At 43.4% G+C, this 68,237-nt stretch overlaps 8 protein-coding genes across 11 annotated transcripts in view; 6 read left to right on the top strand and 2 right to left on the bottom strand.

Moving 5' to 3' along the window:
• grk5l (G protein-coupled receptor kinase 5 like) overlaps nt 1–5,288 on the top strand; it is a 25,488-nt gene extending 20,200 nt beyond the window's left edge. The window contains exons 6-16 of one of the 2 annotated variants that reach the window (XR_003932527.1): nt 172–264; nt 1,163–1,226; nt 1,320–1,460; nt 1,534–1,724; nt 1,807–1,844; nt 1,997–2,086; nt 2,165–2,373; nt 2,504–2,641; nt 2,870–3,011; nt 3,151–3,282; nt 3,376–5,288. Coding sequence is in view for 1 of the 2 variants with exons in the window: in XM_030104082.1 (XP_029959942.1) it covers nt 172–264; nt 1,163–1,226; nt 1,320–1,460; nt 1,534–1,724; nt 1,807–1,844; nt 1,997–2,086; nt 2,165–2,373; nt 2,504–2,641; nt 2,870–3,007; nt 3,151–3,282; nt 3,376–3,459 (1,318 nt within the window). In the remaining variant the exon portion in view is untranslated. The remainder of the gene's footprint in view (nt 1–171; nt 265–1,162; nt 1,227–1,319; nt 1,461–1,533; nt 1,725–1,806; nt 1,845–1,996; nt 2,087–2,164; nt 2,374–2,503; nt 2,642–2,869; nt 3,012–3,150; nt 3,283–3,375) is intronic. The other variant, XM_030104082.1, reaches the window with a different exon arrangement.
• Nucleotides 5,289–9,704: 4,416 nt separating this feature from the next.
• star (steroidogenic acute regulatory protein) lies at nt 9,705–11,721 on the top strand. Its single transcript, XM_030105687.1, has 7 exons — nt 9,705–9,819; nt 10,068–10,175; nt 10,322–10,449; nt 10,641–10,799; nt 10,895–11,079; nt 11,336–11,429; nt 11,585–11,721. Exons 1-7 carry the CDS (start codon nt 9,756–9,758, stop codon nt 11,702–11,704), a joined length of 858 nt encoding a protein of 285 aa, XP_029961547.1. The 5' UTR covers nt 9,705–9,755; the 3' UTR covers nt 11,705–11,721.
• A 3,758-nt stretch (nt 11,722–15,479) lies between these two features.
• Nucleotides 15,480–25,660, top strand: elmod3 (ELMO/CED-12 domain containing 3). Its single transcript, XM_030105685.1, has 14 exons — nt 15,480–15,575; nt 16,932–17,659; nt 18,379–18,450; nt 18,542–18,616; nt 18,705–18,771; nt 19,105–19,173; nt 19,260–19,348; nt 19,791–19,914; nt 20,043–20,165; nt 20,275–20,405; nt 21,541–21,617; nt 21,740–21,867; nt 22,141–22,441; nt 22,545–25,660. Exons 2-13 carry the CDS (start codon nt 17,624–17,626, stop codon nt 22,389–22,391), a joined length of 1,242 nt encoding a protein of 413 aa, XP_029961545.1. The 5' UTR covers nt 15,480–15,575; nt 16,932–17,623; the 3' UTR covers nt 22,392–22,441; nt 22,545–25,660.
• A 4,663-nt stretch (nt 25,661–30,323) lies between these two features.
• aebp1b (AE binding protein 1b) lies at nt 30,324–43,994 on the top strand. The gene is made up of 22 exons (XM_030105682.1): nt 30,324–30,773; nt 31,745–31,915; nt 32,002–32,064; nt 33,176–33,592; nt 34,389–34,463; nt 34,987–35,049; nt 35,206–35,277; nt 36,821–36,892; nt 36,995–37,104; nt 37,484–37,623; nt 37,977–38,061; nt 38,146–38,290; nt 38,387–38,475; nt 39,606–39,729; nt 39,992–40,188; nt 40,307–40,483; nt 40,610–40,773; nt 40,896–41,416; nt 41,504–41,643; nt 42,526–42,625; nt 42,870–43,036; nt 43,111–43,994. Exons 1-22 carry the CDS (start codon nt 30,521–30,523, stop codon nt 43,480–43,482), a joined length of 3,717 nt encoding a protein of 1,238 aa, XP_029961542.1. The 5' UTR covers nt 30,324–30,520; the 3' UTR covers nt 43,483–43,994.
• On the bottom strand, nt 43,979–47,404 carry pold2 (polymerase (DNA directed), delta 2, regulatory subunit). The gene is made up of 11 exons (XM_030105683.1): nt 47,252–47,404; nt 46,883–47,118; nt 46,271–46,392; nt 46,048–46,171; nt 45,850–45,964; nt 45,569–45,767; nt 45,385–45,465; nt 45,059–45,216; nt 44,833–44,960; nt 44,642–44,743; nt 43,979–44,344 (listed from the first exon to the last, which is right to left on the bottom strand). The coding sequence occupies exons 2-11, from the start codon at nt 47,109–47,111 to the stop codon at nt 44,184–44,186; spliced, it is 1,419 nt and encodes a 472-aa protein (XP_029961543.1). The 5' UTR covers nt 47,112–47,118; nt 47,252–47,404; the 3' UTR covers nt 43,979–44,183.
• Nucleotides 47,405–47,601: 197 nt separating this feature from the next.
• Nucleotides 47,602–49,306, top strand: LOC115398757 (non-POU domain containing, octamer-binding). Its single transcript, XM_030105684.1, has one exon. It carries the CDS (start codon nt 47,719–47,721, stop codon nt 49,048–49,050), a length of 1,332 nt encoding a protein of 443 aa, XP_029961544.1. The 5' UTR covers nt 47,602–47,718; the 3' UTR covers nt 49,051–49,306.
• Nucleotides 49,307–53,505: 4,199 nt separating this feature from the next.
• Nucleotides 53,506–64,363, top strand: npc1l1 (NPC1-like 1). The gene is made up of 21 exons (XM_030104146.1): nt 53,506–53,609; nt 55,357–55,518; nt 56,320–57,216; nt 57,374–57,667; nt 57,760–57,983; nt 58,083–58,183; nt 58,268–58,440; nt 58,653–58,781; nt 59,036–59,218; nt 59,300–59,414; nt 59,512–59,777; nt 59,866–59,955; nt 60,041–60,231; nt 62,450–62,577; nt 62,673–62,802; nt 62,965–63,020; nt 63,114–63,264; nt 63,356–63,587; nt 63,700–63,813; nt 63,906–64,068; nt 64,164–64,363. The coding sequence occupies exons 1-21, from the start codon at nt 53,568–53,570 to the stop codon at nt 64,361–64,363; spliced, it is 4,041 nt and encodes a 1,346-aa protein (XP_029960006.1). The 5' UTR covers nt 53,506–53,567.
• A 1,343-nt stretch (nt 64,364–65,706) lies between these two features.
• LOC115397964 (rapamycin-insensitive companion of mTOR) overlaps nt 65,707–68,237 on the bottom strand; it is a 19,547-nt gene continuing 17,016 nt past the window's right edge. For all 3 annotated transcript variants that reach the window (XM_030104530.1, XM_030104528.1, XM_030104529.1), the window contains 6 exons: nt 68,201–68,237; nt 67,901–68,107; nt 67,668–67,820; nt 67,292–67,415; nt 67,064–67,202; nt 65,707–66,959 (listed from right to left, as the gene is read on the bottom strand). The exon at nt 68,201–68,237 is cut by the window's right edge. In XM_030104530.1, the coding sequence (XP_029960390.1) occupies nt 66,879–66,959; nt 67,064–67,202; nt 67,292–67,415; nt 67,668–67,820; nt 67,901–68,107; nt 68,201–68,237 (741 nt within the window). In that variant the 3' untranslated portion in view covers nt 65,707–66,878. The remainder of the gene's footprint in view (nt 66,960–67,063; nt 67,203–67,291; nt 67,416–67,667; nt 67,821–67,900; nt 68,108–68,200) is intronic.

Below are 68,237 nucleotides of genomic sequence, written 5' to 3'. Positions count from 1 at the left end.
TCATTCATTCATTCATTCATTCACTTGCTCACCCACGAGCTCGTTCACTCGCTCACTCAGTTGCCCACTGACTCCCTCCCCCGCTCATCCCATCACTCGCTCGCTGACTCACCTGCTGCGTTTTCGTCGTACTTCTCGGCTGTGAGTGTGACGACTTGTTTGTCGGAGCAGGGCTGTCCACGACTACCTGAGCGGAGCTCCGTTCGCAGACTACCAGAACAGCATGTACTTCGACCGCTTTCTGCAGTGGAAGATGCTGGAGTGGTGAGTTGGGTTTTTTTTTGTGTGTTTGCACCATTTTGCACAGTTATAAGTGTTTTATGAGCTCGACTTACAACAAAAACCAATGAAGGACAGACGGACAAACACAATCATTCACACTTACGGGCAGTTTGAGCACACTTATTAGCTTCAAATTCAAGGCTTTTGGACTAAGGGATGAAATGGAAAAATACCCATGCACACACACTGGGAGAACACACACACTCCACAGAGAAAGGCCCAGCTCACACCGCTACTCCTCCTGTAGCCCTTAGACTGGATCATATTCTGTTTTATGTTATACAGTCGCCAGCTACAGCATTAGGTATACCTTGTGAGTATTGATTGAAACCTTCTCTTTGCCTTCATAGCTGCTTTCATTCTTCGGGCAGTGATTGAACAAAGTGCTGGAAAGATTTTATTAAAATTTTAGATTACAACATAACACTCCTGCTGTAGATTCCTAGGTTACACATCCATAGCATACATTATTGCAAGTGATTTTTTTTTTTTTTGTATCAAACTTAAGAAACCAGTTTAGATGATTCAGGCTTTCAAAAGGTGCAAAGGCATTAAGATCGCATAAATTAATTGGCACGTCTGAAGTTTAAGGAGGAGAATAGTTTGCTGTCTACATGAGTAGACTAACATCTTAAAGTAGTGGGACGACTCCAGACAGGAAAATATTTTATGCAAAGTGCCTATCAAAAGCAGTTAGACATAAAGAGCGAGCTTTCAGATCGGCCTTAATTGGGCCCGTGTCTGGAAAGTGGAATTATGTCCAGGAGGCCCTTCCCTCTGGACAGGAAACAGAATCAAAATGGCATCGAGTGGTGTAGATAATATCTCTGTCTTAATCAATAAATATGTATTAATGGATTTTGTGTCTGTGTTCTGTCAGGCAACCAATCACTAAAGACACATTTAGGCAGTACCGAGTCCTGGGAAAAGGAGGATTCGGGGAGGTAAGTGATGTGACGATAAGCGCAGATGATGATGATGACGACCCTTGCCATGTAAACGTAGTCATCGTGACAAAACGTCAATCTTCTCCTCAGGTGTGCGCCTGTCAGGTCAGAGCCACAGGGAAGATGTACGCCTGCAAGAAGCTGGAGAAGAAGAGAATCAAGAAGAGGAAAGGAGAGTCCATGGCTCTCAACGAGAAGCAGATTTTAGAGAAAGTCAACAGTAGATTTGTTGTAAGTGGATGTCCAAGTGTGTTTTGTGCACACATCTGCAGTTCTCCCAAGTTTTAACGCCGTTTCCCTGTAGGTGAGTTTAGCGTATGCATACGAGACCAAAGACGCTCTGTGTCTGGTGCTGACCATCATGAACGGCGGCGACTTGAAGTTCCACATCTATAACATGGGCACTCCGGGGTTCGACAAAGACAGGGTCCAGTTCTACGCAGCACAAATTGGATGTGGACTTGAGCATTTACACAGGGAATCTATAGTCTACAGGTAACATTGTTGATGTCAACGTGTGTTTGAAGTGTCGCGCTGTGTGACATTGCCTTGAGCTCACATGTTGTGTTATTTGCAGGGATTTGAAACCAGAGAATATCCTATTAGATGACAATGGTGAGTTTTCAACAGATCAGTTTTCAGATATTTCTTGCAAAGCAAAGCATTTAGTTTGTTACCATACACCAGTGGTGCATAATCATCTTCATAGATCTTTGAAGGGAACATAATCATGTCTTAGGCTAAACCTCTCTGCCGTTGTGCTGCAGGACACATCCGTATTTCTGACCTGGGGCTGGCCATCAAAGTGCCTGACGGAGAGCTGATCAGAGGCCGGGTTGGAACAGTCGGCTACATGGGTAAGACACACTGCAGTCAGCATCTCAGACGGCAGATTTTCAGCTGAAATTCTAACCACTTGTTTCCTTCATCTCCAGCTCCGGAGGTGATAAACAATGAGAAATACGGCATGAGCCCAGATTGGTGGGGGCTGGGCTGCCTGGTGTACGAGATGACCGCGGGCCGATCGCCCTTCCGCGCCCGCAAAGAGCGAGTGAAACGGGAGGAAGTGGAGAGGAGGGTGCAGGAGGAAGAGGAGGAGTACAACGACAAGTTTACAGAGGACGCCAAGGCCATCTGTAGAATGGTAATCTTCCATAGAAACTTTTTTTTTTTTTTTTTTTTGCGTGGAGGGAGGGAGCGAGCGAGGGAGGGAGGGAGGGAGGCAAATGAATGATGAATAATTGAATGATTCATCTCTGCTTCTTCTCGCCCAGCTGCTCACCAAAGACCCGAAGCAAAGGCTGGGGTGCAAGGCGGATGGAGCAGCAGGCATCAAGGCCCACTCGTTTTTCAAAAACATCAACTTCAAGAGGATGGAGGCTGGAATAGTGGACCCTCCCTTTGTGCCTGATGTGAGTGGAACACGCTGCATGTTTAAATCAGTCTCACTGCTGGCAGCTTGTGAAGAAATGCTGCTAATCTTGCCGTTATCAGTGTGAGTTAATTTAATCATTGCTCCAATAAAAATAATCGAAAGCAGCTACCACAGGGGAAAAATTCCCTTTAAGAACAGTGGTAATCTGTAAAAAAGCTAAATTATCTAGTAAGATAAACTTGTCTCTGGTTTTGCCCTCTCCCAGCCTCGGGCGGTGTACTGTAAGGATGTTCTGGACATTGAGCAGTTCTCCACAGTCAAGGGGGTAAATTTGGACCAAACGGACAACGATTTCTACTCCAAATTCGCTACAGGCAGCGTTTCCATCCCATGGCAGAATGAGGCAAGTGTGTGCACTTTTTACGACGTTTTCACACCGAGCAGAGCGTAACGGCTGGAAGTCAAGTTCACCATCATTTGTAACTCCCTTCAACCCCTCATCTTACATATCCCAATTGTTTTTTTTCTTTTTCCTTTCCGCCCCAGATGATAGAAACTGAGTGTTTCAGAGATTTGAATGTGTTTGGGCCTCAAGGGACGAGACCCCCGGACCTGGACTGGAATCAGCCGCCCGAGCCCCCTAGACGCAGCCTGCTGGACAGGATCTTCAGGAGACACGTGAGCGACGGCGCCGACACGCTCGCAGAGCCATACTCGCGCTCGTTCAAATCGCCTCACACGAATCTCTCTGCTCTCTTCGTCTCCCCGCAGCACCCAGAGGTGTCTATTTCCAACAGCCGTGTGCAGTCTTCCAGCGTAAACTCTGTGGACTCTATGTCCAACTCTGCCCCCTAGTGGCACCGGGACTGTGCGGGAGCCACATACACACAAAGGGAAGGAGTGCTGAGGGGCTTCCCCGCTGCTGATTGGTCCACAGCTGGGGCCTGAGCAGCAGCCGGAGACAGTCTGTCTAAAAGCCTAAATGGTCAGCCCGTGGGGAGGGAGGGGGGACGGCCAGACCCTGACACCCTGGGCATTTGTAGTTGGATGGTCAGTGTTGCAGAGATGTTTGGAAATATTGAGACAAACTTTACTTACCCTCAGGATTGTTGGACTATAGAGCAGAGCCACTGATGTTGATGAATACCGAAAAAGGATAGTAACCAAGCTAATATTCAGGGGATCCACTGTATAATAAAGACCACCACAGGGAATAGAAGCTGGGGTCTTGGTGAATTTACTTTTTTTGTTTGTTTGTTTTTCCAGAAAAAAAATAATTTTCTTTTTCATTTTCAGTCTTTCTGGCCTGTATCTTGTACCAGTAACTCTCCATCTGTCTGCCCCCTCTCTCCAAGTGGTACCATCTGCACAAATCATCTTAACTTATTCTTTGTCCATATATTTCACCTCCCATACCTCAGATCACTCCTAAACATTCAGAAGACATCACCTCAACAACCTCAACACATAATGTACATTGCCTTGCGTACACTCAGGCCAAAGATTACAGTTTAGTTTTGTGATACTGTTGTCATGTTGAGTTATTGGAGGATTTTTTTTTTTTTTTTTTTTTTAGGTTTTTAGCTGTCATTTAGAACCACAGGAGGGTCAGAATGTGTGATCCGTTTTCTACATTTTCTCTAAATATGAGCCTGCAAACATATCATACCGCTTAAAGCCCACATACATACAGTACATACAGAATCAGATAGACGCACAGACTCGGAGTTGTGAGAATTGTGTCGTGTTTTCATTGCATGGACAAGTGTAAGTATGGACAGCTGTATCCCTTTTGCTTCTGCATACCTCATTCCACTGATGTTACCATCGTATACACACAAACACACACGTCTCCCTCAGTTTACAGTCTCACTTTATATTTGAACATTATGTGGAATTTTGAAATCTAATTATAAGCTGTACAGAAATCCTTTTTTTTTTTTTTTTTTTTTTTTTTTGGTTCAGTTTTCTGCAAAGTCCCACAGAGTGGAGAGGAACACATGCACTCAGCCTGACTTACAAGTTGCACAATTTAAAATAATGTCATGCTGTTTTGTTACCAAATGAAAATGGTTTACCTCTGATCATTAAGGCACATTATTGTACTGATATTGTCACATGCCGCTTGTTTTCTACATCCAAAACTAAAGTGTTCTTGTTCTCCCTTTGCCTTTTTCCCTCTGAGATATTGCTGCCTCACCGTTGTTGTCTAATGTACAGATTGATTTCTGTAGTTTGCCCCGTTACACTTACCCTTAACATGCTCTTCAAAATGCCTCACAAATCTAAAGGGTCTTCCTCTTGTTTTGTGTCCAAGCATAATCAAAGACACGGGGTGTCGACAGCTATGAAAGGTGTGATTTCCTTTAACCAGTCCAGTGCATCCATGGGAGAGCAGAGCATGAGGGGACGGACCCAGAGGACCCTGCAAGCACCACACAAAGAAGTGGCCTTCTCACAGCAGCACAGCCAATCACAAGAGGAGAGCCCCGTCTCTTCTGATTGTTCTAAGAATGTGGTATTATCCCTATACGAGATAATGAAAGCTGGTCCATGCAGTAATTCTGATCATTCCTACTGATCTCACACGAGCCTGTTTTTTCTTAATCTACATACTTGACATTAAAAAAAAAAAAAAAAAATTGAATCAGACTAAAGTGCCTCCTTGTTAGCATGATCTCCCAGACAATGCCCACACAGACATCAGCACTTTGTTTACTCTCTGACTGTCATACTCTGTTTGCTTTGCCTAGGAACGCATCAATACCAATACACAGACTTAGTATGTTGGAAATGAAGGGAAGGAGGACCGGAGGGAGCCGATGAGGGAATTTTCCTTCTTAATGTGATGTACAGCGAAGTGCTGAGTGCATGTGAAAGCCAAACCCACTGTGTCTTTCAAGTCCCAATAAACTGTACTATAGTTTGAGTACTCTACTGTTCGTTTGCCTCATTATTCCCCTGTCCGTTATCCACGTGACCAAAGACGTGTTCCTTTGCCACACTACAGACAATATTGAATATTTTTATGAATATAATTTTATGGATTGCTGTTTTATTATAGTTTTTAACTTGGATCAAACAGCCAACATCAAATGTAGCATAATTCTTATAAACTTTATTTGGAAAAAAGAAAGTAATGATCCCATGCTCTGAAGGATGTAATCCTCAATTATTGAACAGTTCAGGGAATCTGGAATTAAGCAATAAGGCCCAAAGTCACTACAGTGGAGCATGGCTGTACCATAGGGCCAACTTAGAGTAAATATCCTGAAAATACTGAAAAGTGTTGGAGAAGTTTCCCATAAATATTCTGTGCTCCTGTCTCTCTTCATGAAAGTGTGTCATAAGACAATTCTAGACCCTTTTGATATTAATATGCTCGTAACTATTAGTAGATCAGTTAACCACTTATGTTTACTAAAATTACAGGATTGTTACTGTTGCTGTCTTTCTCTGCACTCAAAAAAAATGATTCATTGGATGAACACAATTAAAATGTGTCCAGGATTTCCATCCAAAAAATATAAGTAGCCCCAACTCAAATCAAATACATCTACACAGGACGATATATTTGAGATTGTCCAACTTGTTTTGTTCCTTTAGATGCAACCAAAACTGACTTATTCTGTGTAAACCAATATAATTGAGTTCATTCAACTCATTTTTTGTCAGATATGTCAAATACAATGGCTGCCCGCTACTTCGATTAGTTTTATTTAACTTCTTATGATTATTTTGAAATCCAGTGCTGGCATCACTCATGTGGGCTGGTGCTACACAGGATGCCTCAGACCTTTTCTACTCCCAGAGGCAATTGGGAACTTTATTATAAATACATAAAACAAGAGCAGTAGCAGTACCTGATTAAATGCACAACACTTATCATTTCAGGGTTGACTTGAAAAGTAACTCAACTATTTAGTTTAACTGAAGAACAAAAACACAACAAAACACAACTACCAATAACAGTATTAACATCAGAACATCGAAATAAACCACAAAAACAATGTTTAAATCTTGAATATTTTATCCCAAACTCCCATGATGCATTGCAGCACCACCACCACTACAAAACCACTGTTCAAACACATTTATTTTGAGTTGAAGAGTGGTACAGCGGGCCCAATGAATTACAATTAGGTCACATTTATGAAACATATTTAGGTTTTGTTGGACATAATATGCTTTAATTAGGAAAACGAAATTTTAATGTGTCAACTCTAAGAGGGGCTTGAGTCAGTTTGTGTTTTCTCTTACCATTCACCAAGAAGTTTTCATTCGACAAAACCTTGTGTTCATTGGAGAATGAGTTCCTCTTCGATACTGAATTAACTCAGTGCGCCTGGCAGCGACATGAAAGATGTTCATCTGTTAGTTACAAAGAGGGTAAACAGAGGATCTGAACCAGATCAGGTTCAAACTAAAGAAAACAATCCGCATTCGTTCCAGACTGTCCAGAAAAATCCCAATAGAAACAAAACCAAAGGCCAAACTAAACACAGCCAAATCCAAACAGATGGTGCAGCAGGGGATGGGAACAGGGACTGTGATGCTACACTGAGACTGGACGACTGATCAGAGACAGAGACCTGGACATTAACCTGATAGAGCCACAAAAATTGATAGACAGACTGACATTTGCACGCACACAAAGGAGGGGAGAGGGATTGACAATATACAGGCGGAAAGCCTTGACGGGCAAAGCAACAAGGCAATCACACATTAACATCCACATAGAAATTAATCACACAACAACCATGAAACCTAAATCCACAAGATGATTGTGACATTCATGAGTAGCAGACCAAACACATGATTGTCAGTATTCAAATGACGTAACAAAAAATTCAGCCTTCAGCTTAGCCACTCATTTGACTGATCCACTGTTATTGAGACAGGAAATTAAAAGAATGTGAGAGTTGCTTTGAAAATATCCACTTATTTTTGTTTTCAGTATAACAGCACAACTTTTCAAAGAGGCAACGAGTAACAGTAATTAAGAACTTTACTCTCTTGCACCGTGTTGCACATAAAATTCAGGAGACAGCAATGTAAGGCCAGTCCCCCTGGTCTTTAATACACACCATCAGTCTGGACTGATTACACTGTCTGGAAATCAAAAGCTACTTCACTTATAGAAAGGCACTCACATTCCTGAGTCAGGTTTTATGGGATAAACTCTGTAACCTTCAGGTTGTAAGAACTTTTGCCAGCACGGGATCCACTTTAGAGAAATGCAGTTTGCCTCTGGACTGCTGCTCATTAAAATATAATGCTCCTTTTGCCAAATAGGGGGCCATTAGAAACAGGCATATGAAGCACTCTGACTCATGATTCTTTATCTAAAAAAAAAATAAATAAAAAAAATACAAGCAAGAGAGAGAGAGAGAGAGAGAGAGAGAGAAAGGTCCAGATCTTTCCGATGTGGACCTGCAATAGGTCAAATAGTACGAGGCCTGTGTGTTCTCATGTTAAATGACTGAGTTCACCTTGTAGAAGGCCGGTGGGTGTGATGAATGGGTCCAGTCATCTCACCAGAGGGACACGAGGTCTCAGGTTAAGGCGACTTCAGTCTTTCTTTGGGATTTATGAACCTGTTAATTTTCTCTGAGCTCATTCGCATTTAATAATCAGATGGCCTCCTGATCTCCTGACAGGTCTGCCTCACTGCGATCATACGAACTGTGGACCCTGTGTGTGTCTGTGTGTGTGTGCGTGTGTGTGTTAGAAATGCAGAGCCCACTGAAGCAATATTAATTCTAGATAACTCAGACTTCTCTTGGATGAAGTAAGCAAGGTTCCCAAAACATGTGAGCAACTTAACAAAACATGTTATTAGCAGATGGTGGCGTGCCATTTGACGATCAGCCAAACTTCCTGGAACAGAGCGTGATTCAAACTCACTGACGGAGAGGCAGAATGCAGAAGATGGAGTTCGGCTGTCTGCATGTTGGTTTGTGATGTTTGACAAGTTTTAACGATGGAAAAACTGTTTCCTGTTTAACCTCATATAGGGTCATATATCTTAGGCTACTTACCAAAAAATATATAGAAAATTATTGATGCAATGATGCAGCTTGTATTCAATTTTTTTTTTATTGTGAAAACAACCACAATACAAGCACAAGCTGCACACTGCCGTGCATGTGCTGTAATTTGAAATTGCAATTTTGGCTTTTCCCTTCAAAGTGTGCTTTTTGTATGTTGAAGATAATCTACCAATTTTTCACACTGAATGGTTTTGTTTGACTTTTATTCTGATCTCACCTTGTTAAATCGTCACACATATTAAAGATGTAGCATTATGCTAATTGAAATTGTGTGTGAAAGAGTCATTATTCTTTCTATTTACAGTATTAGTTCACAGATTATGCAGCATACTTCTCTGGAATGGCCCTTCTGTTTCTGTATATCAGCTTTACTCGTTCTGAGATTGTTGAAACCAAGCAGAAAATCTCATTCAAAAGCAGTTTTCATGTTACTAAAGTGTATTGAAAAATGTTTCTTGAGCTCTCTGAGAGTTCGGTTCCATCAGATCTCAAAGCAGAACAGTAGGTTAATGACTTGTTTCTACTTCGATTAAATGCTACAAGAAATGTGTTGAACTAATTCTGAGAAAGAAATCAGAAATGGGAACAAACAGGCCAAAGTCGATGGAAAATTGTTGCCGTTAAAATCTCATCGTGGAGTGGATGAGTCACTCAGGGTCTCTCCCATTGACCTGGAGAGAGACTGCTTCTCCCCATGATGCTCACTGGTATGGGAATGTTTGTTTGTGTGTGTGTGTGTGTGTGTGTGTGTGTGTGTGTGTGTGTGTGTGCTCCTCAGCGCTGGACGTTATCTTCCACAGTGTTTGTGAGTCATGCTGAAACATGCTCATCATGTCCGCCAGGCGACCTTGGCGACATGGCCATTGGAAGAGTGAGGTGATGTGTGTGTTTATCTGTGCGATGATAGCACAGTGGCCTTGTGGGAAGTGCTCTTATATATACGGACGGCGCTGAACGTCTGCAGAATAATCTCCGCAGCTCTCTCACTCGGCCACTTCTTCGCTCTCCAGAATATCTGCACCACAAGCAGAATCTCAATCTCCGAGACTGAGTTGAACTTTACCGTTAAGCTCCTTAAACTTCTAGAAGATAAAAAAAATGCTGCCTGCAACTTTTAAATTGTGTGCTGGCATCTCCTATCGGCATATGAGGAACATGACAGGTGAGTGAGGAAGACCCCAGTTTTCAGCAGTATTTCATTATTAACCTATGTTTTTGTCTCAGATATACTTTCGTTTAAAATGCTCTATTTTCATTTCCAGGTCTGCAAATGTCCAGGATCAGAGCATCTAAATGACATAAAATAGAAGAATTTGTTTTGTTTTGTTGTGTTTCTTCAGTGTTCTCCTATTGTTCCAAATGCTGCGTGAGAAACGTGATGAATGAGTCCCGTCTGTCCGTGTTTTGCAGGTTTGAGGAGGAATGCCATGGTTGCCATTCATCACGAGCTGAGCAGACTATCTGGTCCGGGGCCCAGCAACTGGATCAGCCAAGTCCGCCGACGCAGCTCCCTTCTCAGTGAGTTGTTGTCATTACTGAATCGGTTTAATTCCACACAGATGCTCAGGATGTAAGCGACGGACGTAATAAACCGCGTGATGAAATGCAGCAACAACGACTGTGGGATGTTCACACGATCTGGTTACTTGCTCTTCTCTTTTCAGGCTCTCGGATCGAAGAGGAGGTGCACAGCGAGGAGGAGATGTCCTATGTGAAGCAGGGCGAGAGCGCGCTGCAGAAAGCCATCGGCATCCTCAGCGAGCAGGAAGGCTGGACCCTCGAAACTGTAGCTGTGAGTACAGACCGGAAGACGGAGCAGAGTGATTGTTCTCAGAGGTATTGAGTCATGAGTGCAGGTGCTGGAGCAGGGATGATTGCAGAAGGGCGTCTCATGATTCAAGGCTCCTGCGGGAGTGCTGGATAGCTGTTTGTAGCCTCAGATGTTGTCCTTTTTGATTAGTTCCTGTTCCAACCAATTTGCAGCCCAATGGAGACAAAGTCCTGAGTAAGGTGCTGCCGGATGTTGGGAAAGTCTTCAAGCTGGAAGTGGTGTTGGAGCAGCCGCCTGACAATCTGTATCAAGAGCTCGTGGGAAATATGGAGCAAATGGGGGAGTGGAATCCAAATGTGAAAGAAGTTAAAGTAAATCTTCCAAAATATTCCTTAAAATCCCTAATCTGCACAGACAAATTAAAAGATTTCTTCATCATTAAAGATGTTTCTCTATGATGCACCAGATTCTTCAAAAGATAGGCAAAGACACGATGGTCACCCACGAAGTATCTGCGGAAACGCCAGGGAATCTGGTGGGACCGAGGGACTTTGTCAGCGTCCGCTGTGCCAAACGCCGAGGCTCCACCTGCTTCCTGGCTGGGATGTCGACTCAGCACCCGAAAATGCCCGAGCAGAAGGGCGTTGTCAGGTAAATCAGTCTGTGACATGTGCAAGCATGTGTTTATGGAGACATTTAGAGCTGCACATGTTCGAAACTGTTCCAAAGCAAATTACCAGGTCCTCAATAGTTTCTTTGTTCATACACCAAAAGTAAACTCATGAAACTTTTGTGATGAAACTTTTGTCTTTTGCTATTTCAAATATCACTATTAGGCAAACCATTTGTGTGCAGTGCATAAATGGCTATTTGTAGTCTCATGATGTTTAATTCTCTCTTTTTTCAGAGCGGAGAATGGGCCCACCTGTATAGTAATGAAGCATTGTGCTGATGATCCAAATAAGACCAAATTTACCTGGTTACTAAGTATAGATCTAAAGGTAAATTTGTGTATATAATTTATATCTATAAGTGATATTTAACTGTCGTGACTGTATTGATTGTAAAACTATTTCAAATTGATGTTTTTGTGAAATGTATTTGAGAACTACACCTAAAAATGGAATTAAGAAAACTGTGTTTGTTGTCTCATCAGGGCTGGATCCCCAAGACGATCATAAACAAAGTGCTCTCTCAGACGCAGGTGGACTTTGCCAACCACCTCAGGCAGAGGATGTCTGATAATGTTTCTATGGGGATGCCTCATGCCTGCTGACACAAGATGTCTCCTGAGCCTTGGCCCAGTGCACTCAAGAGCGGCAGAAGAACAACGGCTGCTCATTAAACAAATCAAGTAAATCTGCTTCCAACTGCTAAAAAACATACTGTTATTCTGAGTGTATTCAGAAATTCAGATCAGGTTTCAGGTCTCAGTCGTAGCTCCCAAAAATAGAAATTCTACCATGAGGTGTAACATCTCTGCAAAAGTCTTGTAAATTATATTTTTTTCCAAACGTGGCCAGAATTAGATATTTTGTGCGCTCATTAGGTTCTGAGACCTACATTATTGGACAATAAATAAACTTTTCTCATCAAGTTTTGAAATGACTTGTCCAGAATTTTCCTGATTTTGTAAAATCTCTTATCAGTGTTTGAGTCTAACTCTTCATGGACTTGTTATTCAGGCAAAGTTGAATTCATTTTTTTTCTGTCCTTGCTGCCTTCAGCAGTCAGTTTGTGCATTTTTCTCCTCCACTTTCTTCATACTGAGTTCAACAACATTATGATAAAGATGAAGGTAGTCTTGCTGAATTGTGATGGATAGACACAGTTGAAAGCTGTAATTCTTAAACGGTCCCATCAGAATTGTACAATTTAACAAAAGCAAACCTTTTCAAATGCTGTATATATTGAAGTTCTTGCCTCCCTGATGCCTCCTGCTGGTGCAATTGAAGACTGCAGTTCATGTAGTTGACCAACGCATTGTTGAACCCTGTGCTCAACCTGGTCAGAAAACAAAATGCATTTACTCATAATGTTCTGTTGTAAATGCTTTTGTGTCGTCGTCGTCGTCGTCCCCCGCTGTGAAATTGCACTTTTATTTCAATGTATTATTTATTGATATCACATAAATGCATGACATTACAGCCACTGTGCCTCGATTCATGTTGATTATCAGTTGGGAGATTTCTTGTTTTGCTTTTTTGCTGATGCCCAAGAAATAAAATAAAATCACATTTTTGTCATATTCATTTCACTGGTTGTTACCATGATTACAAAAACAACACATTTGCGAATCCATCACACTTGCTTTGTTTCAAAAATGAGATTTATTCACTTGTGCCGAAGAAATGATCCACAAGCGAAAGACAAATTGAAGATGTTTGTTCCTAAATATAAACTGACATCAGAATTTTATGGTCCTCTAAAATTAAATAAAAAGAAGACAATTGTGGTTGACAGAAAGTATTTTCTCGATCTGATGGGTGATGGGTTTTTTCACACTGACATTTTGCCAGAGTGAGCAGGTGTTTGGCCGTTGAGATGTGTGAGAAGTTCAGCAGCTATAGTAGCTCGGCGTGAGCCAGCAGCACATTCCCTAAGATCAAGTAACAGTGGATTTCATCCCAAACAGGAAATCTGTCCTCTATTATTGCCAGTTGTGTAACATTTCTCCCATTTCGTGTAGTTTTGCCGGATCCAAAAATGTTTTGTAACAGCTCATTTCCGTGGAATCAATGCAGACTGCAGGGCCTGTGCAGGATTAATTAAGTCGATGAATAAAGGTGTCACTGGCTGTCTTACATAATCAAGACAGAGACAAGATATTCACTGGCACTGCTTCAATAATATGCAACAATGTCTGATTAGGAAGACCTGAAGTGGGGAAGTCAATTTTAAAGTGAGCTGACCACTGAGGTAGGAATCATCCCTGATACAAAATGCACAGTTCTGATGATCCTGACTCCTTTGTGCTTCAAAAGACATTCACGTTCAAGTAGATTAGCTTGAAGTCGTGCTTGCGTAATGCAAAGCAAGCGCTTTTTTATCCCCGCAAGAATATATCAGGAAGTAATAACTGACATCTGCTCAATAACCCGAAAAATCTGAACATAAGCAGATGTGACTTAGTCTGTCTGCATTCGGAGATCTTATTCCACTATTCATGTAATGAGAGGAGAGGAGAAATCCATGGGGCAGGAAAGAGAAAATCACATTAAGTTGTGTAATAAGACTGGGAAGACAAAACAAGCAACGTGGCAATGAATCCTTGGCAATGATGAGAGCCTTGATTAATTTGCTTTCTTGTACGTATTTGTTTTCATTCACTCAATATCCATCTCTGCATCCTTGACTAGAGTTCAGTTGCAAACAAAAAGCTTTTTTTTTTTATCAGACAAGAAATGTAGACACATCCACATTCTTGAAATTAAAAGACAACACCAAACACCCTCAAGAGGTGAGGACAAATCTCTAAAAGGGCTGGAAAAAAGTCAGGACTGAAGGCCCAGGCTTTAGCTCTGCTTATGAATGTAATAGAAAGGGCTGGTGGTGTAGTGGTTAGCGTGCATGCTGCACAACAAGACAATCTCTAACTGAACCAGGTTTAGGGGCCTGGTTTGGGGTGAGTGTGAATGAGAGCATCAGTGATTGACTTGTGAATTTTTATCCTGCCTTCACTCATAGTCGGGAAACCCTGTGACCCTGTGAAGGTGTTTGGAGTGATGCAAAAGAGATGTAAATTTGAGATTTAAAACAGCCAAAGAAGCCAACTTGCAGCAAAGCAATGCAAAGGGAAACACAAATATGACTGAAAAGTCATGACAAAATTCAAAATAACCACAGAGAAAGACAGGGTGAGAACATGTAGATCTGAAACCATCACAAGAGTGACAAAGTGACACACAGGGACAGCAGTGGACATCAGTTGCATTCAAAAGGACAAGAAATAAACAAAATTGAATCAAACAAACATGTAAACTGCAAAGTGAAAACGTTGCAACATTGGGATGGAAAAAAAGGGAAACTTTAGCAAAAGAAGATAAGGATGATGATCAAAAGGCATATAGAATTGCTTTAAAAAAAAGTAAAAAACAACCAAAAAGAATTGTAAATTGACAGGAATGTGACAAAAGTGTCAGTGATAACATTCAAACTGGCCACAAACGCAATTTGCCCCAGACAGACATGAACAAACTGATTTGTGAAAAATCACTGAAAAAACAAAAATCCATTTATTTAAAATTGAGCTACGAAAGAAAAAAGCGATACACAAAGCAACCATATTTTGACCACACAGAGGTGACCAAGGTGAGACACAAAATGACAAAAAATAAATTAAAATGACACAAAATGACCCCAGTTTGTTGCAAAATGATGTAAAACATTTGCAATGTAGACACTGAGAGACACAAAACAGCTAATTATAATTTCTCTCTGAGCCTTGATGAGATGAATATTAAACATGAAATATGTCTATATCCATCGCTGCTGTGTTCATAATCCTGGGATATGTCACTGTCTTTGGAAAATATTATAGTACCAAAACAAGGTATGGATTCAGTAAGGAGGTTGCAGTCCCCATGCTATCGTTTGATTTTGAGGAAAGAAAACTAATTTCTTTAAGCAGTAACATGTTTACCTTGAGGCCCGAGGTCATTTGATCTTTCTCTGCCACACAAAGAAAAAAATAACACACAGAGATAACCAACGTCAGACACAAACTAATAAAATTGGACTAAATAAATAAACACAAAACCATAAATCGCACCAAAGTGATGCAAAACATCTGCATGAATGGGGATGAATATGGATCATGTGTGTTATCAGGGCCCCATGCTTCATAATTGGCACGTGTCCTGAAGAGGTTAGATCAAAAGATGCTATTATTATCTGTCACATTATCACTCATAATGCAATTCAGGTAAAAGCAGGAGAACAGCGGCTCTATTTGGAGCATGGAGTGTCGATGGGAAAAAAAGGAGGTCGCAGTAAGGCTCCATAACCTGAGCGAGAGAAAGCAATGACGTAATGAAGCTGATGTCGGACGGGAAACTACATTTCCCATGATGCACTCGGAATTTACCGTGGCCACTGGACGGGGGAAGGGAAGCTGAGATTGGAGGGAGAAACAATCAGAAACTGAGGTACTTTTAAAACCCTTTATTTCACGTTAAAACTGCGCGACAGGCCACAGTGCGCAATGTTTCCAGCGTGTTTAACAGGCGGCAGAGTGAAAAGCTGCTTTATTGCCGCGTTGCCGTCGGATTTGAGGAGAGACTCCATCCCCGTTACAGTCCAATAGAGCTACAGCTAGCCCCGTTAGTTAGCCTGGCAGCTGGCTTTTCTTCTGTCAGCGAGCGTCTGCCGGGTCGCCGCTACTTTTAATCACGGTCGGATTTCGTGACATAACTAGTTTGGGGGTTTGTCGCAGATTTGGCTTGAGCGGCGTTGAATGCGTGCAGCGGTTGCGTGTTTTCCGTTGTAGCTGGAGCTGCGTCTTTGTGCCTGCGGGGTTGCTAGCTGACATATTTGCTAACCCGTCGCCCGTTACAGATAATGGTAGCTGCTGCTGGAGCTGTCAACGCGACGATGTGTTACTGTCGACGGCTGTCATCTGAGAAAAAGAGGGTTTTTGTGTAGTTTTATCAACATTTCGCAGGACTCAGCGGCCGCGGTCTGCAGTGCTCGGCTGCAGGTTTAACTTTGCGCGATTTAAAGAGTGTCAGGAGTGTGCAGAGCATTCTGCTCGAGTGCAAACTGCAACATTTCATACTGAAAATACTCTGAAAGTGTGGTAAGTACATGATGCATGTCTGAATATGGGTTGCTCTTTCCAGTAGGCATCCCCATGCAGGCTTTTAATCCTTTAACAGAAAAGATTAAACATTTGTTTTCCAATAATCATTTATAACTAGTTTTAATTTGCCATAATGGCTTCAAGATGTTTTGCATGTTAAAAACGGAAAGAAGATGATTGAAATGAAAGAAATGTTCATATATGCAAAGTGTCAGTCATGCATAGTGATGCAATCTATATGTACCATAGTTTTAAGCTATTTTTTAGTTTTCACTCTGGAAGAAAACACATTATTGTTGCTGCAGTTTTCTTAAGTGTTTCAGTATAATATCCGGCAATTCACCAGACCAGAAAAATTCTGCAATAAATGCAGCACAAGGAATATATTTGAAAATTATACCTATATCAAAACATTATGAAAGAAACCACACAGGAAAAATGCATATCAAACATCTGCTCTAGTGATCTTTAAGATTAACATACAAACTACAAAGTCTATCTCTTATTTTTAAACTGCTGTTGATTGGGATAAAAGTTTCCTTTAAATTCAGTTTTTAGATGGTGAAACATCAGTTTTGCTTGACCTTTTTTCTTTTTTAGCATCACTGTGTATACAGTAGGTAATGATTGATTTGTGTGTTGATTTCATGCGGCATTTATTAACTTTGTTTTGTTGAATCATTCTTTTTGGTCTGCCTTTCAGGGCCTGTGTGCTTGTGACCATCCCTCCTGAGGACTTTGGCTATATGACAGCTCTCTCCCTGACCCATGTCCCTATAAACTCCTGCAGTTTTTACTTTTTCTACCTGAGCATCTGTTTTTTGGAAGGTGGAGGATTCAACACAGCTTTGGTGCAAGTACAATAAAAGGAAACTGTACCCATAGATGCACAATAGACTATTCCTGAGTGCCAAAGTAATGAAGTTTCTTGGACAAGGAGAACCCAGCCCCGAAGAGCAATGTCATTGTCCAGCTTCTGTGTACCTGTGGTGGGGTTGAGGAGTGGGGCAGATCTTTGGAGGAGAGGAAGGAGGCAGGTTTCCAGGAAATGTGTATATTGATGGATAACCCTTTACTCCAGTCAGCACTTTTGGACTGATACCTGCACGTTACCCCACGATAAAACCAGACTGCCATTGAAATAAACCACACTATCATCCTTGGCTGGTAACCAGTACCATGTGCTCTGCAGCGGTTTTTTCCAGCGGCTGGTAACTGTGGACGTCAAGATATCGGCATACAAGGAGAAAATGAGTCAACTATAGATACTTTCAGTCACTACAGAAACCATGGCGGTCCTTGCATCAGCTCTTCGGCCCATCCCTGCTCCTCACTTCAGAAGCCTTTAGAGGCCGGCATCAGGATCGCGCTCATTAACCGACACGCTCACATGCAATGGAGGAAGACATTGATGTCACAACCCGCATTGAGGTAACATTGATACAGCCTTCGTTTCATTTCATGCCAGAGTTTTAGATTCACCGTTTCCCCACTTTGAAACCGCAACACTTCATTAGTCGGTAATAGTCAAGCGTGCCACTTGACCGTCGTTATCATCTCGGTCTCGTCACGTTCACCGGGCTAATGTAAACATTCCTTGTCCACACTATGTTTTGCTGAGCAATTAAGAGCTCATTTGTTTAAGCAGTTTGGTCACACGTGTTTACCTTCAGGTCTAAGGTCGGCGGTTCCTTCTCGTCTTTAGCTCTAATCTCTGATTTGGCTTGCTCTGGCATGATGCTGTGGTGGCAGCTGACAGGGTGATTCCCTTATCCTCGGCTTGATTTTCTAGCCATAACATTAACTCTTGCTCCCTGGCGTTTATCCTTGTTTAGTGCTCCATTTGTAAACAGCAAGCATGTTCCCCTCTACTCAGAGAACAACCAGACAAGGACATTTTTCCTCAAAGGAAGTGCATTTTTAATTTTTTTTTTTTTTCATATTTTCATTTTGCGTGTCTGCCAACACAAAAAATATCTTAACATACAAAGAAGTGTTTAGAACTATCCAACTTCTAAGATAGCTCTGAGATTTAATGGAGCTTTTTTAGACATACAACTATATTAGAGTAGAAAAGACTGATAGCTGCATGTTTTCTACATTGTATAGATGTCTTAAGCATCTGTCATGTGTCGCCTCCCTCTTGTTAGGGTCTGAATGGTTTGTCCTGTGAATGTAAACCGTTTGAGGAGATCACCAATGGACACTCCAACCATAAACCTGTGAGTGCAGCCTCAAATCAATTTGCACAGATTAATTCTACGGACAATTTGTTATTCACAAATTGCTTGTTTGTTTATTTTTTCTGTGCAGGTCATGAATGGAGTAGTTATAGGTCATAGTGTCAAAGACCACACCAATGGAAGTGCACCTCTCAGATCATTGCCGGTAATTGAATAATTTTCTTAATATCTCTCTTGGAACATTGAGAACTCTCCTTGATGGTGTTGTGATTTATTGTTTGTTTCTGGTCCAGATTTCAGCGCTGAAGCAGAACGGTCTCCTACAGACACTGGCAGCTGAGGACCAGCCAAAACCTGCAGGTAACGCACACGGCTTCTCATTTTCAGCTTCACATCCTCTTACCACAGGAGTTTGGGTGTGTATCCTGGATACAAAGCAGCAGTTGCAGGTAAAAGCTCACTCAGGAGTAAAGGTTGCCTCCTTGGAGGAGGCTCGGGCTCTTAGAGGCACTCTGGAGGATCAATCAGACAGGAGGGATTTATGACTGAGAATGAATGAGATGGATGTCACAATTTCAACATAGCTCATTGGCGGAGTATGCGCTCATCCCGTTTGAGTGCTACATTAAAGTTTGCGTGTGAACATTTTAGTGAATTACTTTCCTTATCTCGTGTCTGTCATTCTCTTCGCAGAGGAGACTGAAAATGCTGAGTTGGAAAGGGCCAGGCAGGAGTGGGACGCTTTGGAGAACATTCAACCAGGTCAGATTCAGCTTTATATTCTACCTGTCTGTGTCTTCACGATTCAGCTGTGACTTTGTCTACAAGATGATGCCATGTCTTCGCAGTTCTGACTGAAGACTCAAACCCCACCCCTCTCATCCCCTTCAATGAGGCCCTGCAGTACTTTCAGACCACAGACCTCGGGGACTTGCTGGTACACACTGCAACATAGAGAAACCACAAATTAAAGCATCAAACATTTTAAAACAATGGACTTTTAAAATGAGGAAGATCTCATTGAAACCAGAAGCTCAAGAGTGAAAAAGAGGAAAAAGTCATTGTGCAGTGATGTCCAGTAGCTGGGAAGCTGCACATACACCTCAATAATGAACTGAAATCACACATTTACCTTTTTATTGTGCCATAAAAACAAACCGAGTCCTATGACAGAGAAGCAGAAGTTAAACTGCAATCAGAATAACGGCAAGCAAGTGAGTTATTGATAAATACTGAGGTAGACAACAAAAATAGAGCAGAAAACTGAAAAAAGAACACTTTAGATAATGAATGTTACTGTGGATAAGATATTAAAAACACAGACTGTAATGGCAGTTTAGCTGTAAATGTAAAGTTTTATTTATTTATTTTTTTTGTAGAAGAACATCCAGCCAACCATCCGCAGGACTGGACTGGCTGCGATCACACACTTTCTCTTTGGCCCTCCGCGGCTGCACAGGGAGCTCCTGGAGGAGAGGGATCTGGTGTTCGCCATCGCACAGTGTGAGTGTGCGGCTCGTCGGCCGGTTTGTGTGTCCGTCCTGCCGGGTGTAAAACTCATGACTGCTTGTAAGATGCCACAGTGTTTTTTTCCCCTTTAGCATATTTCCATCTGTATGTGTTTCTTATAGGCCATGTGGACAACAGCCAACCCGTCCACATGCGTGTCCTCCAGACCATTTATAAGAGGCTGATCGGCAGCAGACTGGACTGCCCCCGCTACGGTTCACACTGGGAAAACATTGGCTTTCAGGGTGAGACGCCGACCCAATGAAGTCCTGCTCTTTAAATGATGCCAGTACATCTCTTTAAAAAGAGAGCCGTTCTGTTAATCTTTCTCCGTGTTGGTTTTCTGCCCTGCAGGCACAGATCCAGCCACTGACCTACGCGGGACAGGTTTCCTGGGACTGATGCATACTCTGTACTTTGTGATGGACCCAGAAACTCTACCGCTGGCTAGAGACATTTACAAGCTATCACAACACCCTACGCAGGTATCACCTTTATAAAAAAAAAAAAAAAAAAAAAACTGATTGCACATTGTATAACTCTATGTTTCTATTAGTTTAATGGCCGTTCGGTTCAGGATATATATACAACATGGCAGAATCTTCACAATGATGCTGTGTATCCCCGCAAATGCACTTATGGTGTTATTACCAGCTGAGAGCTCATGGCGGCTTATAAAATGTTTGTTATTGTTAACGTAGCCGGAATTGTCTTTTTGCACACACCAGGAATGATTGCCTGCAAGGAGGAGGCGATTCTGGTTTCGGTCGCATCTATTGTTTGATCCATTAAAATGTTCAGTGCTGCATTAATAATGCATTTTAAAAGGACCGGAGTTCATTTCAAGGACTTAGAAGTGGAATGAGAGTTTCTGCCCCCAAGTGGTGCACATGACATTTTTACAAATGATTTATATTTATGGTGGGATTAATTCATGGTTGCTTGGTTAAAAAAAAAAACAAAAAACAAAAAACATTATGAACAAACACACGTGAAGGTATGTCTGCCAAAGTGGTGTGTTGAGGCTTGTTTCTGAAAACTGGAAAAGTAACACACTATATTGATTTAGTACATTAAATTTTTGAATATTTACTGTAATTTATACAAGAGCGTTCAAAATACTGGGAAATGCTAAAGCCAGTAAATTAATTTATCATGCACAAGGTGATTTAAAGCATGGGTTTTTATTTTTATGCAGACCTGCTGTTGATGCGTTGCACGACATTTCCTCAGCTGCACTTATTAAAACTTCTTTTTGTGCTTGGAGGCACTCGGTTTTCCAGGAAAGCGTTCTTCGCGGCTGCAAGTAGTCATAAGCAAATCCCTCATTCAGATATGCCTCGTGCACGTGTCGTCAGTCATGCCAACACGTTTAGTTCACCTCTGGAATACACACAAGCCCGATGCGCTGTTGTTTCCGTGAGCTCAGAATTTAAGGCTTTGTTTGCTCGAGTCTTGTTTTATTTGCATCGCAGCTGCTTAATATGGGTCAGTGTGTGAAGCTCATCACCAACATGTGTGGCTTTGAAGTGGAGTCGCACCTCTCTCAATGTCGACTGTGTGTTGACCAGTTTTGATCTTACTGCAGACCTTTTCTGGCTTCTTTTTTTTTTCCCCCAGAACTTTCCATTCAGTGTGATGTCAATCAACATGACCCGCATCGCTCTCCAAGTACTCAGAGAGGAGGCCTTGTCCAAGTGAGCCCCTCTTCCTCAGTTTACACTTCACCGCATCGTCCGGAGAGTGCGTGCAGATTGCGTCTCTCTGTCATGACAGTCTCTCCTCATAACGCAGCCCTCTCTGCCTTTGTCTGTGCCAGGGAGTGCAATCGTCGTCAGCAAGTGGTCGGTGTGCTTAATGAGTTCTACGTTGCCACTTACCTGCACCTGTACCAACTGTGGAAGACCCAGCAGAAGACCATCGCTGACTCTGGTTTTGTACTAAAAGGTGGAGAAATCTCGCCGTTATTAAAGCCTCTTAAGTCCTGTTTCACTTTAAGCTTATAATAAGTAGAAATACCGTTTTGTAGTGTTTTCCCTAATAGCACAAAAAAAAAATTGCCTAGAATCACCCGTCACTTCTGCATGAAACAAATGAGATGTAAGCGAGTCCGTTTTTTTTCCAGTGTAAAACTGAACATTCACAGTGCAGAAGCACGGTTTGATTCCAGATTGTCGTCCCGGTGTGAGCCCCACGCTTTTTGTGTTTTCCGCCCCTCAGAAGTGGAGCTGTTTGCCAAAAAGAACCCCAAGCAGATGCTGCGCCGACTAGAGGTCTTCCTGAAAGAGAGGCGGGCAGGTGGAATCCCCCGTGGGACGTCGCCAGACCCCCAGGGCCAGCAGCCCTCTCCCAGCCTGGGGGAGCGAGCGGCCCGAGCCGGGACGGGGCAGGGAAGCAAGGGAAAGGAGATGCACTTCACAGGAGTGTGTGATCTACCGCCAGACATGGAGGGAGAGGCCAGACTCATCTAAGCTAGACTCTGTGTGAGTGTGTGTGTGTATGTGTGTGTGTGTGTGTGTGTGTGCGCGCGCGTGCGAGAGCAATCCTGTCTGTGAGTGTATCTTATTACTCTGTGTGTGTATGTTTGTGTGTGTGTGTGTGTGTGTGTGTGTGCGCGCGAGCGGCTTACTCAGAGCTAGAAGAAGAGCCCCACCAGATTTAGGACCTGCTATCTGAACCTATTCAAACACTTCCACTCCTTCCGCTGAGGCTGGGGTGCTGCACTTTGATCAAATTTAGCATGTCGATCTTTCAGAGTTAGATTTGATTTTCTTTCTTTCTTTCTTTCTTTCTTTTTATTATTTATTTTTTAACCGGTGAATTGTGTAAAGTCAGTAACACAAGATGTCACAATAACAAAAAGGAAATGGATACTTGCACTTTTCTGTGGATTTAGCAGCTGAATCAATAGCTGCTAGATTCGACCTGTCCGGGAGCGAAGGCGCGTCTCTGGCAGTGTGTGTGTGTGTGTTTGTGAGTGTGTGTCTGTGTGTGTGTTAGCATTGCAGAGGGCGGAGAGTGGCTTTTCAAAAGGTTTTGCATCTTCAGAGATACAGCTTTATCACATGCAATGCAGCCGAGGGCAGCCTTTGGTGCCTCTGCATACTGTTAAAACGCCCCGTTAATTTTATGGTGAGGAGAAGAAAAGCGAATCACACTGAAGCCCTGCTGGAGAGCAAATAGAAGCAGGTTTCCAATCAGCAGAGGGGGGGAGGAGGATATCCAGGCAGTTCTGAGCAGGAAGCAGAAATTTGCTAATCGGCATTGTTCTTCTAAAAAGCCACACATTGGGCTTCAAATGCAGCTTCATTTGAAGGTCTGATCTCTCTGCCTTCTGAGCTCATGTGATTGAACTATGTTAACAAAATTCAGAATGGACCCTCAGAGGTGCGGCGGTTTGTTCCATCGGTCTGATAGACTAGCTCCAGAGCTCCCCAAGTAAAGTGGGAATATATTTTAAATAACTAGAAGAAGAAAAATACTATTTAGTCCTTTCTGAGGTGGGCAGCTGTCCCTTTAAGCATAACCTCTGATATGAGTAAAGTCAAAGCACTTCGGAGGTTTGTTCTCGATCTTCAGGCTGTCCGTGAGAAAAGTTCTGACATTGTTTCATCTAAAACAGTCTGACTTCTCGTCTTTTCACGATTAAAGCGACGGAAATGCTTCGCAGCAGAGCGTGTGTGCTCAGCTGAAGCCGAAATTCTGGAATGAGCTTTCTCTACATTCCGTTAAAAGCATGTGATTGTAAATTTTTTTGTTTTTGTTCTGTTTGTTTTTGAACCGGTTTAAAAAAAAAAAAAAAAAAAAAAAATTCCTGTACGTGTGAGCAAGGGTTTGTGGGTGCGTGCTTGCGTTTGTGTGTGTGCGTGTGTGTGTGTTTTAAAATAAATGAGCTGATTTTGATGAAGGGTGCCTCTCCTCTGGGATGTGGGAGATGTATGGTACAGTATGCAATCCCAGCTCTTTACTCTATGATAATCAAAGCGCTAGTGCTGTGTGATGATAGAAATCGTTCCTAACTTCAGGGTTTGTGCACTTGTGCAAGCGAATGTGTGTGTGTGTGTGCGCGTGCGTGCGTGCGTGTGCGTGTATGTTTCTCATATGACAGGAACTGACTACAGATGGGGTGCTTTCCTCTGCACACAATAAGCCAGCTTTACTAAGTACTTGATCCATCAAGCTGCAAAGACGGTACTTTTTGTCTTTTTAAGAAAAAAATAAATAAATGGTACATAGCAGTTGCGAGGATGATGTTTATCCCAAAACGACACGTCATTGGTTGCTTTAAACAAAAGAAAAATAAAACCACGTGGATCCAGTGGTTCTGTGGCCTGGGATGGGTAGAGCTCCTCAGCAAAGCTGGTTCCTGCTCTGTGCTCGCGTGAAACCGTCCCCCATCGCTGTAGTCTCAATCTGTAGCATGTTCAGGTAGCACTAGTACTGTAGCATCCTATAGTCTCCTCCTCCTCCTCCTCCTCCTCTTCTTCGTAAAGCTTGTTGATGTCACGTCTCAGTTACAGTCTGTAGTGTCAATGAGTGCGCAAACTGTTACTACTATAGCACATACATTTCATGTTTTTACCGAGCCTCCTCCGGTAGACACACATTTAGGTGCCACAGCGTATGATTTCCGAAGAGATACGGGATTGGCTTGACGTGGTATTGAGCTCAAACTTGTCTTCTAAGAAGGTGATAGTACATTTGGTGCCTACGTCCGGTGGAGCCACGTGGGGTAGAGTGCTGGTTTGTCTTCCTTTTTTTTTTTTTTTTTTTTTTCTTTCTCTATTTTTCATTTGAGCCATCGTGCCACAGTAGACTTCCTCCATTAATATAACGCAGTCGACGTTACTCCCAAAACATGCCGGCCTGGTGACTGAATCATCGAAAACACGGGCATGTGAAAAAAAAAAAAAAATTCCGATGTCAACTCAACGCAGTTTCTGACTGTACCCAACATGTAAAACTTCAAAGATGAGCTGGTGTAGTTTTTGCCAATTGTTTGCAAGTGTTTTGATCGGTCAGGAAAATTTGCACTGTTGTAGATATTTGATAGTATGTGTGACGTATGCAAGAGGAAACAGGCCATCTTCAATAGCCATATTGTAATGTTCACGATCGTCCGCCTCATTCAGAAGTCAGATTCCCCCTTCCTCGTTCGAAAAAGAAGTTGCACCGCTGATGTGATCTCATTTCTTAGTTTTATTAAATTTTAAACTGAGGAGCAGTACAGTGTATGTAAATCAGGAAGTTTGTATATAGAGAATTAATGATTGTAACTGTATGATTGTCTGTAGGGCATTATACTGAAACACATTGCTTACCTCAAAACCTGAGACAAATCTCTTCTTTCTCTCTCCTGACGCTTGTTTGGCCTCTCAGTCCGACTCTTCTCTTTGTGTTCTCTTCTACTTAGGCCTTCTCTCATTCCAATTGGACATGTATAATGTATATTCACCCCCCCCCTGAAGCACTACGTTATAGCAAACTAACACAAAGGCTGGTCAATGTTACGTGTATTCTATTTAAAGACACATTTATAGACACTATATCGGCCCACAGTCGCTCTGATGCACACCTGCAGATGAAAAAAAAAAACAAAAAAAAACACCTCCTTTTCAAACCGGTCTACAATTGGCTGATGTTTACCATGTTGAAATAAGCTGGGTTTTCTTGTGGCTTCAGTGGTAGTACAGTATACTTTTGCAGTGATTAAGTGTTTGATGTCAGGAAAACACTCAAACGACCCTGTCTTTACGGCGCCTGTCACAAGCGACCTGTTTAATATATGATTGTAAAGATATAGGCTTGACTAGCAGTCATAATACTGTGTATGCTTTAACCTTGGTATATATTCAGTATCCAAACAAGGCCTGATTTATCCTCTCATATTACCAAATTTTATATTTTCAGCAGATGTAATAGATCATATTCTTATGCGTTGTTCATCGTTTGGAGTCTTCTAAGTTGAGAAACCAGAACCAAGAGAAAAATTAAATTAAAAAATAAAAATAAAAAAAGAAACGGGTTCTTGCAGGATGTCGGATGCTCTGAGAGGTGTGGTCTGAAGTTCTGCTTCCCACAGCAGCAGATCGGCAAATACAATCACTTCTCTCAATATCCTGCGCTTTATATGAAGGTGTTTTACTGTTGCCGTCGTCGTCATGTCCCTCAGAGCATTTTATGACTGTACCTTGATTGTAGAAGCCCTATTTTATACTGAGAGTTATTTCAGAATACAGTATGTGCTGTTGTACATTAAATGTATTGTATGGAGAAAGCTAAATAAATGCTGTTTAAAAACTAAATCGCTGCGTCTGCCTTTGTCGTCATATTTTTCTCATTGAATACATGGCAGCCCTTACCCCCCTTTAAACCGTGGACCTGCACACTGCTGCTCACCTAATTCATGAAATTTCATTAATATAACCTAAGATACAGTTTTTGTACGAGTAGCAAGACGAAGATATAGAAAACTTTGAAATCTGCTTTTTTTTAATGTGTTGTGGCTCCAGTTTAGTGGGAAAAAATAAAATATTTGCAGAATCCTGGACAGATTGATCCCCCAAATGTCAGGCTGCACATTCTTCCTCAGGCTCGGTAGTATTATTTTAATGAATGCTGGACTCCCTAATAATTTTCCCATCTGACAGTGTGCTTATTCTTATGTTACTGAAGATTCATGAACATTCGTTTTCACATGTGTCACAAACATGTCAAAATGAAACATTTACTCCAAATATTCCAAAATGTTTCTGGATCTAGATGCTCTCTAAAACAAGCCCTTCACTTGTAGTTTGATTTATCTGATTGTTTACACCTTTGGACAGCTCTCTCTCTCTCTTTAATGTGCATATTAACATTTTTTTAGTGCTCTGTCTGGAATTGGGGCACAGCTGTACATAGTTTAACTTTTTCGTAATCCAACCACTAGAGTGCACACTTTAATTGTTTCAATTGGTACTTCATATTTTCCACAGTGAGACTGCAAAATAAACTTCCTAAACACTAGAGAGAGAGAAAAAAAATAGCGTGTCAAGATAATGTTTTTATTGTAAGTTTGATTCTTTCAATAAAATTACTACCAGTCATCAATCTTCCTTTTAAATGCCTTCAAATCCCAACCTGATCCGAGTTTCTTGGAGGTTTGGTGTTGAACCTCCTAGGTGATCAATCTTCATGAGGAGAGCGCATATATATTTAAGACTTTGATTTACAAAATTCAAAGCTCAAGTGATAAAAATAATTACCCCAGGCAGTACTTCAGGCTTATTTTTACTTCTTGTTGCTGTAATTTTACTCCTTTAACATTCTGGGTTGACATATTCTTGTTGGTGGGTCAATAAGGCCGGTTTGCCTCCAAACGGCTCTCGGTGCTTCGTGTTTCCACATCTGTGCTTCATCAGACTCGTGGCTCCAGTCCCACCGTGCCAGATGACTGGATCTGTGGTGACCTGCTGAATCACAGCACACGCTGCACGGAAAAATTAGTTCAGCCATTTTTTTTTTTTTTCTAATCACTGAACTGGATCAAAATTACAGTTCCATGATCATACTTCTCAAACTTTCTAATCGTCTGCCAAGCAGGGAGTCTTATTTCAGTTCAAGAGTGCTTTCAGGAAGTTGTCCTTTGTTTGGTTTGTGTCTCTCAGGGAGCCCTTCAAAGGGTTAAAAATGTAAAAGACAGTAATCAGCAGCACATCAGACGTGCTGCCGCAGTGTGAAAACGTGTGTGTGTCCTGTGAGAGAACGAGAAACGGAGCTGGATTAAGTTTTATAAACGCTGCTTCCATTTGTACCTAGTGAGCCTGCTGGATTACAGCACTTTCCTCTCACTTTGACGCTCTCTTTCCCTCCCCCAGCTCCGTTCCTCCCTCCCTCCCGCTCTCCCGTTCTGATGTCATTGTTTCCTGCCCTGTAGATCCTGATGCTCTACTCAGTGTGTGTGTGTGTGCACACAGACGACTCAAAAAATGCACGCTCCTCTGCTGACGTGTGGGAATTCAAAGGCACTGCTACCTGCAACCTGTGGGCCGTCCGCATGACTGAAGTGTTTCCAGGGTTCTTCGGGTTGTGTGTTGTGGGGCAGTGGTTTGCACTCTCACCTCACAATGAGAAGTTTCCAGTTTGAGTCCAGTTGGGGGGGGTGTCTCCTCCATGAATACATAAAAACAAGCTGCCCTTTTTATAAAACACTTTTTTCCTCCGTAAACTCCAGTATCTGCTGCTTCCTGCAGTTTAGTTTATTTTTATATATATTTGTCAACTTGACCACAATATTACTACAGCCAGTGGTTCAACTGAATAAGTCACAATATCAAAATGATATTATTAACATAATCTGTGATATCAAAGTGATTTCAAATTTGTTTCTCCTACTTCAAAAGAGTTTTTTTTGCTACAAAATATTTTTTAGTATTTATTCCTATTTATACATTTTTCCCACAGTGCAGCGTAAATTAGAGGCTAATCTTGAGAGTTGTCATGAAGATTAAGAGGCAGACAGTTGTTGATAGTGTGTTGCAGTGCATGAACCTTGGTACACTAAACACTTACAACAGCAGCTGTCAAATACAGAGAGAAAATATTATCCACAGATGCGAAATAGCAGTAGAGAGGTGAGCGCTTAATCAGACACAATGACGATAAAGAAGCTTGATGTTTGGTCTTTGAGATCATTTACTTCCGCCATTGCCTGAAATCCCCCAGTTCAAGAGCGTCCTGGCTCCATCGGAAGGCAGCAGACGTTACTCATCAGAAATCGGTCATTTGTCTCAGGTCCACTCATCAGGAGCAGATCATTGACGTGATTCACATTTTATTTTCCAGTGCTGTTACTGTTGTCGGGCCGCCTTGGTGTTTTCCGTGTACGTAGCTCCCCTGTGTCTGGCCTGGACCTTCCGCCAGCTGGAAAAGCCTCTGCCTGACCTTACTGTAGTTGAAATGATGTGCTGCGCTCTTCCCAGTGGTCATCATATCCTCCATAGACGCAGTCCTCTACGGTCTGTTTTACCGCAGCGGGCAATAGCGTGGAGGGAATTGTTTTAGCAGCTTTTCAAGCGCGATGTAGTGTTTGTGCCTGCGTGAGTGTGTCTGGACGGTCTCAGCTTGAAACTCATTCAGAGGAAATTATTTTTATGGCTGGGGCTGAGGGGAGTTAACAGGACGTCGGTGGGCTGTGCAGCATTTTGATTAGACTGCTTCATTTCAACATCAGACGTTTCCAGATAGTAAACCTCCTCCTATGAAAACTGGAACAAAAATTTATGAAATGAGCTCATTTCTTTGTATATTTTTCTGCGTGAGCAAGCTGACCTCTGTCTTGGTCAGCTTTTGCTTTTTTCTTCTTCCATTTGTCTTCATTTACATGGAGTATTTAAATAAAAAAAACAGCTATTTAACTTGAATATCTCACAAAAAACTCAAATATCCATCTCAAGTTAACATTTTCAAGTCAAAATAAATCCGCCACATGACCTTCTCTCCATGTTGGATCAGACTGGATGTTAACCTTGACCAGTCTGGAGGTAAACTATCCAGAACATTCAGCCCCTCAGGACCCTGACAGGTTCTCCAAACAGCCCGCCAGAGGGGAGAAGGACAGGGGGATGGCAAAGAAAACACCAGATCTGAAAAGGTAATAATTCTCTCATCTGCTCAAACAATTCACTCATCCAGTGCGTGTGTGTGTGTGTGTGTGTGTGTGTGTGTGTGTGCGTCCGTGCATGTGTGTGTTCCCCCGTGGCCCCCTCTGCCTGCCTCGCTTTCTTTCCAGAATGAAGAAAATGAACTTTACGTAACACATTGAAGAAAGAGAGAATGACCGAGGGCCACAGCAAGGAGAGATGAAGAGCAAAGATCCAACCACAACAAGCCCTGGAGTGTAAATGAATTTCTGTTTTACTCCTGCCTGTTTTCATTTTCTTTGAATTCCTCCCTCTGACTATTAGTCCTGTTTGGTTTGGTTAAGACACACAAACTCCAGCCTCCCCCTTTTGGCCCTTTTCCTCCTCCTCCTCCTCCTCCTCCTCCTCCTCCTCCTCTTGTGGAATTTGACGTCCGAGGAGTCACTCCTCTCTCCTGCTGTTCCTGCTCTGTGTTGAGCCAGCAGCACAAACTCGTAGCGGATTGATCAGGAGATGCACTCGTATTGGGGTTAGCTCTACAATCCGCCCCCCTTCAGCCCCCTGCTCCCTCTTATCTCCAGTCTGAGCGCTGCACCTGCTCTGGCTCGTCGCTCAGGTGAGGGGGGATCCTCTGGCCTCACCCTGTTTTTTCAGCCGTGGGGCGTTTGGGAAGTCTGTCTATTCATTTGACCAGACTTCTTTCTCCTTGCTTGCCTTGGTGAACCCACCTCCCTTCTCCTCCCAGCCTCTCCCCACCCCCCTCCCACTCCAGCTCCGTCTAGCCCCGTCTGGGTCTGGTTGACACTGCTGGCTGTGGGCGTGAGTGGAGCTGCTGCTCAGACTGAAGTCAAGGTGTGGATCCCATGGAAAATACACAGTGAGACTTAAATCTTCTGGAGGATAAAAGTGAAATTGGGGTCGACAGAGGGAGCGCAAACTCCAAACCGAAGGACTGTGCAGTTGGAAGAGCAGCAGGTATGAAAATCCAGACTGTGAGTGTGTGTGCATCTCTGCTGGCCCTGTGCTGCCTGCTGGTGATCCCCAAAGGAGGCCAGAGCGCCGGGGGGATCACTTCTCTGAGACTGTCTGAGGAGAGGAGGGGGGCAGAGGATCAGCTCCAACATGAGACCCTGGATGACCCAGAGAACGAGCAGCAGCTTTCAGTGGATGAACACTTACTGCGAAGAAGCATCAAGGCCAAAAGAGACACAGAGGGAGCCGCACAAGCAGGTAGGGGGAGAAGATTTCTGTTTTGAACCTTACAGATACAAACCGTTACTCACGGCGTGACATTAAAGTGGTGTTATGACAATTCTTGGAAGAGCAAGTGTAGAGATAAACACACACTTTGACTGATAAAGCCCAGATGGTCACCTGTCCTCTGCTGCTTCTCCAGAAGCTGCGGACGCTGACGGGAGCATCTTGCACACAGATTTCTGTGACACTGATCTTTTTCCACTGCCTCTTCACGCCAGCGTGATTAATGCTGACTCCGATGTACATTCACCCTGCAGGAATGAGGCTGAAGACGGGTTGATTCCTTCTGAAAATGGACTCCGCATGATTCCAGCTCATTTATAACTCTCTGCTGAAGTGGGAGTGATTTGTTTATTGGGTACCTGGACAGATTTTATGCCATTAGGACTGAACTGTAGTAAGTGGAGCACAGCTAATGGAAAGAGAGAGACGTGTTTTCCATGTCTGTGTCTGAGGACTTGAGAATACCTCAAAAGGAAATACTGATGGACCTCAAGCAACCACTGAAATGCATCTGGCAGCTCTGCGCTTCTGACATCCCAGAGAGGAAATAGTTGCATAACTCAATTTTCAAAAGCATTGCTCATGAATCATACAAGCACAACTACAACCTAATTTGATTCTTTTTAAATGTATATGCACAGTATGAATACCAGTCGATCAATATGTGTGCATGTATGCATATGTTTGGCATCACGACTATTAAGCGTCAACATTCGGATGTATTTCTGTCATTCATTTTGTATAGACTGTTTGGAAGAAATTTGAAAGTTATCAAATATGATCACTTATCTGAACTGGATTGAAAGTAGCAGGTCTACCTGAATATTATTGGATTCTTCAGCAGATATAAATTTAAATAGAGTTAAAAGAGTTCTGGTTACAAACTCTTGGTCTGAATGAGCTTTGGAAAACATCCTTCCTCTCCTGTTTGGATTTCTCAGGTATTGTGGGCAGAGTGAGGAGAGCACCGGAGGAAGGCAAGAAGAAGAAGAAAAAGGACAAGAACAAGGAGCCGAAGGACCCCAACGCCACGAAAAAGCCCAAATCTGAGAAGAAGGGAAAAAAGAAGGACAAGCAGACAACAACCACAACTCTCCCGCCCACCACCACACGTGAGAAGAGAACGGAACAAAACGGCCATGTTGGTGCAGAAAGTGTCTGAAGGACAAACGTTGACTTTGTTTTTAATGCTTTTCAGCAATCCCAACTGAACCGCCGACTGAACAGGAACCGTACACAGACTACTCGTATCCTGATGGTGGTGAGTGGCAGGCACATGGGGAGACTTTCACTGTGTGTGTGTGTGCGTGTGTGTGTGTGTATCAGACAATTAATGGCTAAAAGAAGTAAAGAAAAACCATACTGAAATGGAAGGGCAAAAATACTTGTAGCCTGTGCAGTGACTGATTGAAGAAACGATGAGAACTCAAACTGCAACCTGAACAATTATTGCAAATTTTGGATATAGAAATGTTTTTTTTTTTTTTTTTAATGCAGCTGATGCTTCTGAGATGTGATCTGACCTGACACTGGTCATGTGCAGACCGTCAGTCAGGACTTGTCCTCACAAAGACACCTGACTTGACCCGACCTGCCTCATTACCCATAGCTGAGGGCGGAGGTCTGCAACCTTTACGTCCAAACGAGCCATTCCTCCCTCCCACTACAATTTGGCCCTGGGCTACAAAATATTTTTAACCTTCAGAACAAAAATAATCCATCAAATAAGTATGTAAGTGGGAAGGTTGTGTTTTATTTCACTGTGAAAGCGCCATCAGACTATATTGCTCCTGCAACGTTTTACTTCCATCTGTGTGAAAAGCTACAGCATGACGACACTATTTTATACAGTCTTGCGCTTCATTTATCCACAAAGAAGCTCAAAACAATTCAATAGTGGAGGAAAGAAAGTGCCTGCTCCTGCCTTAGCTGATCCTAATATCTTTTGTGGCTTCAGTGGAACATGGAAACTCTGTCGAAGCAGAGGCGGTAAAGACACAAAGATTTGTGGTTTCAGATGTCAATAAAGTAATAGAGACATGGTTTGTTCCATTTTGGTAGATAGATATCTTAGTTCCAGAGAACTGGAAACCAAACTGAACTTCAGCTAATAACCCTCTGTCTTTAATAGATGTTATAAAGTGGTCAGGAGGTTTTAGTCAGGTTGACTTCACTTCACTCCCACTGATGGTTACATTTACAAAAAGGAGACAAGCTTGTTGTTTGTCCAGTATGAAAACAAAGCACTGCCAAATAAAAGGGTCCATAAAAACAACCCCGAGCCTCATAAAGCCCTCTCCCGTCTAGACGTCTAAGCCAGCCATCAGCCGGCCTTACCATTTGTTTTTTTTTTGTTTTTTTTTTTTTGACAGACTCTGATTATTGGAAACCGGACGACGACTACTGGGGAGCCGAGGCCACCCCGTCCAGTCCTCCGGCCGAGACCTCCATCACTGATCCTCCAGACGACTACTGGAAGCCAGATGAGGAAGACCCGGCCGCTCCGGTGACAGACGGCTACGACGACTACTGGAAGCCAGACGAGAAGGAGCCTTCACCTTCCGCTCCCAACGTTTATGACGACTACTGGAAGCCAGACGAGAAGGAGCCGTCGCCCTCGTCGCCCAGTGTTTACGACGACGACTACTGGAAGCCAGACGAGAAAGACCCAGATCCCTCTGTGACCGATGACTACGACAGCTACTGGAAAGAAGCGGAGCCGACGCCCGCCGCCCCTGAGGTTGATGGAAAGGTCGGGACAGATGACAACGATTACTGGGATGCCACATGTATGTCTGGGTCCTTTTCTTCTCCCTGCTTTGTTTTGATTCAGGATGTTTGGGGTTGTGATGGTTTATAAACCCTGAACAATCTTAGTGGGAAAATTATAAACCAGAACAAAAATATTGCTCTGACCCAAAAAGGGGACTTTTTGAAACTCCTGTTTGCAATTCAGAGTGTATTTACACAAAAGATTGACTGCACAAGAAAATATGTGGAAAAAATGACAAAAATAAGGCAATCAGTTTTCAGAAGTGACTCATTTCTGAATAATGTTTCCCGTAACTTGAATTCTGACTTTAGATATTTGGTGTGAAACTTCAATTGTGCCGCTTTTCCAGTGATAATGGCAGTAGTGGTTGGAGATGGTTGGATTCAGGTCACAGGCTGCTTGGTTTAAGTTCTGAAATGGCCTGATAGGTTGAGAGTTGATCTAAATTGACATACATATGCAGACCAAATGCTGAAGACCTTTGCTACTGTTCTGTGGCATTTTCAGCTGAAGTCAGAGGAACTGCTGTTTTTTTTTTCTTTCCAGAGCATTAGAAGTTGGAAACAGTGCGTCCTTGAGACGCTCACTCTCATTACTCTGTCTTTCCACCATGCTGCTCTGCCTATGCTCTTCCAGCATTTCCATTAATTTCATCACGCCGGCCCGCACTGCTCTCTCTGTTACTTTCTCCTATTTCTCCATCTGTTTGTCACCTTTAAATCACATCCCACACTTTGGCCCGTTAATTTGTTTTCCCACTATTTTTTCTTTTCTCTCTCTCTCTCTCTCTCTCTCTCTCTCTGTCTTTGCAGTTGAGTTGCCAGACAACCTGCCGTTTCCTGATGGCAAAGAGGTCAGCCCTGAAATAATAGTAGAAACTCTACCAGGTAAATCACTCAAACATGATAGAAGTTTTACTGAAAACTGGTCAAAGTACAACAAACTCTCCGCCAGACGGTTTTACACCACAGAAACCAACAGTAAGACGTAAGGTGCACATTAAATACCTATTCCATCTGTGCCTTCATGCATCAGTGCAGCAGATGTGAAGAACATTACAGAGTCTTTCGAATAATCCGCTCTTCTTGCGTGGGCTTGCTGCACGTCACAGTCAAGATAAACTTTCCGTAGTTTTGTTGTGGCGTAAAGAAGTAACAAGCCTCGTAATCAGATCCAAAGCTCAGCTGTTTTTCTTATAAATGTGAATTGAAGATTTAACAGCTCCATTACATGGCAGGCGTCAGTGGAATCCAGATATATGGAGCCACTCTTGTGGTAATATAATTCACTGCAGTGCTAACATGTAAAATTTTAGCTGATTGAACCATGTTGTACAAAGCAAAGGCATCTGTAAATGATTTAATGAACTGGCTAAATTGGTGTTTTTTTGTTTTTGTTTTTTTTACATAGAGGAGCCAACAGCTGCACCTTATGAAGAGACGTGGTACGATGAATACGATGAATATGGAATGAGTACGTGCACAAACGTGAAACATATCAGTCATCGTGTTTAAGAATCCTAATGAAATCCAAAAAAAAAAAAAAAAAAAATGCATGCATACACATGCTATGCACTTCTATTTTTAGTTACAGTTTGAAAATGATCCGTGCCTTTCTTGTTTTCTACAGGGAAGAAAGACGACAAATGGATGGAGAAGGAGCGAGAAAGAGCCGCAAAAGAACGAGAGAGGGAAGAGAAAGGTAGGAATAGCCAGATGTGGATTTTCTTACATAACAGTATTCCGCACAATCATGTCAGATGTCATACAATACTGTAGCTGCCAAAGCAAAGAATGTGATCTGTGACCTAAGCGCAAAAGCGCTGACAGATAACAGCACCGTACTCGAACATGCTCACTCCCCCTTTTACATTTCTCTTATGAGAGCTTGCAGATGTTGCACTCCCACAAAGACAATGTCTGTGGAACTTAAACTTGCATGTCAGGGACAAAAGTTCATCCTGTCTAAACAAAGTGAAGATTAGGCATGCTAAATATTCAGGAATTCCCTCATGAACCGAAAGAGCGGGAGAAAGAACAGTTGAAAAGGATCTGTGTGCATCAGATTAGAGTGAGCGATAAGCAGAACCAGACACCAGGGGAGAGCGATCCGGCCGGGAATTCTGTAATGCATAACTCAGAGCCCCTTTTTGCTTCTACGTGTCTGATGCGTGTCATGGGGTCAGCCGGTGGTCGAGGGGTAAATGATGAACGATCACTGTCAGGACTGGTGTCAGGAGGTCATTTCCTGAGGGCACAGGTCGCGACGGTCAAGGTTGAAAATGAAAAGAAGCTGACTTGAAGCAGAAGAGGGAAAGAGACTTTCTGAGGCGTATGCAGAAACCTCCATTTTTCAAATGTGTGTTGATGAGTACGTGCAAAGGTGTGATACAGTACATGCAGTCAGAAAGGAAAGCAAACAAACAAAAAAGGGTCTCAATAAAGTCGATGTAGTTCAGGGGCAAGAGACAGAGCACTGTTTTTAGGAATTGTAATATCCTCCCACAGTCCAGACAAAGGCATGTGAGACTCATTAGTCACTTTAAAATACCTGCAGGTGTCAGTGTGTGATTGTTGCTCTGCATTGGTTCCTACTTTGATCAGCTTCAGCGTCCCTTGACCCTGATTCAGGTAGAGGTCTCGAAAAACAATAGGATACAAAAAAGCAAAAATGCTTCCTTCATATAAATGAAAAAAAAAAGGAACAAAGCTATAAAAATAAGATGTCTGTGCCAGAGTTAAAGCGAAAAACCTTTCTAGAAAATCTAACTTCAATACAGACACAACCTGAGTGCAGTTAGCTACTTCTCATTTATTTGCCCATGCGTGCTTGTGTGTACTGTGGATAAATGAGCTTACAGCCTGGTTTGCAGTGTAAAACTGTCAGTGAAACGTCTGGCATCGGCGCTATACCAGCAATAAACTACAGTGTGTCAATTCGCCACATGGTTTACGCGTCGAAATATGAAAGAAGAGGGATCTGAGATTCTGGAGTCTTCTTCAGCAGTAAAGCTCTGAGTCAGGATGGTCTCTGTGTTTTATTAGAGCTCAGTCACACTGGAGCCAAGCTCAACATCTGGGCTTTCTGAGCTCCAGGTCCTCCTGGGGGTTTCTGGCATAAAATATGTTTAAAACGAGGATGAGTTCCTAGATCACTCGCGGGCTGAAAGAGAAAGAAGAAGAATATTCAGCCAAGATGGAGCAGTTTTGTTTTGTATTACGACCAGTTTTGTGAATTTTGACAGAGAGAGCGCAGAAGCTGAAGGAGGCGGAGGAGCGAGCCAGGAACAGACCACGTGTCTTCAAAGAGCCAAAGAGTGAGTCAACACTGGTCTGAATCTGGCAGACGTTCATTCATATAAAATCATTAATGTGATTAACGCCGCATTTGCCATTCTGTGCGTCTGTGCATGTGGCAGAGTGTCCTCCCCTGGGAATGGAGTCGCACAGGATCGAGCCAGACCAGCTCTCAGCCTCCTCTGTGTCTCAGTATAGATTTGCACCTCAGAGGGCGCGTCTCAACATGCAGGTACGCAACAGTCAGAGCAGACTGGCTTCATTACACCTTAGTTACACTGTAGCCATCACTTACACACAGCCAGGCTTTGAAATAACCACCGGCTCCCAGCAACAGCAGAAAATACTGCTTTTGTTCAGTCTGTCACTTCTATTAGCTGCTGCTGCAGTTTGGCAGCTCATCCTATTTTATAGTCAGAGAATCTATTTTGCATTGAAATAATTACACCAGCTGATAAATCTGCTTTTCTTTGATCACATCTGTATAAATTAAGTTGCCTTGCACCTCGGTGCATGATAAATAGATATTTTCTTGGAACTGGCACATGTGCTGGAAATGTCAAAGAATGTGTGAGTTCGGCAGCGTTTGTCAGGGTCTCTGTGGTTCCCAGGGCTCAGACGATGAGGACAGCATGGGAGGAGGAGGGTGGTGCGCAAACGCAGAGGACAAGATCCACTGGTTGGAGTTCGACGCTCGCAAGGAGACGGAGTTCACAGGAGTCATAACTCAAGGGAGAGACTCCCCTAACGAGTGAGACAAACACACACACACACACACACACACACACACACACACACACACACACACACACACACACACACACACACACACACACACACACACACACACACAGGTGGTGGCGGTGGGGTTGCTCCAGCTACCTCCCACGGTCTGAGAATGCACTTTCTGAGTTCAAATGGTGACTTAAATCAATCCTGAATGTGAGGCTGTGTGGTTGTTTGTCTCTCTGTGATGGACTGGTGGCCGCTGCCTTCACTCATATCCCACCTGGGATCAGCTTCAGCAGTCCTGAATTGGATGAAATGAAATAAAAAATTGGATTAATTTAGTTCTAACTCCAACATCATGTTTTCTTGCCTCAGGGGTGACTTCGTGACGTCCTACTTCCTGGCTTTCAGCAACGACAGCAGAGAATGGACGACTATTCATGATGGATATGCCGACTGGGTGAGTTTCTGTGAAATTACATCAACATTTTATGTATCTCTTAATGCTCACTGGCCTTTCTCCCTCCAACCTCCACTTGTCTAGTTATTTTTTGGAAACAGCGATAAGGACACGCCCGTGATGAACCAGCTGGCAGCGCCCGTTCTGGCCCGCTACATGCGCATCATCCCTCAGAGCTGGAACGGCTCGCTCTGCCTGAGGATGGAGATCCTGGGCTGCCCCATTCCTGGTGAGCCTCCCGCCCCAAAACACACTCTGACAGGCACAAAGCGAAGCATCTAAAATCCATCATATATTTCTCTTCACTTTGTTTTTATCCTGTCAGATCCGGCCAATGTTCAGTACAGACAAAATGAAGTGACTCCAGTGGATTACTTGGAGTTCAAGCACCACAGCTACTCAGATATGGTTGCAGTGAGTATGAAAATCCACTTGCTGGTTTAGATTTAAAGCTTTCTAGGATGTCTTTTGCATATCATTATTTTTATGCAGATTTACCTTAAAGTTTTTCTCTCATCCAGACCCCAGTATTGGAAATGGAAACATGCAAACATTTATTGAGACTAGTTGGGTTATCAGGTTATCTCAGTTATAAAAAAACAAACAAACCAAGAACATTCTTGTAAACTTAAATATTTGCATACAATGTGCAATATCACGGAGACACTGAACACTGTGAACTGTAAATTAGTTTCGTGGCTGTGTTATGATGAAACATAGACGTTCAGTCCGAGAGTGATAAGAAATGCACGATACCTGAAAACGTCCATGTTTCGCTGCCTCTCAGCCCTGCTCACTGTGCAGGATGTTCATCAGTTTGAGCCGAAAGCTTTACTCTTCCGCAATATATTCTCTGTCCTAAATAAACATGAGCTAATGTTCAAAAGAGCTACTTACCATAACTGATATATCTCCGTGATTGGACTGACCCACAGTGCTGACAGCTCAGCTCACAAGAAAACAGATAAGGGACAAACCTGTCCGAGGAGGACAGTAAACCAAAGTTACTTCTCCAGTGGACCAGTGAATTTTATTTTCAGTAATCAGCAAGATAATCAAGTACTGACTTTGAAAATCACACTTTGTTATTTTAATCTGTTTCAATTGGTTTTGTATTATTATTGTCAAAAAGCTGGAAATGTTCCCTCCATGGAAATAATAACAGGCGCCTTATCTTAACTAATTTCCACTATCTCACTGTGTGCTCTTACAGATACAATTACAATAATACGAATATAGATAAATTGACAGTACAGACTAATCTCCCAGCCTGGTTCAATATATCAGCTTTCTCTTGGCTGTGTAATTATGAACATTATATGAGGCAGATGTACTTCTCACACATTCACATTGTCCTTCCGAACGTTCCCTCCCAACACACCCACTTAATCTCTGCTGCTTCTCCCTCTACGCTGCTTTTTTCTGGTATTTTATTTACCAGTTTGAGTTTGGCTCGGAGCTTCACGTTTGGTAACCAGTTGAGCAACTCTAAAATATGCACAGCACGTCTCACACTGACTGTTTCTTTCCTCTCACATATTCAGCTCATGAAGTCAGTGAATGCGGAATGTCCCAACATCACCAGCATCTACAGCCTGGGACACAGCTCCAAGGGAAAGGACATTCTGGCCATGGTCATTTCTGGCAACCCCACCGAACACGAAATAGGTGAGAATACAAACAGCGCGGATACAACAGTTTGTATTGCAACAAGATGTGTTTCCCCGTGTGTGATCAATGCTAAAAAAATGCTTTTCATTCCGAACAGCTGTTTTCTCTCAAATGTTTGTGTAGTCTGAGATGTTGATCTGGTCGCATTTTGCCAAGTCCTGTCGGCACTGTTGATGCATCCGTCTGAATCCCCACGCCGGGTGCAACCCTACGCATTGTAGTTAACGGCAATTACGGCCCTGCCCTGCCGTCTCTGCAGGTGAGCCCGAGTTTCGCTACACGGCAGGTCTCCATGGCAACGAGGCGGCGGGCCGGGAGATGATCCTGCTTCTGATGCAGTACCTGTGCAAGGAGTATAAAGACCAAAACCCCAGAGTCCAACGTCTGGTGGAGTTGATCCGCATCCACCTGGTTCCCTCGCTCAACCCAGACGGACATGAGGAAGCTTTTGAAGTGGTACTTATGAAAAAAAAAAAAAAAAAAAAAAAAAAAAAAGAACTTTCAATGATTGAAAGAGAAGCACTCATCATGAATTTGTGCCAATGTGTCTTTCCTACAATCTATCCCCTTGCAGGGATCAGAGCTGAGTAGCTGGACCACAGGACACTTCACCGAGGATGGCTTTGACATCTTCCAGAACTTCCCCGACCTGAACAGCGTCCTGTGGGAGGCTGAAGACAAGGGCATGGTCCCCAAACTCACCCCCAACCATCACTTACCCATACCAGAGGGCTACGAAACTAATGGCTCGGTAAAGAAGCAACATGCAATGTGGAAGATGAATATAAAAGACATTTTTCTTCTACAAATGCAGCTGTGGGTTTTAGAAACGAGGCTAGCCTCTCTTCCGATCCTGATCTTCCTTCTTTTGTTCCAGATTGCCGTGGAGACCAGGGCCATAATCTCCTGGATGAAAAGCCATCCATTTGTGTTGGGCGCGAACTTCCAGGGTGGGGAGACAATTGTGGCCTATCCTTATGACAGCTTACGTCTGAACAAGCCTGCTGACAGCCAGAAGCCCCACAGTCGCAAGAAGAGACAGTGAGACAGTTCATCTCTGCTGTGGCTCCCTACATAAACAAATTCACATTTTTTTTTACAATGTTTTTGTGCTTTTATCAAATACAACAATATCAAAGCGGTCCAACGTTCGTTCCTTCCAGGTATGACGAGGAGGGCTTCGATGTGACTGAGTGGGGAAGGGGCTACCATGAGGAGCCAGAGGAAAACTGGAGGAGCAGGGGCTACTCCGAGCCAGAGGAGGAGTGGCGGGGTCACGGATACGACCATGGGTATGACCGCGGCTACGGCCATGGCTACGACCACGGGCACAGCCAGGGGTATGACCACAACCAGGGGTACGACCACAACCAGGGGTATGACCACGGCCAAGGGTACGACCACGGCCAAGGGTACGACCACGGTCAGGGCTATGACCACGGTCAGGGCTATGGGCACAGGGAGGAAGAGGAGGATGACAGAAGAGGTGGCAGTTACCAGTATGCGGAGCCTGAAGACGAGCCAAAAGTGATAGCAGACGAGTCCCTCTTCAGGTGGCTCGCCGTCTCCTACGCGTCCACACACCTCTCTATGTCGCACAACTACCTGGGCTCCTGCCACGGAGACATGACCACCGGCGGCCAAGGGATCGTCAACAGGGCCAAATGGAAACCTGTCACAGGCAGTGAGTAGTGGACACTGTGTGGTAGCGCCCCCTGCTGGACCGCAGTGTCTGAGGTCAATATGTGTGTGTGTGTGTGTATCTTCCCAGGTATGAATGACTTCAGCTACCTGCACACCAACTGTTTTGAGCTGTCCGTGTTCCTGGGCTGTGACAAGTTCCCTCATAAGAGTGAGTTGGTGTACGAGTGGGAGAAAAACAGAGAGGCAATGCTCATCTTCATGGAGCAGGTCAGACACACACACACACACACACACACACACACACACACACAGGATTATCAAATGCAAAACACTGAAAACAATTTTTCCTTCATGCATTCATAACTGAAATCATCAAAGCACAACATGAATGACTGAAACTACTGGATTGTTGAAGGTGATATCTGTGACAGATTGAATTAAGCTGAAAATAAACCTAAATGATTCAGAGCTTCAACGCAGACCGATTATGGAATAACATGAATCGTTTTCAAAGCTTTTATGCCTTCAAGGAAGTTCAGAGCCTGACTTTTTCAAATCAAAAGTTGATTTAGTATTTTCATTAACTTCTGTCTTATCTGTCCCCTGCACACTTTAAAGTTTAAACTATATTCATTTGGAGCCAGTTTGTGATTTTGGCTTCTCAATTTTTTTTCATTGAACAGAAGTTTTTCACTCATTCATCTCAGCGTCATCACACACTGGAAACATTCATCAGTTGATTCAGTCACCATCAATTTATTCACTAACTAAACTAACACACGTTTGGATTACAGGGTGGTGCTAGATAACACTTGCAACCTGTAGACAGGAAGGCCCTGTTTAGAGGCAACTGTAACTAACCTTTACATAACCATGCTGCTCAGACTGTTAACCCCATACTGTAGTTATCTTGAATTACAAGGCAATTCTGTTTACCTGAAATCTCTTCCTGTTTCACCTGAGCTGTATAAACACAGCTGTTGTAATTCTCACCTCCGCAATTGTGACCAAGCTAAATGTTCTTTGAAAGAAATGTATTCATGAAAGAGCAGAGAGGTGAATTGTACAGAACGGTTACAGACATAGCATTTAAGTGATTATATAGGTGGTATAGGCTCCCTCACTAATCCTCTGACACCTGCTCTCCAGGCACTTCGTGGCATCAGAGGGCTTGTGAAGGACCAGCAGGGGAACGCCATCGCAAATGCCACCATATCTGTGGAGGGGATAAACCACGACGTCACCACAGGTCAGCCTCCCGCTCAGAGCGCGGGTCGATTCCCTTCTTCTGCAGTCGCTCCCGTCAGGGTCCAGCACAGCGGATCGTCCTGTGCTGTCACACACGTCCATAAATCTTCTGAATTTTCTCCCATCTAGAACCTCTATCTCAGAAATCATTTGTGTAATACGTATATCCACTTTCTCAGTACACGTGCTCTGAACTGATCAATCTTAGTTCTCGGTTCATTTTTCCTCCGCTTGCTTTCTTGCAGCGTCCTCGGGGGATTACTGGCGTCTGCTGAACCCGGGGGAGTACCGAGTGACGGCTCGGGCCGAGGGCTTCTCCACCGTGACTAAACTGTGCGTGGTGGGTTACCAGCCCGGAGCGACGACATGCAGCTTTAACTTGGCGAAGTCCAACTGGGACCGCATCAAACAGGTGAGACAGTCCCGCCCTGCTCTGAGAGCAGCACCCTCGTTTCATACTAATAAGGTGTATTAATTCCTCTGCAGATCATGGCCCTCCATGGAAACAAGCCGATTCGACTCAGCTACAGCACCAACAGAGGACAGTCTCCGGCGGCGGGGAACGGCAACAGGCGTGTGGTCGACAGCAGCAACGGCTATTCCCCATATTCACAGATCAGTGCCGAGAGGCAGAGGAGGCTCAGGGTCGCTCGTCTCCGCCGCCTGCGGAGGCTGAAGTTAATGAGGTTAAGATCCACGACGACGTTACCGCCAACGACCACGATTCCCACCACACCAGAGACCACGACAGCCTGGTACGACTCGTGGGTCATAGGGGAGGGACAGTCCTCGACGCCCGGTGGGTTTACAGAGTCCTTCCTGGATTATAACTATGAATACAAGATCGATGACTATTAAACACACACACACACACGGCTTGTTTCAGATCAGAACCATCCTCTCCTAGTCGTACTTCTCATCACCACGTTGTACCTTGAGCTGTTTCAATAGTCAAACAAACCCTGTCGTTTTATGGCATAAGCAGTAAGAACGTAGGAAATTAACTCCATTAAAGATAGTCTGTTACTTAACACTTGACTTGAGACTGCTTTACAGGAAGAGATCCATATAACGAAGAGTTGATCAGTTTGACGTTTCACACTGCACTTTGGTGACTTATCAGTCTTTTTAATGAATGCTTTTTCTTGCCTTCATGAAAACGTGTTTATTGTGGATACAGACAAACAGCTGAGATATTTACACTGTCCTCATTCACGGTAGAAATCTTGTTTACAGTATCCATCATGAAAAATGTGTGAAGAGCAGGAAGCGGTTGGTAAAAGAGAGAGAGAGGAAGAGTTTTCTGTCGAGTTTCCTCAGACGCAGCTGAGGTAGAAGAGATATTTTTCAAATAAAGGCTTGTTAAGACACTTGTCTCTTCCTTCTTTTTTTTCCCCCGTACCACCTGGTGTCTACTAGTGGTAAATATGTGCCGTTTTTCTCTTAAAGTTTAATATAAAAAAACTGCAGGAGCAACTCTAAACAGTGATTTCAATTGAAACACTGACAGACTGGCATCCTTTTAGCCGGGATTGTATTTCTTTCTCAGAGGCTGCCTTTCAGTGGCTGATGTTCATCTCACTTTCCTCGTCTTCTCCGGCGGAGAAGGCCGAGAAACTGACTGGCTCACATTGAAGAGTGCGTAAATTGACCAGGCACGCCATCTGAGTGCTGCTGAACTCTGGAACGGTGACCAAAAGCACTTCCTGACCATCAGCACCTGAAGGGAGGAAAATAAAGGCACGGAGATCAACTTTTTTTTTTTTACTGTATTTTATGCACATACCAACAGTCTCTGACCGCAGGTTTCTTCTGTGTAAACAGAGATGAGCCACAAGCTGCTGAATCAAGATAAAGTCCGAGAAGATAAGCTGAACACTAAAAAAGAGGAGGAACATGAACCAACAGATTTCCTGCTCACTCAGCAGGGAAACTGATTAAATTGGCTGATAACATCAGGGAAGCCCTGATTATTGACACTCAAAGTGCACACACTCACCAATATCAATGCACTCACCTTTAATGAGCTTGGATTCAAACGTTGGGGCGTTGCCACTGAAGTAAACATGCGGACACTCCTCCAAGATGAAAGGATCTTTTAAGTAAAATGGGTAACAACCTGGTTTGGAAAAAGCACAAAAACAAATTGTGAACACGCTTGCGTTACGCTTAGAGATGATGGACCTTGTGTTTTCATTCTGCACTAACCGAGAGTATCAGGCGCTGTGGGAGCGAGGTGTCTGAGCCGCAGCGTTTCCTCCAATATATCCAGGTGGCTGTCCAAGCTGCTGTACTTCTGAATATCACACACGTTTTGACCCGACGTGCCAAGAAACCTGTGTTGGAAGACAATCAAACATATTGTTGTGAATATTACAACAAACTCGGCTTACATTAAACATACAGTGGGACATGACTTGAGGGACATGTGTACCTCACTCCATCGATGTCAGCCTGATATGGATTGGAGGCCAGCTGCAGCGTCGGGTAGACAGAGGACAAGGGAAACATGCATCGGTGCAGAGGCTGCTGTGGGAGGGTGTAGTTGGTGGGATCATACTGCCCCGGCATCACATCCACGGGAACAGAGGCCTTCATCAGCAACACACAATAGCTGATCAGGTCAAATTGACATGATGAAGAACTTTAGATATAAGAACTGCTAAATTCTACAAATCCAAATATCTCAAATCTGCCTTGCAAAGACTAATCCTGTCTATACGTATGTAAAAATTAAGATATAATTAATGACAGACTCACCACCAGCTGAAGCAGCAGCTCATCCAGCATTCGAATGGCGTCCACACTGCCTGCCTGAGTCTTCTTTGTGAGATACTTGGCCTGCAAACAGCAGTTCCAAAGTGTGATTGTCAACAAATAGTTTAACTATGTAAAAGTATCAATAAAAGAAAAGTGTGTTAAGTGAAACTCGTCCTCTTTATACCTTTGTAGAGGCATCCTTGTCCTGGGTGCTGGGGCTCAGCAGGTTTCCTGCCAGCAGGACCCTGGAAATGGTTGCTGCGCCGCTCTGCTCACTGAGATCCCCAAGCTGACCGGTTATCATGTCGACCAATAGCTGCAGCCCCAGCATGCTGTCTGCATGACTGCTGCCCAGACCGAGGCCAGAAGCAAGGAGCACGAACCTGAGCAGGAACGGACAAAATCAATTAATTCTGTTATCATAAAAACCTGCAGTCTAAGCCGTGCACGCCTGGGCCTGTTTACCTGTCAGTGGTGAGTGTAGGTCTCTCAGTCTGCAAGGGGAGATCCGCCGTGCAAAATTCCTCAACAGTGAATTTTCCATCACTCCTTTCAGCTCCGTATATTGCAATAACACTCCCTGAGTTTGGATGAAAGAAATGACTTTAAATTCAAAGCATGTGCTGACAGGTGTGTCAGTGACGTCCTAAAACAAATACTAACCGGTGACACACTTGTCTTTGTCGATTTTTCCCTCTAGTTTGATTCTCTGCAGTTCATCCTCCAGAATAAGCTCATCTGTTTCAGAGATGTATTTGGACGGTGCGGGCTGGGGCAGGAGGTTGTGCTGACAAGAGGGAAAGCATAAAGAAAAAAAGAATAATGTCAAGATTTTTTATTTTATCGAGTGTGAATGCAGTGAGTTGAATTCAAGGCGCTTGCCAACCTCCTCACTAATCTCTTTGAGAATAGATGGCTGCAACTCCATCCGCTTAAACAGAGTTCCCACAATGCAACACTGCTCCCCTGTTTGGAGATCGCACAACTTCCTGATGCACACATCAGTCCCTGGAGGAGGAAGGAACGAAAAAAAGATCATACAATGTAATCATAAGGACACAGAGGCTCTTTGTGCACAGACATATTAAAGAAATAGGCAAAAAGTAAAAAAGATCACTTTTTATAACTGTGGTTTCAGTCCATTCAAGTTACTTTACAGGTCTTCACAGTCATTCTCAGAGGCTACTTTTATTGCCATTCAGAAAACTTCAGGGATTCATGGCCCTTCTGAGTCAACAGGATGCTGTTTGCATCTGTGCTTGACAAGATGCAAACTTAATATAACTTTCTAGTCCAAGTGTTTTCTTTTCACATCATTTTGGTGCTATTCTACACTTGCAAGGCAATGTGTGTCGCGTTTTAGACATGTGTCTTTGAGGGAATCTACATAAATTCGTCTCCCAAACCACTTTATAAGCCCAGCTGCCCCCTCGTGTCTATCCTTAAATATACTTTATAAGAAGCTAAATAACTCATAGATCACAGAGCCTGTTCTTACCCCACTTCTCCTGGGCTCTCTTTGACAGCAGAGGCCTCATCTGCATGAGCCGGGCTGCGTAGATGTGAGCATACTGGCGACTGAAGCTCCGCTCCCCGACTTTGTACCGCTCGGAGCAGGGTGTGTAGGCCAGCGACATCCTCTCGAATATCGCCGGAGCCTGATCCTCGGAGGGAGGACAGGACAGCAGAGAGGAGCCCTCCTTCTGGGCGTTCAGGTCGGAGAACATGACTGTCCTGATTCAGAAAATTCAGATACGAAGAAATGAGTAAACAGAGATGAGCCCGCACATCGACTCATTGTCGGAGCTCCTCCTAAACATGACGTTATATAAAATCAAGGGGGGGATAACACGTGTAACGATCTTACCTTGGTTGGAAGAATCTGCACGCTTTAAATCTTGTTTTAAGTTATTCTTGGACGTCACACATCAGAGAGCAACACAGACCGTTCCCGCGGAATCACTCCCCCGACGTCATCACGTTGTTTATCCTGAAACGAACTCTCGCGAGAACCTTTGGACGTGGCAAGAAAAACAGAATATTAGTTCACGCTTGCACAGACGGCGACTAACGTACAGTGACATGTAAATAACACGGTTTACGCCTTAATGAGAGGTGCTGTTTTGGAGAAAAGCAGAGGCTAAAACGATTCTTGAGGTGTCGCACAAACATTACGTCACTCATTCAAATAAAAAAAGTCGCCTAGAGATGAGGTCACAATAGCGCCGCGGCTGCGTCGCCATTTTTGCTTCTCTTTGTGCGCACGGTCCGCCCAGCGTTAGCCTCATTTTAACGAGTTATTTCTGCCTGGGGTTTTAATCCTGCTACGGCGAAATGCAAGGAAACCGAGGCCCCCAGCAAAACCACGGCCCCAACCGCCCGGGGGAGCAGAAGAAATCCGGCGGGATGAACACGAACGGCCAGCAGCCGGAGCCCTGCGAGCCGACCAACCCGAACGAGGCCTTAACCCTGGACCTGCAGAGCTTCAGGAAGCCCGGGGAGAAGACCTTCACCCAGCGCAGCAGGCTGTTCGTGGGAAACCTGCCCACCGGAATGTCCGAGGAGGAGCTGGAGAAGCTGTTCGCCAAGTACGGAAAAGCGAGCGAGATCTTCATCAACAAGGATCGAGGTTTCGGGTTCATCCGCCTGGAGACGAGGATCATCGCCGAGATAGCCCGAGCCGAGCTGGATGACACTCCGTTCAGAGGCAGACCTATACGAGTGAGGTTTGCAACACACGGGGCTGCTTTAACTGTTAAGAATCTGCCAGAGTTTGTGTCCAATGAGCTCCTGGAGGAGGCCTTCGCCGTGTTCGGTCAGATAGAAAGAGCAGTGGTCATAGTGGATGACCGGGGGAGGCCCACAGGGAAGGGGATCGTGGAGTACACCTCGAAACCAGCTGCAAGGAAGGCTCTGGATAAGTGTGGTGATGGTGCCTATCTTCTCACTTCTTTCCCCCGCCCCATCATAGTGGAGCCCATGGACCAGTATGATGAGGATGAAGGGCTGCCTGAAAAGCTAATAAACAAAAACCAGCAGTACCACAAAGAGCGAGAGCAGCCACCTCGGTTTGCTCAGCCTGGATCCTTCGAGTACGAGTATGCCATGCGCTGGAAGGCCCTGATGGAGATGGAGAAGCAGCAGTACGAGATGGTTGACCGCAACATGAAGGAGGCTCAGGAAAAACTGGAAGCCGAGATGGAGGCTGCCAGACATGAGCATCAGGTGATGCTGATGAGGCAGGACCTGCTGAGGAGGCAGGAGGAGCTGCGGAGGATGGAGGAGCTCCACAGTCAGGAGGTGCAGAAGAGGAAGCTGGTAGAGCAGCGGCAGGAGGAGGAACGCCGGAGGAGAGAGGAGGAGATGAGGATGCGAAATGAGGAGATGATGAAGAGGCAGCAGGAGGGCTTCAGAGGCAACTTCCCTGAAAACAGAGAGCAGGATGTCCGGATGCATATGGGAGGCCACGGGATGCCCATGAACAGAAACTCACTGGGCTCCAACTCGGGTTCTGCTGGCGCCGCTGGCTTGAATGCTGAGAATTCTCCAATGATGGCAGGTTCAGGAAACAACAACAACAACATGCCTGGAGGAGGCCAGGGAGGCTTCCCCAGAGGCCTCCCTGGAGCCGGAGAATATGGACCTAATAAGCAGCGCAGATTTTGAATAAGATAACAAGTTTTTCCCCTTTTTCATACTCACTGTATTCAGTTCATGTAGTGAGAGTTCAGAATCGGCATGTATTTTTTTGTCTTTTTATTATTTTTTTTTTGTACTTAAAAATGTTTTAAAACTAAAATGTCAATGAGCCATGTGTTTTACTTCATTTCTCACGATAATGTATTTTTTTTTCTCCATAGGGATAGAAAATGTTTTTGTCCTAAACATGTCAACTTTTCTGGAATAAATTCATGATTCCCTATTAATGCAGTTTTCTTTAGACACTCAAGATCTCTTCAAGTTTCTAAAAGCAGAGCTCGAACTGACAGAAATGTTTGAAACGAAGATGTCATTTTTGTGTGGCTGATACAAATTTTGAACACTGATGCTCTAAAGTAATTGGTATGATGGTCAAATATGGCATGAATAAATTGCTGTGAAAATATATTGATTGATTTCAGGCACAATATAGTGAAAACGTTCTGAATGTAACGAACAAGCCAACAAAAGTAAATAATTTGATTGGGTTCGTCAAGATGGGGATGTTTAATGAGCAGAGATATCTGGACACAACGCTCCCTGGTTCGAGTATACAAACGGAGCTGATCACACAGCAGTGGCAAAAGCCATCAAGCAAAGCAGCAAGGAAGCTATTTTCACATTTCTTAGCAGGAATAGAGCACTCGCAAATTATACAGTCTCAACATTAAAGGAGGGAAGTATTCACTCATTCCACTTCTGCACCAGAGGGTGGAGTCATTGTTAATTTTTATGTCCAAATAATATCTGTATGAATAGACATGAGATACCTTCACCTGTGTACAAATAGAAGAGAATAGAAATAATTATTTTTTTTCCAGAGGGAGATTTTTGTAATTTAGCTCCACACAGAATGAATAACATAGAAGTTAAAGTATCGATACAACAGTAGAAAGTTGGATAGTTAATATTAAATAATATATACAAGGATAACCTGTGACTGGTATAAGCACAGGAGAATTAAATGGCCAGAAAAAAAAAAAACATTTATTTACCAGGAGTCATATCATCCTGTTGATTCATGAATGAAGGATTGAATGTTGTGGTCTGAGCTGTGAACTTTGTATCGTGAGTCTGCTGCTGACCGGGACATCATGGAGGTGATGAGAGACATTGTTCAGGATGGACCTCAGTTTGGACTGGAGCCTGGACATGCAGTAACAAGAGTCACAATAAGGTCAGTGGCTGCACACTGCTCAATAGGAATCAGGTAAATAAAGATGACTCATTTCCTTGCACTGCATTTTGTATGTGACAAAGGAAATACTTCAGTAATCACAGAGGTACATTCTTTTAAAGCTTTGCTCCACACGAACAAACCTGACTGAGACATATTTTCTCGGTATTCTGGTTTCGTTTTTAGTTAAAACCAGTAAATCAGTTCCTCCATACATTTCCAAATTAGTATGAGAACACAACTTTTTCTCTCTAAACAGGTTTATGACAAGACCGATTTGAGACTTTCCCATTCATTCAAATGAATTCATGATAATACAGAGTCATTATTGCCAAACTGTTGACTCTTCACCGAACAACAGTTTGGCAAAGTCCTGAAGATTTTCAGATCAGATATACTATGCAGTCAAATTTATCTATCACCCTGCTGCCGCTCAAAATGTTATGATCAACTTTGCCTTACAGCTCAGATGGCAGAAAGATGGTGCTGTAAAAGATAAGTGATGATAATGAGACAGCTATAAAGAGGGTGAAACTGTCTTTTATCTTGGCTTGAAATCAGCAATTTGTGACGATATCCATCTTTATACACTCTCTTTAGGGAAGAATACAAGGCATCTTGATAACTGTTAAAAAGCTTCTCAGTGTATTTGTATCATCAGTTTGATACCTTCAAAAACCTCACCCATAAAATTCACACTGATTTACACACATGAACACATAATAGTAAAAGTTTTTAAAACATTCTTCCATAAATTCATTGCATGGATCAACTGAGGTAAAATACAGTACATTTCGATGCGTTCTGTTGCATGTGAGGCTTATCCAGGGTAAAAAAAATGGTCTCTGTTCCAGTGAGTTGCCATAGCAATGCATGTAAAAGGAAGCAGTGAAATAGACAGTTATTTTAATATAGTGTTGTTAAAAAGTTAAGTCAGCATTAATAAAAGCTGTGAATACACCTCTTTGGTTAAATTATTAGCTGCAAGGCACTCTTTATTCTTGTGTTTGGATGCTTCTTTCATAGTTATAAATGGTAAAATATTTGTAAACATAAAAAAAAAATGGATAAGTTCCAATAAGGTGCTGGTAATATGTGTTGCCCGGTGTTAAAGAAAAGTAAGAAGTATAAAAGAAAACTTTAAAAAAATAAGATTAAGAAATTCAAACTGATTTTCAAAACAAACAGTGTTCTGGTAGCATGTACTGTATGAATGGAGGGTTGGAGAGATGGGTTTTCATACTTTAAATGGCAATGTTTGCACTTTGTGTTGCTTTAAATCACATGAATGTGCTATAACAATAATGATTGATTTGTACAAAGTGGCAGATTTGGCTTGGATAATGAGTACTCAACAAGTACACAGAAAGCAGAGTATTTCACTCATCTATACTGTCGATAACTTTCATTAGGAAATCTGTGAGCAGCTGTTGTGCAGCAAACTTCCAGAGCCTCACTCAGGAACTCACAGTGTCAACCTGTCAGCAACTCTGATCCAGATCCCAGCTCTCTGACATCGGGCTCGTCCTGAATATTCTGGAGACACACTCAAACATAATGCTGAGATGGAGAAAGTTCATGTTTGTGGAATTTGTTGAGCTTGCAAACCTTGGACGTTTAGGTGTATTTTCTCATCTACTTGCTACTCGGGAGTTTGTCTGCCTTATGGAAACCCTTGCTCTGCTGGTCCCACTCATATTTAAATATTCAGAGGCGAGATCTAACATTGCCTGTGCACTCGATTGCTTCACGCTGCCTTTTGATAATGACATAATAGAAGACTTCCTCATATAACGGCTCATTGCTCAACTCTACCACATTCCTGTTATCATGCACCATTTATCACCATTGTTATGTTATCAGGGTTCACTTTCTTTTTGTTGATGGTGGATGGGTGTGTCCATGAAGGACACCTCCATACCGAAGACTGTAAAACGGCAGCTTGGTCGCTGAAGGTTTTTTGACACTGTTAGTGTGGCACCCATAGACGAGATGTCGATAAAGGAGCTGTACGGCCAAGACGTGGAAATGACAGAGAATGAGCACACAAGCTGCGGATCATGATCCCAACAACAGTCCAGTGATTTGACATTGTGAACGAGGCATTACTTATTTACTTTTAATCAAAACATGCTGTAATGCAAACAACACAGAAGAATTAGGAAAACTTGCATGGTGGGTCTTAAGCCACTGCAGACTGATCAGATGAGAGTGCATTGATACTAACATGCATGTTAATGACCCGCTTTCTTTACTTTGATTTGAACATTGCGTACTAATGCATGCCGCAGTGTTTCACGTAACTGAAAAAGTTACAAAATCTCGGCATGGCTTATCAACGTATGACTGAGCAAGGAACAATATCATATCTGTCCCATTTTTCCTTGTCAATTTCACCATCTTAGTTTATGACAAATTTTAATCCCTGTGCACCTTCACCCTGATAGCTCAGAGGATGTGGCTCCGTTGCTCGCCCTATCTTCGTTTTTGACCTTGACATGTGATAAGAGTATTAATCACACTGTTGATATGGGAACTGCGGGATGTGTTGCGGTAACATGATAAGTCTGGCTTTCCTGATGGGGCGTCTTACTACCGTCCACAGGCCGTCACTGTGTTTGGGAGGAAACGTTCTGACAAAATAGCTACGAAAATTAGCATATTGTGTTCGAAACAGAGCAGTTCAGAGGCCTCAGCTGATGGGAAGTCCTCTTTCCATCTCAAAGGTCAAATCACCGGCACATACAATTACCTGAACCGTGGTCTAAAGGTCACATCCAGGCTCCCTGCACCTTGCATGTTTACAGCTCCGGGACCCTCGATAGCAAATGAAGGGAAATGATTGCTGCCACCTGTGTGATTCACATGAGCCGCCATCACTGTTTGGATCTGTTGTCATCAACTCCAGAGCTATGATGTAAAATCGGACACCTGTGGGGCAGGAACTGGGCGCGGCCGTCATCTCGGATTCCCCTTCACAGTTTTCCATCAGCTGCTCTGAATCCGACCACTGACTCAATCAAAGTCCCTCCCACGCAAAGAGTGGCATTGATCAGCCATAGCTGCGATTGGACAGCAGTCGCATCAGGCCAGATAAGACCGAAATGCTGACGTAGGACGCGTCTACATGCTTTTCTAACACCAACTCTCCCGCTATCAGAGGGGCAGATAGACAGACGATAGGAGGGAGAGGTGGCTCAGGCGAAACTCTCCTCGTCTGATGAATCTTCCAGTCTGAAAACATTGATCATTATACACTCCAGTTTACTTTATGTGAGGATTTTGACTCTTGTGTTACTCAGGAATCATGATCCGTGTTTCAGCTCTCTTCATTTTTCTGGCTTGTACGGTAAGTTAGTCTTTCCATCAGTGATTATTCCATAGCAGTGCTCTGTTATCTGCAGCTACACTGATACTGTGCACTTGTTTTGATTTTAACAACTTGCAATAGTTTCGCTTCATTGAAACTTTGCAGTCTTTTCTAGGATTTACGACTTGAACCTGAATAATCCATAAAATTATTCGAGGGCTGCTTCTCAAATTATGTTTGAGCACTACATTAGCCCCGATTTCATTTTATTTAAAAATTCATGATTTTGGAAATGGTTCAGGATTAAAACCTGTCATATTAAGTTAAATTTTTTTGTTTGTCTTTCATGATTAATATGTGTTGAGAATGTTTGGTAAAGAAATGTAGAAATCTCAAAACAGACATGATATTCCAAGACTTTGAGACTTACTTTCTTCAAAAACTGAGATTAGGGAAGAGTTTATGGAAGCAGGAAAGATCAAACTAGTCACATAGAGAAATGGACAAACCATTTCCTGAGGGGTTTAACATCGATCCTGAGGATATGATCTGATACTCATACAAAATTCAGTAATATTAATGGATTGAATTGACAATTGAAGATGTTGTTCTGCAACACTGTATATTTTTTTCTGTGATGTGTGTTTGAAGTTTTTAACATTTTGAATAGTTTTAGAAGATCGAGTAGAAATTAACTTAATGAATATTGATATTTGTTTTAAATTCTTTCTTTAGAACAATGTTTTAATAGTTTTAATTCAACCATTTTAAAATTTGCACAATATATTTTGGTTCTATGGATAAGAAAAAAAAAAGGTATAATCTGTCATATGAAATCATATTTTTCATTTTGTACAGTTAAGCTCGTTCTGTTTATTATTTTTACCAATTATTAACCACAGTTATACAGCTGTATAAATTAAATATATAGATAAAAATGAAAAAAAAAATAGAAAAATGCCACTGGGCACCTAAAGTTTACACAATGTAGAATAATAATTTCATGCAGAGAAATTTGTATTTAAAATTGTTGAACTTGTCGTCTCATCTATTAGCAACAGTAATCTTCAACAACCTTGAACATGTCAAACAGTCTTTGCTTTATTGTTCCTCCAAGGTGCCTCTGAGCAGCTTATAGGGTGGGACGACAGGTCAACTTGATTATTCATGGACTTTTTCTGATAATAGACATTATAAACTTAACAGTAAACTCGCCAAGGTCAATATTTTGTTCTTTCTTGTTTGTGAACCTTTTTTTTAGTATGTTGACTAAGACTCATATTACATAAATTTTGTTTTCTAAGACATCAAAAGAAATATTCTACTTAAATCAGGGGAAATGTCTTAAAAGCTGCGGTATGTGAAATTGTTTTGAATGCCCTTAAAGAGAAGCACATGCATGAAAACAGTCATAAAAGCATGCATTTGCTGTCTGTGTCTTGCTGTAGGTACTGAAGTTAGCCGTGCAGTCTCATAAACCCAGCAGAAATCTGTTGTCAATACAGTAACAATAACAATAGCAATGATAGCAGAGTGAATAGGAAATAGAGCAAAGGCATATCTGTAAAAATGCTTATTAACAGAACGAAATACCAAAAATAAAAAGGGATAGACTGAAGACAAAGTGGGTATTACAGTGATTCTCTTATTAAAAGTGCTGATGCTTATATTTTAACAGCAGCTATGAAGTTATGAGTGTAAAGTGCGTTTCGAACTGAGCCGTTTTCCTGGTTTCCACAGCTCGCTGAGACATGCTGTGTGTGTGACTCCTCTGTTTTCCACACAGGTGCTGTCTGAAGCGCAACATGAGGCGGGCTACTGTTCCTTCTATGAGGAGTGTGGCCGTAACCCTTTGATAAATGGATCCCTCATTACTCCTATTGTCCCATGCTATGATCACAGCAGGGCCCGACGTCTCACAGGAAACCACTACAAGAGGCTCAAAGAGGTCTGTAGGTTCAGCTCCGAGTTGACATATTCAAAATTTGCACTGTGCTCACATTTACCTGTATACATTGTGTAGAGCTGCTAATCAAATATCACATTGTTGACACTACATGTAATGAGTTCTCCATTTTTCCTGCAGTGTTTAATTATATTTCAATGTTTGGTATCAATCAGAGAAAGAGGCAGATGGGTTTCTGGAGACCATAATTCCACTTAGTTGCAGGAAACCCCTACTTGATTCCAGGTTGTGAATGCAGTGGCCATGTTAGGACGAGAAGGCTATTGACTGGATAGCAATTTTGATTGTACTGTCAGTTAGAAATTATGCACACCATTTGACAAATGGATAATACATCAGACCAATTGTGATACCACCAATTTAACTTTATGAACCGTCTCTCTTTTAGCGCTGTCTAATGAAAGTAACATTTGAGCATGTTTAGATTCATAATCTCCATTCACGTTACCAGTGATTTAAAGTCATGCACCGTGCAATGCAACACAATGGCAAAAATGCAGTGCACAGATCTCCTAGATTATATATGTGCACATGAACACACACTAACACATTTTCACACATACATTGAAACACAGAATGAAAAACATCAATGTAGCTGTAAATCCACACCTAATCACATTGGACATATAATCTTTTAAATGTTGCATAAACCATGATAAAACTGATTAGAGCTCTCACGCACGCTTTCTGTGTTGACAATATCTTAGAAACCGCTCCACAGGCAAGAGCTGAGCGTGTGTTTCAGCCGGTCGCTTCAGCAAGTAACACCTGTCCCTGCTGCAGGTGTGCCCGATGCTGGACCGTGGAGAGAACAACACATACGCCTGCTGTTCAGTCCAACAGCTGCAGTCTCTGGAAACCAGCTTAACCCTGTCCAAGGCCGTGCTGGTCCGCTGCCCCTCATGCTCGGAGAACTTTGCCCACTTGCACTGCATCAACACCTGCAGCCCTGACCAGAGCCAGGTAGTCAACGTCACCAAGGTGATGAACGTCACCTACTTGGGGAGGACCAGGGAGGCTGTGGTGGGTTATCAGTCATACCTCACCGCCAGCTTTGGAGAAGGAGCCTTCAACTCTTGTAAAAATGTCAAGATTCCTGCAACGGGCGGTTACGCAATCGCCACGATGTGCGGCCGCTATGGCGCCTCACTGTGCACCGCCCAACGCTGGTACGACTTTCAAGGAGACTCCAGTAACGGCCTGGCTCCGCTTGACCTCGATTTCAAGCTGATTAAGGAGGGAGAGTCTTCGGAACCCATTCCGGACGGGGTGATTCCCTACAACGGTAAAGCTCTGGGCTGTAACGAGACCACGACTTCAGGAGGTCAGGCCTGCTCCTGCCAAGACTGCGTGGAGTCGTGTCCCAGTGTGCCAAATCCTCCGCCACCCGATGCCCCCTTTACTATCCAGGGTGCTGACGGCGTTCTGGTGATTTGTATCATCATATTCTGTGTCTTGATGCTTTTCTTCGTTATTTACCTGGTCGTCTCCTACTGTAAAAATGGAAAAAAGAAAGAGAAAGGAGAGGGAAAACTGAAAGATCAGAAGAGCGACGTAACTGAGAGGATCATTCGTCCGGAAGAGGTGACCTGTATTGACAGAAACAGCTTGGCTGCTCAAGATTTCCTGAGCTTGCTGTTTCGGCGCTGGGGAACGCTGATGGCCACTTATCCTTTCGTGGTGAGTATTTCGAACCTCATTTCGAAGAACTGAGTCAAAGCAGCAGAAAGTATTATTTCTAGCACATGAATAGGATTTTCAAAGTGTACACAGGGTAGCTTTAATTTTATTTTGGGCCAGATAAAGATGAAAACGTAGCTCTGTCTCTTTGTTCCAGGTACTCCTGGCGTCGGCGGTCGTTGTGGCTGCTTTGGCTGCTGGCCTCATATCCCTCGAGCTCACCACTGATCCAGTCGAGCTGTGGTCTGCCCCCAACAGCCGTGCTCGTGAGGAGAAAAACTTCCACGATACGCACTTTGGCCCTTTCTACAGGACAAACCAGTTGATTTTGACGGCACCTGGCAGAAAGGGCCACATTTACGACTCGTTGCTGTTTGGACCTCAGAATTTCAGCGGTATCATATCTAAAGAGCTCATTATTGAGCTTCTTGAGCTCCAGCAAAGAATACAGGTACATGAGCATTCGGTCCGAGATGAAATTTGAGCGTGTTTGTTAAAGTGCATCAAACCGGTTTGACTCACTCGTGCCTTTTTTTTCCCCAGAGTATCTCATTCTTCTCAAAAGATCTGAACCGTACAGCAACTCTGGCGGATGTGTGTTACGCTCCACTAAATCCAATCAATTCCACTTTAACTGACTGTGCGGTCAACAGCTTACCGCAGTACTTCCAGAATAATCTGGACAACATCAATGCTAAGGTGGAGATGACTGAGCTGGGAGTGACCAAAGAGGTGGACTGGAGAGACCATCTGATCTACTGCCTTGGGTGAGATTTTATTCAGTAAACAGTGATTTCATTTGCTGTTGTTCATGGGCTTTACCATTGAACTGCAGCCTCACTTTTTCTCTCCAATCTGCTCTGCAGCTCCCCGCTGTCATTCAAAGACATCACCGATTTAGGCTTGAGCTGCATGGCTGACTACGGAGCGCCAGTCTTTCCGTTTCTGGCTGTGGGAGGCTATAATAGTGAGTGACTCTGGCCGCCGTGTTCACACAAAAACCGCAGTCTATAAACTCTGATTAACCCCCGATGCATCTTGTGTTTTCTAGATGAGGACTACACGGATGCAGAAGCCTTGATCATGACTTTCTCCCTCAACAACTACGCTCGTGACAATCCCAAGTTCAAGGTGGCTTTGCAGTGGGAGACAGAGTATCTGAAAGTTGTCCAGGACTACCAGAAAAACCCGAAGGCCAACTTCACCTTTGCATACATGGCTGAGGTACCGTAAATTATGGGATCTATTCATTGTTGGTTCTTTTTTGTCTTAAGGGCAATTTTACACACAGAGAGTTAAAGAAGTAATCAGTAGTTAAAGACTTGCTGCTTCAGCATTTCAAGGGGTGCCCTGAGGTCTTACCTTTTCCTTTCACCTCAATATCTCACATGTAAAGTCCCTAATCGTTCTCTTTTCTGTGTTCTATGGCCCTGCAGAGGTCTCTTGAAGACGAGATCAATCGAACGACAGCAGAAGATATTCCGATCTTCATGATCAGCTATGCCGTGATTTTCGTCTACATCGTCGTGGCGCTGGGGGAGTACTCCTCCTGCTCACGAATACTGGTAAAGCCATGCCTTTTTTTTAAATACAAATTGCTCATGTTTTGCTATTAAAACAGAAATATGGTGTGCAACTGCTGTAATTATAGGCACTTATCACTCTTCACCAGCGATAAGGACATACCTTAGCTGTCCTTATCTTTACAGTGAAGCACAGAGATTAATGCCTGGAATGTTACACAATACAGCAAAAGATAGTAACTAACAAAAAGAGACTGAGCTTAATCGGGCTGCATTCTAATTTTATTGTCCTGCAGGTGGACTCCAAGTTTCTGGTGGGTCTGGGTGGGATCCTGGTGGTCGGCTGTTCTGTCCTGTCCTCCATGGGTTTCTACTCATGGGTCGGCATCCCCTCCTCACTGGTGATTCTGCAAGTCGTACCCTTCTTGGTGCTCGCAGTTGGAGCCGACAACATCTTCATTTTGGTTTTAGAATACCAGGTGTGTAACTACGCGTGACAATTAGTGATTGACTAAAATGGTAACTGTTTCAGTAGCATTACTGTCCCTTCGTCTCTCCAGAGAGATGTGCGGAGACCTGGAGAGAAGCGGGAGGAGCAGATCGGTCGTGTACTGGGAAGTGTGGCTCCCAGCATGCTCCTGTGCAGTCTCTCTGAATCTGTTTGCTTCTTTTTGGGTAAAAACTTTGATATTTTTAACACAAGAAGAAGAAAAAAAGTGCCATTGTGGGACAAATAAAAGATGGACTAAAATTTGTGTGATTGTCCTTCCAGGGGCCCTGTCGACCATGCCAGCTGTGAGGTCCTTCGCTCTGTACGCAGCTCTGGCTGTGCTCATGGACTTCATCCTGCAGATGACAGCATTTGTAGCGCTGCTGTCCTTAGACGCTCGGCGTCAGGACAACAACCGCTGTGAACTGGTCTGCTGCGTCAAAGTGTCAAAAGAGCGCCCAAGGAAGCCCAACGAGGGCCTCCTGCTGCCCCTCATGAGGAAATACTATGCCCCCTTCCTGCTGCACACCTTCACCAGGATCATAGTGGTAAAGTTACTCTTCTCCCCTTTCGTCACTGTGCCTTTAATGCAACGAGAAGAGGCACGTAATGCACTTTATTCCGTGTTCCTTTCAGATGGTGGTTTTCATCTTCATGTTCTGCGCGTCTATATTCCTCATGCTGAATGTGAAAGTGGGTCTGGATCAGGAGCTGGCCATGCCACAGGTCAACAAGCACGGCTGTATAAACAAGAATGAATGCGTAACACTTTGTGTGCAATCTCACTCAAGTTCCTCTGTTTGCTCTGCAGGGCTCCTACATGCTGGAGTATTTCAAATACCTGAACAAATATTTTGAAGTCGGAGTCCCTGTTTATTTTGTCACAAAAAAAGGCTACAACTTCTCCACTGTGGCGGGCATGAATGGCATCTGCTCCAGTGTGGGCTGTGATCAGTTCTCAATGACCCAGAAGATCCAGTATGCTGCCAACTACCCGGACCGGTGAGTCACTCCATTATTCTTCATTTCTTTAATCTCAGAAACATTCAGAAAAATATCAGTTTTGAGATAAATTGCACATTGTTCCCATTCAGTTCAACTCTGCATGCTCATCACGAAGCGTCTTCTCCCGTTGGGTCTTCATATCATCGTCATTCGCTGACAGATCCTTGAACCTGCTGTTATCACTGCAGCACCCTCTAACACGATAACCCTTCGGATAAGATAGTGCTGAATGCTAGATGCTGAGCACAAAAAGATGCCCGGCGCTGATAATTCCAAGCAAGGAAAGCAAAAATAAACATAATAATAAATGATCTTTTTGATCTTGTTGACAGATGAGAGTGATGGAAGTTTGTTGTGTCTTCCTGCCTCCAGACGTTATTCCATTTAAAAACAGACACTGTTTAGAAGTTAAAACTATTCATTTTTGATACATAGTATCAAGTTAGATCGGTTCAAAGCAACTGTGCCCATTCCATGAATCATACCCCACAGCCTGTAGCGGAGCCAGAGTGGGGGCAAGGGGGCGGTCGCCCCAGGGCCCACAAGGTCACAGGGCCCCGTTTCATGTGATGTGTTCACATTTAATCGGAAATAAATTATTTTAATAAAATGTGCAGTGTGTGCCAGAAGGTGTACACATATGAGTGTGGGCCCCAATTTGCCAATGGGCCATTTTCACAGCTCCACTACTTCCTGAAATTAACTGTGCACATTCATTTCCTGTCTTGCATTATTGGCCAAAATGATTAATCCAGGTGTGTCTTGTTGCAGCAGTCTAAACCAGACACACCTGGATTAATCAGCTTGGCCAATAATGCAAGACAGGAAATGAATGTGCACAGTTAATTTCAGGAAGCAGTGAAGCTGTGAAAATACCCCATTCTTACATTACGACTGTCCATGAATGCATCAGAGCTGTAAGCCAGCGCTGATTGGCTGTGCGGCATTGAGCATTAAACAGTATGCTAAACACTATGCTAGCCGCTAGCGGTACTACCCACAACCTAACATCCGAGCCACTGGTGAGTCAGTGAAACCTTCAAAAATATTGTCTTTATCAGAATGCCGTGGTGACATGGGCACATTCAAATAGCCAGGTGTTTAAGACCACGGCGTGGCCTTGTGTTGCTTTCAACTGCAAGAGACCGCAGAGTCTATTTTTTTTTTTTTTCTAATATATGTGAATTCCAAAAGATGTAGATAGCTGTGTCTATATCTATCTGAATAGATTGTGTAATTTTAGCTGTGTTACCAGCTGTGTTCATTTTATAATTAAACTGTATCAAAGATGGTACAGATGTAGCCCGTCACTTTTTATCTTTTTTTAGCTTTCAGCACCATGGACAGCGGACGCTCTGAGATTGACAGCTGTCCGGCTGCATTCGTGTGTGCGTGCGCATATGTTTATTTGTTCTTCAGAACAAGTTTGTGAACTGGTTTGTGACTTTATTCTGCTTTCTGAGGCATATAGGTTTGCTTGGCTCAATAAAAGGGAGCATTAGTGTGTTGTTTGATGGTAGCATGAGGGATTGTTTGAATGGTGAAATTACTATCATAAAGGCCTGTAGAGAATGCTCCGCCCCCTCTGTACTGAGAGCTCTGCCTCTGCCCACAGCCCATTTTTATTTCATGTTCATATAAAGTTTCATGCAGGTAATTTATCACAGATACCAAACAGCAAAGCTCTTCTAATCAGGAGTGATATTAAACTGATAAGAATTAATTAAATGTACCCAAAAGTTTTTTTCCCCATTAATTATGTTTGCATACACAACTGCTCAGCAACTACAGAACTGCAGATGACTGTTTTACTGCAGCATGACAACAAATTTATTACAAATAGCAAGGACAAAACTACGACAGAGGACCTTAAAATTGTGCAGTTTTTCCTTTTTTTTTGTTTTTTTACACTGAAGTGTTCTTCTTCTTCAAAAAAAAATCAATATATTGATTACAGAACTTTCAGGTTTTCATTACTTTCTTTTTTAATCTTTAATAAAATGTTTTCCACACAGATGAAATGACAGACTATTTAATTAATATTGTCTTAATAAAGATTACACCTAGCTAAAATAATGTGGAAAGAAAAGCACATTAGAAGTCATTTCATTAAGCTCTGCTGAGTTATTTGATCCAGGAAATTAATGAAATCTTCAAAGACACAGATGTATTTAGCTTTCTTTCTTTCTTTTTTTCTTTCCATTTGCTGTATTAGATCCTATGTGGGAATTCCTTCAAACTCCTGGGTGGACGATTTCGTGGACTGGTTGAACCCTGCATCCAGATGTTGTCGTATTTACTCCTTTGGTGAAAATAAAGGAAAATTCTGTCCTGCGAGTGAAAGTGAGAATCGCTGCTGAGAAAACATGTGAACACACCCTCTCGGCTGTGAATTTGTTGACTTTAATAACTCCTATTTCGCTCTTGTGTCTCAATAGGCAGTTTTCTCTGCCTTACCAAGTGTATGGCAACGCCGCCGGATGGCGTTCTCAGGCCTGACGAGGCCGAGTTCAAGCGCTTCCTCCCTGATTTCCTGGGTAACAGGCCCGACCTTCAGTGTCCCAAAGGGTGAGTTATTGTTGGGCCAATATTGTTATTGAAGAACACCACCAACCCAACACACTGCACTGTTTACACGGGCAGGATATCTGAGTTTCAGATACTCTGGGATGACTTGCTGCTCCCTCCAAACTCCCTTCACTCATTCATTCATTCATTTATTCTGAACAGCGGTCTTGGAGCTTATGACACGGCGGTGGTGAGAGATGAGAATGGAGACATAATAGGTAAGTCTCCTGAACCCATCAGATGAAGACCATTGATGACATATTTATCTGAACCGAGATGATGGATGAAGCACGTTTTATTTGTGCCCCCAGCGTCACGTTTCATGGCGTACCACACTCCGCTGATCAACTCCCAGGAGTACACCGCCGCGCTGAAAATGTCCAGAGAGCTGGCTTACAATATAACCATGAGCATGAGAGAAGTGAACAACACCTCACCCGACTTTGAAGTCTTCCCTTACACGTACGCACTTCTTTTGTTTGGCGTCTGACTCACGTCGTCTCCAGGCGCCTGTAGTTTCTGAGCGTCGCTCTGCTCGTCTCCATCCTTCCAGGGTAACGAACGTGTTTTACGAGCAGTACCTGACCATCGTGTCGGAGGGGCTCTTCAACATCTCCATGTGTCTGCTGCCGACCTTCGTGGTGTGCTGCCTGCTGCTGGGCTTGGACCTGCGCTCCGGCCTGCTCAACCTGCTCACCATCATCATGATCACGGTGGACACGGTTGGAGTCATGACGCTGTGGAGCATCGACTATAACGCTGTGGCTCTCATCAACCTGGTCACGGTAAGAACACGTCTGTGACAAATTCCTGGACACAGACTTGTTTCCCTTGTTTTCACTTAGCTGTTGCTGTTAACGCCTCCTTCCTAATGCACAGTTGCGATGTTATTTGCAGGCGGTGGGGATCTCTGTGGAGTTTGTGTCCCACATAACGCGATCCTTTGCTCTCAGCACGAAGCCCACACACGTGGAAAGAGCAAAGGAGGCTACAGCCAATATGGGAAGTGCGGTGAGTGAGCTGCCCCTGCTTTAGAGCACAAAACACCACAGAGTGACATCTGCCTGAGTTGAGCTGAGTTGAGTTCCCTTTGCTTCCTGAAGGTGTTTGCCGGTGTTGCCATGACCAACCTGCCAGGCATCCTCGTGCTGGCGTTCGCCAAAGCGCAGCTCATCCAGATCTTTTTCTTCCGGCTGAACCTCGTGATCACACTCCTGGGAATGGCCCATGGACTCATCTTCCTCCCCGTGCTGCTCAGTTATTTTGGTTCGTGCTCTTTTTCGATTGTCCCTGTGCAACAGAGAGCCTGACTGACACTTGAAATAAGCTCTAACTGTCCGTCGCCTTCTTTTTTGTTTTAGGCCCTGGTGTAAATAAGGCAGTGCTGCTGAAGCTCCAACAGGCCAGAGGGGAGGAGAACCGAGAGCACAAGATGAAGAAAAACTTCTACGACAACATTAGCTATGAGGGCAGTGAGCAGAAGCAGCACCCGAACTCACACTCCATGAACCCTTCCACCATGAACAGACACACACGGGACGATAAAATTGACCATTTCTGAGCACCGACCGCAAAAACTACTTTCATGACGAGTAAATAAACACCTGTAGGACACACCAAGTGACGAAAAGGACTGAAAAAAACATAGTAGATAAGGGGACGTGTGTTGGGCTTCACGTGGAAATTATTAACCTATCGGTGTACCTCAGTCAGACGCTGGCCGGCGGGACAGCGGATAACCAAACGCAGTTGTGCAATACTCTGGAGCGACGCAGCAGTGGACTTCAGTTTTCCTGTCTCATGAGAATCTACAGCCGTGGAAATGTTTGACAGGACTGGGAGTTTACAGAGAGGTCCCTGAACTAGTCTTTTATTGTTTTGTTTTTTGTATTAAAAGTAATTATTTTGTGTGTTGAAGCTCCACAGTGGCACTGGGTCCGGTAATCTGAATTTGAAGATACACACACTCCAGCCTTTCATCATGACGTTTCTTCATCTACAGAGTTATGCAAGATGTGAAATCAATAAAAAAAAAAAAAAAAAAAAAAAAAAAGCAATGATATAAAACCTGGCAGTTGCTATAAGATTTATTACAAACAATTATAAGCTATAGATATGTACTAAGTCTTATTTTTTGAAATATTTTGTTTTTATTTAATACATATTTTGTCTTCTTCTGTTAATAAAGCTTTTGTCAATTTCAGTGTAATGTTAAACGAGACCACTTTGGGACTTGTTTGTATTTTTCTAACATGATGAGATGATAAAAAAACAATAAAATAAAGGGAGCTTTCTTTAACAAGGTTGTGAATCAATGCAGAAGGGGAAAACACGGTTTTATCTGTTTGCTTTGCCTGCATCCTTACAAATGTAGAAGAAATGCAGCCTCTGTTGGGTATTTCAAATTTTCTTTTATTAACAATGCATCCCTTTGATAGGATTGTATGTTTCTTCAGGTCATCAATGCCCCCCAAAAACATACTGTACACATTATACAAGGGTAACCACGATTCAGGCAAAAAAAAAAAAGAAGAAAGAAAAAAAATCTTTTTAAATTATAATACAGTCTTGAGGAAAAAATATAAATAACTTTTTCTTCTCTGGTTGAGCTCACTCTATGGTACAGACATATAATAAATAGATCGGATCTGACATCACTCAGCTGATCTATGAATCATCTCTCTATGAGTCCATTTGTGTAGCAGCATTATAGCAAAAACAAGCCAATGGAAACAGAGATCCTCGTTTCCCTGGAAACCTTTTACAAATCCTTAAGTCATCGCACCCCCTCGAATCCCCTCCATCTCTCCCAATGACAGACAGTGATATTGCATTGTGGAAATAGATCCAGGGATAATTGTATTCCTACTATGTAATGGCAGCATGTAATGGCAACCTATTGTTTTGTTTTTTTTCTCTTAAAAACAAAAAAGTTTTACAAGCAAGAAACACGTCAAGATGGAGTTACAACTCTGCCATGCTCGTTGGACATGCAGTGGAGGTGAAGCACAGAGGTAAGAAGGCATAGCGATGGGCAGCCGCTGGGTTTCTGCAGGGTCTAAACAGCACAGTTTGGTACTACATCTGTAATGAATCGATCTACAGATCATAACGGTGCATCTGAGCGTCTTTCCACAGACCAACCCACCTCCTGAGAAGCTTACTAAAAATGCAAATGGCTGAAGAAAAACATTGAAGGTCCAACACAAGTAAAGAATGGCATCAACTTGCATTAAATCACATGCTGTTCTCGTTTAGGTACTGTGTACGGGTGGTGGATATGATTTAGAAAATACCATACTACTGATGTTTGATTGTCTGAGATACAAGAAATAGAAAAGTAATTGGCTGTCTGTGCTGAAAAGAGGCTACAGGTTGTAGGAAGTGGTGAGGCAAGAGAAGCAAAAAGCACATATCTGGCTAGGACAGGTCACAGGTCGGGGTGGGATACGAAGCAGGGAGGGTCCACAATTTCTTTTTCTTTTTTTAAAAAAAAAACAGCAGGATCCCTGTGTAGTGTTTTGTCAGAGAGAAGAACACAAACAATCCGAGGAATCACTGGGTAGACACGACAACATGCCTTATTCATTACAGAAAAACATCACCTCTGAAAAAGAGATAAAATGATAAGATTCTTCTTAAACAGCTCGAGTCTTTGTCTGAATGATCCAGCTTCTGTCCTTACGCAGTATGTTGATGCTTTATTGAGTGTTGCACAAGATTGCCGACCCATCTGAAAACAGTATTTGGTTAAACCGCTCACCCCTTTATCCTGTTAGAAAACAAACAAATGAGAAGAGTCTGAAACAGCATTAGGCGTGTTGGGTTACATTTGTTTACAGACACCGACGTCCTTTTGTTTCCAGCTCGGACTCGCTAGAAGAAAGGTGAGTGACGGCCAAGCCCTCCTCCTCCTCGGCTAGGGGACTCTTTTGTTTTTCTTTTTTTTTGAGCAACATAAACGGACCAAATATTTCCTCATCCTTAGAGCCGCAACTTGTATTATTATTTCAGTCTTTATGTGGTTGCAAGGAGTCAGGACCGCAACTGTGCAAGGGACACACGTGGAAAGATGATCAGGATTCTGCAGGAGGGTCGACGTCCTCCTCAACGGGTTTTGGTAACTTCGTCAGAATTGCCTCTGCTTCCTCGTACATCTAGAATAAAAAGGAGAGAGAATATCATGACGTGTCGTTCAGGTTCACAATAAAGAGATCCGAAGTCGAGCTCAAACACAGAGGGAGGGGGTTTCTCTTCTTACTGGCATGAATTGCACGTCCTGGAAGAGTTCCTGTATGAAACGTCTGGAGGTCAGCCGGAACATACAGTGAGCCAAGAGGTGAGAGACCTCTGAGTACAGGCAGATGTCGTCAAACGCGTAAGGAAACTTCTCCTTTATCCTGAACGGAGCAGACATTTCACAGACGTTCAGGAAAACACGTCTACTGTTGATTTTTTGGTAATTATTAGAGGAAAAACAGGGCATTACGTCAGTAGTCCCGTTTCGTGGCCTTTGGTTCCTACAGAAGAGCTCAGATTGATGATGAGACGGAGAACCTCCTTCCTCAACAGGACTCGAGAGGCAGGGCCGTCTTCGGATATCGCCTTTCCACCTGAGAGACACACAAGAGTGTTTGACACTCACTGTAATGCTATGATTTTAAGTATATGCCTTCATTTAACCAAACAACTCCCAGTGAGATGAAACATTTCTTTTCCAAAGGAAGTCTCTCCAGCGCTCTCAAAATGTCCTTGTACATCCTCATAACTAGCGTCCCAGATGCCCCAAAATGAAGTTAAGCACCAAAAACGAGGCTGAGATGTTCAACGACCGAGCGACGTGGGACACGGCGTTTTATTTTTACCGATGACGATGTCTCCGGGCGTGGGCGTGCTGCAGATGGAGCCCTGCGACACGGCGGCGTCGCTGCAGCCCGACACTCCGGAGAACTTGGACTGGGGCATCACTTCCAGACGATGTCCGGTCTGCCCCCCCCAGGAGGGGAAGTCCACGTAATCTGGCAGAAAGAGGAAAGAAGTAGGAGTTTTGTGTATCCCGTAAGGAGAGTTTGAAGGTGTGCAGGAGGCGTGCGCTCACCTGTTCGGGGGTGCGTGCTGTTGATCTGCGGCTGTGTGGGGTATCCCAGCACCGTGGAGCCCACGCAGTACAGGCAGTTTTCCTCGGTGTGTTCCTGCAGGCCCGTCTCTTCTGACCCCACCACGTGGTTCGGGTTGTCGCCGCGGCAAACGATCAGCTCGGAGATGCTGAACTGCTGCTTCAGCACGGGGACAGCGGGGCGATCGCCTTCAGGGGGGGGAGGAAGACGCATGCAGCGAATTCAGAATCGCTCCTTCCCCGTAGTTTGAAATATTTGATCAGGCACGAAGCTGTTTTTACCGTCTCCGTCGCCGAACAGAAAGCGCTTGCGCTCCTC

This window comes from Salarias fasciatus, chromosome 12, assembly GCF_902148845.1.
Source record: "Salarias fasciatus chromosome 12, fSalaFa1.1, whole genome shotgun sequence".
In the NCBI taxonomy this organism is placed as follows: domain Eukaryota; kingdom Metazoa; phylum Chordata; class Actinopteri; order Blenniiformes; family Blenniidae; genus Salarias; species Salarias fasciatus.
This window is presented reverse-complemented; position numbering and strand designations above follow the sequence as displayed.

What these genes read in the sequence shown, in the direction of transcription:
- star (XM_030105687.1), top strand. Translation starts at nt 9,756, where the DNA reads ATGCTGCCTGCAACTTTTAAATTGTGTGCTGGCATCTCCTATCGGCAT. An exon ending in CAAATGTGAAAGAAGTTAAA is followed by an intron (nt 10,800 to 10,894) that starts GTAAATCTTCCA and finishes ATGATGCACCAG; the next exon opens with ATTCTTCAAAAGATAGGCAA. An exon ending in GAGCAGAAGGGCGTTGTCAG is followed by an intron (nt 11,080 to 11,335) that starts GTAAATCAGTCT and finishes CTCTTTTTTCAG; the next exon opens with AGCGGAGAATGGGCCCACCT.
- pold2 (XM_030105683.1), bottom strand. Translation starts at nt 47,111, where the DNA reads ATGTTCTCCGACCTGAACGCCCAGAAGGAGGGCTCCTCTCTGCTGTCC. An exon ending in TCAAAGAGATTAGTGAGGAG is followed by an intron (nt 46,172 to 46,270) that starts GTTGGCAAGCGC and finishes CCCTCTTGTCAG; the next exon opens with CACAACCTCCTGCCCCAGCC. An exon ending in GCTGACATCGATGGAGTGAG is followed by an intron (nt 44,961 to 45,058) that starts GTACACATGTCC and finishes CTTCCAACACAG; the next exon opens with GTTTCTTGGCACGTCGGGTC.
- LOC115398757 (XM_030105684.1), top strand. Translation starts at nt 47,719, where the DNA reads ATGCAAGGAAACCGAGGCCCCCAGCAAAACCACGGCCCCAACCGCCCG.
- elmod3 (XM_030105685.1), top strand. Translation starts at nt 17,624, where the DNA reads ATGGAGGAAGACATTGATGTCACAACCCGCATTGAG. An exon ending in CACCTCTCAGATCATTGCCG is followed by an intron (nt 18,617 to 18,704) that starts GTAATTGAATAA and finishes TTTCTGGTCCAG; the next exon opens with ATTTCAGCGCTGAAGCAGAA. An exon ending in AGAGAGGAGGCCTTGTCCAA is followed by an intron (nt 21,618 to 21,739) that starts GTGAGCCCCTCT and finishes TGTCTGTGCCAG; the next exon opens with GGAGTGCAATCGTCGTCAGC.
- aebp1b (XM_030105682.1), top strand. Translation starts at nt 30,521, where the DNA reads ATGAAAATCCAGACTGTGAGTGTGTGTGCATCTCTGCTGGCCCTGTGC. An exon ending in ATACGATGAATATGGAATGA is followed by an intron (nt 35,050 to 35,205) that starts GTACGTGCACAA and finishes TGTTTTCTACAG; the next exon opens with GGAAGAAAGACGACAAATGG. An exon ending in TGCTCATCTTCATGGAGCAG is followed by an intron (nt 41,644 to 42,525) that starts GTCAGACACACA and finishes CCTGCTCTCCAG; the next exon opens with GCACTTCGTGGCATCAGAGG.
- npc1l1 (XM_030104146.1), top strand. Translation starts at nt 53,568, where the DNA reads ATGATCCGTGTTTCAGCTCTCTTCATTTTTCTGGCTTGTACG. An exon ending in TGGCCACTTATCCTTTCGTG is followed by an intron (nt 57,217 to 57,373) that starts GTGAGTATTTCG and finishes TCTTTGTTCCAG; the next exon opens with GTACTCCTGGCGTCGGCGGT. An exon ending in GGCTGTGGGAGGCTATAATA is followed by an intron (nt 58,184 to 58,267) that starts GTGAGTGACTCT and finishes TGTGTTTTCTAG; the next exon opens with ATGAGGACTACACGGATGCA.